Source organism: Mytilus californianus, unplaced genomic scaffold (genome assembly GCF_021869535.1).
Source record: "Mytilus californianus isolate M0D057914Y unplaced genomic scaffold, xbMytCali1.0.p SCAF_1, whole genome shotgun sequence".
NCBI classification, from domain to species: domain Eukaryota; kingdom Metazoa; phylum Mollusca; class Bivalvia; order Mytilida; family Mytilidae; genus Mytilus; species Mytilus californianus.
Window position 1 is genome coordinate 71,956,650 of NW_026262581.1, and position 63,662 is coordinate 72,020,311.

The following is a 63,662-nucleotide window of genomic DNA, read 5'->3' on the forward strand; positions in this document are numbered from 1 at the left end:
CGGGGACAGAGGGTCGAGGGGCATTGCGTAATGGTCATTATCGGACTGTGGCTGGGGTTTGGATTGCGTGTGAGTAACTTTTATTTTGACTAGGGGTTGCAAATTTGCGTTTCTTGCTCTCCCTTTCTATAGAATTATCAAACATACCTCTTGTGGAGAAGTCAGACGCTTAGCCTCTGCCTACTGAAGAGCTTTCTTCCGATTCAAAACAGTCGGAGTCCGCCATTTTGTTTGTACTCACGGAATACAAACAAGACAAAAATGTAATAAAAAAACTTACAAAAATAGCGATACTATACTGAATAGTCGTCTAAGTAAGACGTGCAATCAATTTTATAAATGAATACCTCAATAGACTATCAAAAAATTGATTTCCAAACAGATTCTTCTCTCAGTAAAAAAAAAAAACCGCCGATTGATCCGGGACTCGCCGACCCGAATGAGGATCAATTTCTGACAGAACTGATCTACCTTAGAACAGTTTATGAAATTCACAAATCCGTCCTTGATGATTTTTGTATTAACATAAAAAGGACGATGAAAATGTCACATCTTTAAATTGGATACTTAACCAAAAATTCTTACGAAATACAAAAAATAGCAGGATCGTTAAGACAATTTAAAGAGAGATAGAAACTGGTCAATTCTCAAAGAGTAAAGGAAAAAGCCTCTTGCAAAGTTCTTTAATATCACTTTTATATATATTGATGACGTTCTGTCACTATACAAACCTCATTTCAATGAGTTCTTACGTCATGTATCATATATCCCAGTGAACTTGAGACTAAGGATATTACCAAAAGAAAAGGTGTACTTCATATTTTGTCATCGACATTCACATAGCTGTATGACTTCAAACCACAATCGATGAAACTCGTTATGATTTAAATTTTCTAATTGTCAACTTCCCATGTCTCAGCAGTGTATAGCGTTTGTATATCTCATTTAATACATTCCTCACGTCCATGTTCACACTTGAGGACTTCTTAAACAGGGCTCCTTACACAAAACTGCTTCTACATTAGTTTTGAGGAGGAACCATCAAAATCGACACTACATATTAAGTTTTACGGTAACCATCACCAATTAGTTGACCGATACGATGTTTCTGTGTCTCTACACACTAGTCCACTAGTTTGCGGTCATTTAGATCTGTACTAACACAGAACAGATTCAGATAGTTCTACCCACATATATGTGCAGTTCGACCCTTGATTAGATTTCGACAGTTCTACCCTGAAAAAAGATTCTGAAAGTTTAGAACAGCTCTATAATATATTATTCTGACAGTTACAAAGAAAGATGTATAAGAACTGTTCCCAAATGTAGTCAATGGAAGTTCCCCGGTACTTTAAGTGTTGAAATGCAGATTGCTCTTTTTAAGGTGTTATTCTTATCGAATTCAAATGTTTAGAACAAATTTTGATAAGAACTTTGTATGTCTTTTAAACATAATAGATTTTACTTTTACATTTAAGAAAATTATAAAAATCAAACTGTATCCATACACATAAAGTAATGTTTTATGATTAGATTTTTCGCTTTGTTTTGTTTTGCCCCTAGATTTGTTTCTTATTTCGTTTGGTTTTCGCTTGGATGTTTTTCTTTAATGTTAACTTTCGTCCGTCTTTGGATGCTACTTTTGATTTTTTTTTTAAATGCACAACATTGTTATTATGAAGAGTTTGATGGGAAATGCACCAACTCATTCTTTTTACAAACTGCTATCTTAAAATCCTACACTACCTTATAAATGACTTTAACGGCAACAGTAGTATACCGCTGTTCGAAATTCATAAATCGATTGAGAAAAAAACAAATCCGGGTTACAAACTAAAACTGAGGGAAACGCATCAAATATAAGAGGAGAACTACGACACAACAGAAACACAACATTAAAATGTAACACACACAGAAACGGACTATAATATAACAATGGCCATTTTCCTGACTTGGTACAGGACATTTTAAGAAAAAAATGGTGGGTTGAACCTGGTTTTGTGGCTAGCCAAACCTCCCGCTTTTATGGCAATGTTAAATATAACATTAAAATGACAACATTACATGACAGGACTACAATACAAATAAATGGGAGTACATATAGGACAGAGAAACATACGAATAATAGCTAACAAAAGGTACCAGGTTTAAAATCTAATACGCAAGACACGCGTTTCGTCCACACAAGACTAACCAGTGACACTCAGATCAAAAAAGTACGAAAGCCAAAACAAGTACAAAGTTGAAGAGCATTGAGGACCAAAAGTTTCAAAAAGTTGTGCCAAATACGGCTAAGGTTATAGGTCTGGGATAAGAAAATCCTTAGTATTTAGAATAATTCATAATTTTGCAAACAGTAAATTTATAAAAATGACTATATAATAGATATATATAATAATATAACGTGAAATTGGAAAAACTGAAGTTAAAACAGCTATACTTAATTGGACGGTCTCAACAGGAAATGGAGAGATATGATTTATATTTATATAGACAACAAGCCAACACAAACGGAGAAACATGGCCATGTTAAAACATGGCAACGAATATCGTATAGATAAGTGAACGATACGTTAAGCTGTGCATAGCTCTCTGGCAAGTGTGATTTCAGCTGTGATCAAAAACGTTAAGGTAGCTGAAGTGTCGAAATGTTCGACGATAGATTTTTTTAAACTTCCGTAAAATACTTCTGGGTCAATGTACTTTCAAATTTCAATATAATAACTGGGGGTCACGGACTGACCTTTACTGAATTCTTCCATAGATACAAAGATTTGGTTTGGAAGTTTGATTGTATCTGTAGAAAACTTATTTCTAACGGGATAGCACATCCTAATTTTTACGGAGATGTTGTTTACAGAGCCCGGAAATTTAGATGCGATCCGGGTAAACTTATCGATCCTTTAAGCAAACCTATTCTTAAAGCTTACCAATTCAACACTGTAATTAGACCTTTGAAAATTGCATTTATTGGTATAATATTGATTTTGCTATCTGTAAATTAAAATCAAACTAAATAGTATATTTATATACATATGCACATTCATGGCTCTACAATCTGTCGTGACCTGTATCTTGGCATTGTATAAGGTTATGTATTTCTCTGACTGTTAATGACGTCTTTACACTAAATCCATTGGATGTTGGATGCGTACTGATTGGTATTTCAGTATTAGATGCATGCATTTTTTATTAGTTGTTATTGGCTTTGTCAGTAACTAGCTGCCAGTAACTGCGAGTACTCTCAGATCTGTACTTAATTTCTTTTTTTGTTGTGGGGATGTATAAGAACTTTCCAAAACCGGTGTGTGTGTGTTTGTTTTCATGTGTGTACTGTTTGCTCTTACATGATATTGCCTTATAATACAGTTATTTTATTTTATTTTCTATATGTATGTAAAAGTTAAGACAAAAAATCAGCTACTTCGTTTATATGATTTTAAGTTTAAAGCAACTATATGCACAGGATTTTTTTGTTTATACACAGTTTTGATTTAGAAGAAAAACCAAAATGGTTAGAAAATACAAATAATAACACCGTTACAAACACAATTTCATTTTAATATTCTTGTCATGGTTAGAAAATACATGTAATAACACCATTAAAAACTCAATCCCAATTGTACGTTTCTATAATACAAATCTATTTTAATTTTTAGAAATTTACCGGTAATAATATAAACGTCACAAAAAATACGTCACTTTTTGTGACGCGCAGTTTATATTTCGTTTGTGGTGTCCTGGTGTGCTGTCGTAAATTCATGGGAGGTGTCCGTTGTTATTCTGTGGTTTACATATTGTAATGTACTATTATATTATTTATTTATGTGTTTCTCTGTGCTGAGTGTTCTTGCGTTTGTTTGTCATTTTAGCGGCATTTTTAACATTGCCATATAAGCGGGAGGTTTGGCTAGCCATAACAACGGGTTCACCCCACCATTTTTCTTAAATTTTCCTGTACCAAGTCAGGAATATGGCAATTGTTATCTGCAGTCCGTTTCTATGTATGTTTCAGACATTTGTACAAGATGTACTTCCGTTTGTGCTTTCACGTGCAAATGACAGACAAAATAATCGTTTGCATTCATTCATGGCTATTCATGCGTTTCAAATTTGATAATGTGATTTGATTGAGGTAATTTGATATTGATCAGGCCTTCGGTATAATGTATGCACTTAACACAAATATGATCCAGTAGGGAATTCTCTTTAAATGTATATGCGCTTCTTTTAATAATAAGGTAAATGAAGCAAGAGGGTGGAATGTATTTTATTCTTCGCCAAACTGTAATTTATATTACGCGTTTTCCAACAAAAATAAACAAAAGTTTGGGTTTGTGTAAAATGTCAAAAAAGTGAAAAAAAACTAAGAAATTTAAACAAAATATTATCTAATAGCTATTAAATTTTATAACATTTTACTGCAACTTATGTGTATTTGGACTATTAACGTCTCTTCAGTGATGCTCGATGCTAAAATATATGATAATCCATATCTTATTCACAAATGAAAGAATTGATAAAACCATAAAGGGGGAAACAGATAGCCAAAGCAGGGCAAATGATAAGAGCTTTTTATGAGAAAGATTATTATTTAATTTTAAAGAATGTACGAATTTTGAGAATACTTGTCTCTTCAGTGATGTTCGAGGCCAACATATTTGAATCTCATTCACAAATTGAAGAGATAATGACAGCAAAAAAAAGCATAAAAAGTATACCAAAATCAGGAAAAGGAATCAGAGCTTTGCATGAGTGAGAAATATTCCTTTATCTAAACTAATTTCCAAAACTTTGTAACAGCCAATTGCAATCATCAAAAATACATATAAACAAAGCAATATTTGATTTTCATGCCAGTACATATTTACTAGCCGCTGGCTTAAAGAGCTTCCAGGAAATAAAATTGAAAAAAGATGTGAACGTTTTTGTTTTCTAGATACAAAAGAAATAAGATTTATGTACTGTGCAATCCGTCAGAAAGTTAAAGTATCTGATTAATCTTCCCTTATATGACTCAATTACAGATATTGAATTTCAGATTTTATGAGGGCGCAAAGCGCCCGAAAGGAATATTGATTATATGATAAGATTAGAGTGAGATATAATAATGCATTGACCTTCAATTCTAATCAAATAACAGCTCTTTAAAGTACACCCCTGAATAAAAAATGTTACAATCCAGGTAATACCTTACTGCGCATGCCCATAGGTAACATCGTATACCTCGGGCTACAATAGATTGACTTTCAATGAAGCCAAACCTAAAACTTCAAACAATTATGTTTGATATAAAACAACCAAAACCAAGATCTGAACCAATAAAATATCATGTTCTTGTTCAAATGATGTAGATCTGCTACGAAAGTAACCGATTCAGTAAACAATGGATATAGTTTTACCATAGACATATTTCTACGCATCTGGATAATGAATAAACAAATTGACACCCAAAATACCAATTATCACTTCACTAAGCAAAAAGCAAAATCCAACATCTAAAGTCTTTTTTCCTGGTGTCCAAGACCAAGTATTACCACCTGTGAAGTCTGACCAAACATCTGAAGACTGAACTGTTTGGACTGAATAGATATAATAAGGCAGTTACTTAAAAAAAATAACTACAGAAAATAATCATTTGTATTATCAAATGTACATCAAAATATTTCACAGAGTATACACGGTAAAGTCAGTAATTTCTTTATAGTCCACGAAAAAACTGCATATAAATGTTCTTTATCATATTCCGCCACACTGCCACAATACTGCAATTATTGTTTGGAATACCAGTCATATACATGTCCATCCAACGCTATCCGTTCTGAAAAATATAATGATATAGATGTATATTTCAAGTTTGCATTCGAGAATAAACATTCTGTGTAATATTTCATATTTTATTAAATACTGTTTAGAAATACTTAGATCAAGAGTCGTCTTATTGTTATCATACCACATCTATTTGCAATGTATTTAATTTCTCTATAATAATGCATTTTTATATGAATTATTATATCTCACTCTAATCTTATCATATAATCAATATTTCATTTCGGGCGCTTTGCGCCCTCATAAAATCTGAAATTATATTTCTAAGATTTTCGTGAGATATAATAAATGCACGTTTAAAGCAAGCTTACCATTTCTAGAACTTTATCTGCAAAACCCGCTTTTTCATTAGTCCTAAAAAAAATGTATTAAACGTTCTAGTGTTGGACCAATCTGCCATGGACAAAATATCATCCATACTGATGCCACTCATAGCTGCCTTGCTAGTTGAGACCATGCGACAAGAATGTGCTTGAAACAATGAGATGTCGATTCCTGCCTCCTTCATAACCCATTTAATCCAATTTCCAACTGTCTGTGAAGATAGACCTTTAAAAGGTTTCTTAGTTGACCTTAATAAAGGATCAGGTTCATTTTTACTTACAGGCCTTAAATGTTCAGTTCTCAATTCATATTCATGTATACAAGAAATAACACATAATTTTTTCTTTGAAAATTTGCAGTATTTCACTGATCTGTTATTGCAATCTTTTTGTGTTTTAGACAGACCCGGTAAGTGAAAAATTATACTACTTTTGTCTCTGGACATGAATCTTCTGTCTAACCTTGCAATTTCAGATATCCTTTTAGGCGCTGCCAAAGCCAATAAAATTGATAACTTTTTACCTAAAACTGAAAAATCAAGTTTTTTGTTTATTGGTAAAGCGGATAAATATTTGAGAACAATATCCAAATCCCATGAAAATTGGTATTTTGGTAAAGGTGGGTTATTTTGTAGAACACCTTTCATTAATTGTTTTACTATAGGTAATTGACCAATTGGGACGCCATCGATATATGGCAAGACTGAAGATATGGCCGAACGGTGAACTTTTAAAGTTCTGTATTGATACCCCTCTTTATACATCCAAGTCAAAAAATCTAAGATAGCGGCCAAAGGTGCTGAAAAGGGATCAATTTCCCGTGAGTTACACCAGCTAGACCACTTATTCCAGGCACTGTCGTAAGAAGATCTTGTTCCTGATTTCCAAGACCCAAGGAGTAATTCTTAATTTCCTCTGAAATTCCAATTGAGTTAAATGATCTCCGGAGACCATCCACCCTGCTAATTTTAATGTTTTGTTCAGAATCAGTGGGTGTGGCTCTTTCATGGGAGACAATAAAGTGTTGTGACTCATGGGAAGTAACACTGGGTAATCTACTGACATTTGAAGTAACAGAGGGTACCAAGCCTGGGATTGCCAAACTGGAGTTATCAGAATTATCTGACTGTTCTCCTCCCGAACTTTCGCCAGACACGTACTTATTAGACAGAACGGGGGAAAAGCATAACCCTTTATCTCTCTCCAGGATTGGAGAAGGGCATCTACCGCTTTCGCTTGGGGATCTGGCTTCCAGCTGAAAAATTGATTCAGATGAGTATTTGACCTGTCTGCAAACAGATCTACATTGCATGGGCCTATGCGTTTCATGAGACTTTTGAAAAGTATCGGACTTAACCGCCAATTGCTGAAATCCGCATAATGCCTGCTTTCCCAGTCTGCTATAACATTGCTTTTTCCTGGGATATAGTCCGCAGTGTTGTTAATTGCCTTTGAAGACACCAATCCCAAAACTGATTTGCAAGGGAATTTAGTTTTTTTGACACCGTTCCCCCCATTTTGTTTACATATACAATTGCTGTCGTGTTGTCCATTTGTATAAGAATATGCTTGTTTTGTAGATTTTTGGCATAAGATTGTACTGCGAACATAGCTGCTTTTAGCTCGAGCTGATTTATATGGAGGGATTTTTCCTCGTCTAAACAAAGCCCACCTATACTTATCTGTTTACATGTTGCTCCCCATCCCGACATACTTGCATCCGACTGAATGGTTAAATGGGGTTCTGGTCTTAGTAACGCTTTCCCGTTCCAAGACCTCAGTTTGGTTACCCACCAATTCAACTCGTTCTGAATTTCCTCGTTTAACTGGATTTGGTGATCGTAATGGCCCCCCAAATGCAGGGCTTTTGTTTTCAATATTTGTAAACTGCGATAATGCAGAGGACCTGGAAGGACAGCTTGATTGGTTGCTGTTAACTGACCAATCAACTGAGCTAAATCTCTTGCTGACACTTTCTTGTGTTCTAGCATTAATTTTGAACTCTTCTTTATTTTCTCTACCTTCTCCTTCGGGAGAGACAAAGTCAACAACTTTGAGTTTACTGTATAACCCAGAAACTCCATTGTTTGTGAAGGTTCCATTACGGACTTGTTTGTATTGATCAGAAAACCTAAGCCCCTTAATATTGACAAAACTGTTGAGAGATCTGACAAAATTTTCTGATTTGACTGATTCATTATTAGAATATCGTCTAGGTAAACTATCAGACGTACACCCAAACGTCTCAATAAAGTCATGGGAACCTTCATCAGTTTTGTGAATATTCTTGGGGCTACTGCAATCCCAAACGGGAGGGACCTGAATTCCATTATTTTTCCCTGCCAAAAAAATCTGAAGTATTTTCTGTGTTCTTTTGCTATTTGCAATGTCAAATATGCATCCGTTAGATCTATTTTTACCATCCAATCGTTCTTCAAAAGAAGATCTTTCAACAAATGAATTTCCTCCATTTTGAAATGTTCGTAACGTAAAAAAACATTTAGGCCTTTTAGATTTATAACAGGTCTTTGACCCCCTCCCTTCTTTGGTACCAGAAAAATGTTGCTTATGAACGAATCCTTTGTCAGGAAAGACTGTGTTATGGCCTTCTTGTTCAAAAGTCCTGTTATTTCTTTGTTTATCAATTCCTGATTCTCTTGATTGAAAAAGGCTTGATTTGGTATTTGATTTTGGTAAGGTGTTGCTAAAAAATCGAATTTTATTCCTTTTACACACTGGAGAACCCAAGGATCTTTTGTTATTGAAATCCAATTCTGTAGGAAAAGACTTACCCTTCCCCCTACAGGAATAGAATTTTGATTGATAATGCAATTCATTGGTAATTGGAAATAGTTTTGTATATGACTTAAAGTTTTCTCTCGACCTACCCGTTCTATCGGTTTGCAGGTTTCTTGAACACTTGGTTGTTCTGAGGTTGGGTCTGGATTTGGTTCTGGGTCTGGTTCTGGCGCTGATTCTGGCGCTGACCATAAGTGTTCCCCTGTCTGTTCTGTGACTGGTTTCCCTGCCAAGGTCTCTTCCCTGAAACTTGTGGATGGAGAGCTTGTCTGCCGCCCACAGACTGCAGGTTGTTTGTGGACCCCTGCTGAAAAAACTGATCATTTTTCCTATTAAAATGAGGTTTACCAGCATGTCTTTTCTTGTTAGAAAACAACAACATTTCTCTAAGTTCTTTGTTATCCTTGTTTTCTTTAGCCAAAGATTTTAGAAATTTATTACCAAAAAGTTGACCCTTAGATTTTGCCAAAGCTTTCTTGCCTTTCTTCTCATTAAAAAAATCTAGACTATCTGGCATTGTTTTAACTAACATTGCTTTTCTCCTGTCAGTGTTATAAACATAGTGATCATTACCTGCTAGCACAATAGCCCTCTGTGTTAATTGAATTACATCAGCAGGGTCCATACCTTGATTATCTTTCTTAATCCTATGTGCTTCAGACCATAAACGGGACAGAGGACCCATAACATCTAGAATGCGTAGCTGTGTGTTAATTTTACTTCTCTCTAGTCTAGCATTCCACTTTCTACCTTGAAAATAATTTTTCTTAAAAAATCTATCTGTTTCAAGAGCCTTTAATCCTTTAGAAGAAGTAATAGGCCAATTCAAAGACATATCTTGTCTCGTCTTTTTACTTATACCCTTTAGAGCATACTTCTCTATATATTTGGTAATATGAGATGGTACTTTTTCTTTTTTATCTTTAGACAAAGAAGGTTCTGGGTCAAACGCTTCATTGTCTTCTGAACTCTCTGATTCAGAGTTACTAGAAGATAATTCACTGCTACTAGTATTTTCAGAGGAACTGCTAGAATGATTAACAACTTTCCTGTGTTTAACCTTACCTTTTCTGTTAGGTACGGAATCGTCCCGTTTCCGTTTAAGGTTTTTGGTATCTAGGTCAGACCAGCTCTGTCTGACATCTTCTTCTGTCCCGTCGACCAACGACATTTCATCATCTTGACGAGAAGAGATATTTCTCCTCGCCTTGTGAGAAGAGCCCAAAGACTCGACTACCTTATCAGTTTCTACCGTCACTGCGGTAAAACTTTCATTTTCTTCAATGACCCTATGGTCTTCAGAATCAAGTGCACCGCTCTCTCGAGACGGTGTAGTCATCCCTAACGGAATGTCATTGAGTTGGGCGTTAGCCATGCTAACTAAAATAATAAACCCACTAACCTTTAAATAATTTGGAAAAAAACGTCTTAACTCATAGAGAGCTAAATTGAAAGTCAATCTATTGTAGCCCGAGGTATACGATGTTACCTATGGGCATGCGCAGTAAGGTATTACCTGGATTGTAACATTTTTTATTCAGGGGTGTACTTTAAAGAGCTGTTATTTGATTAGAATTGAAGGTCAATGCATTATTATATCTCACGAAAATCTTAGAAATATAATCAAACAAAACAAATAATTTATCAGTAAACCAGCCGAAATATAAAGATAACTCTCAAAATGTTCTTCATTAAGATGAAAACTTACTATTGAAATAAACGTAAGGGAAAACATAAAACCATAGCAACATGTATTGTTTTCCACACTTGAAGCAAATGAAAATCGTTGAATACCAATATACCGACGAAAAACATACACTGCAAATACAAATCAAAACGTGTTTACAATATCAGTATGTTCATAACAATCTTATTGGTGATTGATATCAAATAATTGTATATCAGTTCAATTCATAAATATGTTATTTATCAAGCAGATATACCACATCTTCTTTGAACGGCGACTACTTTATCATATAATTCAAACATTACTTTTATCATCTTAGTATCATTATGTTTGGAAAATGTCATACAAACATCTGTAGTATTGTCTGAGTTCTTACATTTTCTGTAGTGATATAATATTACATTGTGTGATCGTAGCCTAATCCTGTAACAGAAAAAAAATTGTTCTGTAATACAAAAGTAATGTAAATGAATAATTATAATGGAAATTGAATAAATTTATTTAATTTATGAATAAAAAGTTTGAATTACATTGGTTGTGCGGCAAAAAGACCAATAGGCAGTAACAAAATGACATAAAAACAAAGAAAAACTAGAGGTTAATACACGACCAGAGACAAATTTGTATGCTGTAGGTACATTCTATACTGTAATAAACGTCACTTGTATCAATGCAATTGTTCAGCAGGGTGATTGATGTCATTAATTTGTCAACACTTCTTCTAATTTCAATTATATCAAATATCTATTCTAGAATATAAAAAAGGAGAAGTGCCAATGAGACAACTACCCATTAAAGTTCAAATGAAGTTGACGAAAGCAATTATATGCAACCGTACGGCATTCAACAATGAAAAAAAACCATACCAGGAAGTCGGCTATAAATGGTCCCGATATGAAACATATAAAACAATTCAATTGGAAAATCTAACAGCCAAATTTATAACAAAACAATTTACAAAAAGATATGACAGAGAAGAATCAACGACAACCACTTAACTTCAGGCCACTGGCTTGGGACTGGCACATAAATAATGTAGCGGTTTAAACATGTTTGCTAGCGCCTTACCCTCCACCTAACCTGGGACAGTGGTAATCAGTAAAACAATGAAAAGTGCATAAGATTCCATCTATAGGAAATACATACAAAAATGCACACCAAGCTTTTAACAACAGTATTATTCATAAAACTAACTATTCTAGGATATTTTTCTGATATTTTTCTATGAAATTTATAGACTGTTTTAGTTTGATTATAGTTATAATTAACACGTCATTTCACTTTGTATTTTACTAATGAACATAATTTCGTTAATTGAAAATATTAAATAGCTCTAAACTGTGTGTGATTTTGTTTTGAGGATGACCATGCTTTTCTCAGACTACCTGAAATGATTCCTTTGGATATTTTTCGGACGCCATCACGACTTACGGAATATATGTTTCATAGATGATGACGGCTATGTTTGCGCCCTCCTTTTCCCCAAATGTGACCTACCAAATTAGACTTATCTCAACGTGTGCCACATGTGGAGCAGGATCTGCTTACCCTCCCGGAGCACATGAGCTCATGTCTTTTGGTTTTTGTTTTGCCATTGGATTACTAGTTTACTTCGACTTAAGAGTTTGAATGTCCCTTTGGTATATTTTGCCTCTCTTTTACGTCTTCCCACTATACTTGAAAGAGCCAACAGTAGTATACGATGTTCAAATATCATTAATCTGTTACGAGGATACAAATCAAAGTTAGCATAAAAAAGCCTGAGGGATTGCCTTAATTTGTTAAGGTGCGAGACCTTGTGCGTTAGCGCTTCCTGCTAAAAATTCTTCCTCCGAATTCTTACTAAGTGAAAATTCCGTAATTGGGGTTAAGACACAATGGGTAGATTTACCGATAAGACGACTATTCTGGTATCGAAAGATATAAGCCAGGCAACACGTGTCGCTAGTGAGTTGAGACACAGACATATTTGTGATGGTAACCGTTAAAGTAAATTTTAGTCGTGTTTCCTCATAACTCTGTTAGAGCAGCTTTAGTGTAAAAAGAACATCCCTGTGAGGCTGTCAAAGAATTCCATAAAGTGTGAAAGCACGAGCGTAGTGTATTAATTAAGATATGTTTATGACATAAGATTGGGAGAGCGTATGCTATTGCTGAGAAATGAGAAGTTGACAGTTGGAAAGTTAAAAACGTCAATTTTGTAATAGATTTTCGTTTGAAGTCTTTCATGAGTGTATTTATCGAGGAAGAGATTAATCTGAAGTCATCATTGATACCAGGATACCAGGATTAAAGTTGTGAACGCCAGACACGCGTTTCGTCCACTAAAGACTCATCAGTGAAACTCGAAAAATTAAAAGAAAAAAAAAGAAAAAAAGTACTTGGTTTAACAACGTTGGGGACATGAATCAGACATTCTAGTTTCGGTAATATTCTTCATTACAAATCAATGGGAGATATTTATAATTCTCGAAAATGTTGGTTATTGTGAAAGGACAGCATCACTTTAGCTGAAAGAGAAATCAACTTTATGAGATTTTTTTGTTTTTCGTTTGAGATGGTTCAGTATGAGTTCTGCTTCATATAAGTTCAACAACGAGTTGGTCAGTAGGAATTTACAATTAGCAACCATTTGAATACTGACAGTATGTTAAACATTCAATCCACCAAACTCAACAAATATGTTGTCGATTAAAAAGTCCAGCATTTTCATAATATCATCATCGATGGTTTTGGTGTTGGAATAAGTGTGGTTTGTCACAAATTAAGATGACCATATACAAGGAATTTGTATGCACGATTCTTATTTCAGTAGGGAAAAGTTGGAATAGTAGTGTAGATACGTTTCATGTGTTTATGAACTACTGTGAATTCACTTATTTTCGTGGAACCCAATTGTATAGGAAATTATAAATAAAAACTGTATTTTCGTTGATATTTGATTTCGTGGTATCGCCTTTGTATGCATACACGCATATAGAAAATGTGTACTTCTTTGATCATTTAAATTCATGGTCCACCTTTACCGAAGAAATCCACAAAACTAATAATAAGTTGATATTTTGAAATTTAGAAAAAATAGTATATATCACATAGATTTTTAATATATATAGGTACATTGTGCATTTTGTATAGGTATTTTTGTGCTTAGTATCGATCTAATATTAGAAGCATTTTGCAGCTAAATTTTACAGTTTGATTTTATTTTGCAAGGTACCACAACTACCGGCTTTAAATGATAGACTTGAATGCTTAAAAACATGTTTAACTTAATCATTTTCATCAAATGCCTGAATAGGCAACACAAGGAGCCACTAATTTAGTAGTTATCGTTGGATGCGGCCTGCCATTATTTATTTTGTTGATTAATGGCATTAGTCTTAGTTAGACTGTTAGTTAATTTGTTTCTATATTAATTCACATTTTGTTAATGCGAGGGGTTTTATAGTATACTATTAGTTTTGGAGTTGTGCATGTTGAATGCCTTACGTTGACTTGTTGTGTACATACTTGGTACTTTGTCTTTAGTGGATTAATTTCTTATACAACATCTCTACTTTTCCCCCATTCACTGCACTTATAAATAACCATTGTATCGAGTATGAGTTTCAATAAAACACTTTTGCAAGATCTTAACGTCCCATATAAAAGGAAGATCTTGGTATTAATCTTAGTATTTAAATTGACTTTCATAAGAAAATAAAGATTTCAGAGAAAAAACAAAGGGCTATCTATTAGATGTAATAACATATTACAACGAAGCTGAGAAAGTTAACATTTAATTCATATTCACGTAACTCATACATATTCTATCACTTTTTTAAACCAAATCCCATTCATTATTACTAGTTAAAAAAAATAATATAGAATTTAAAAATAATTAAATATCAAACATTGCGCTTACCACCTATAACCAATCAAACTCAATGAATTGCAAATCCAATTTAACCTTTTTGCATTTACGGATACAATTTTATCAAATATACCAGAGTTTTAATTAAAAACACCATATGCGTGTTTATCTAAATAAATAAAGTCAACAGAAGTATGCCGCTGTTCAATTAGTCATAATTCGATTAATCTGGGTAACAAACTAAAACCGGGGGAAACACATCAACTATAAGAGGAAAACAATGGAACAACAGAAACACTTAACTATATAAGACTCATCAATGCCGATTGAATCTAATCAGTTGTAAGGCCAAATCAAATACGAAATTAAAGGAAAATTTAATCTAAAATTCTGAAAACAGCCAAATACAGCTATTGCAAACCTGTATTGAGCAATCACTCTTGGGAAGTATAAAAATGACCGCTCAAGAGTAGTGACCTTTAAAATGAGTTTCAGATTTATTCCGGGATAGGGCAAAAGTGTTTTTGTGTTTTAAATCGGCAGAGTTATCTTTCTTGTGGCAGTCAAATAAAAAATGGCGGATTCCGGTGCGGGAAATTTGAAGAAAACATTCGAAATATTCGTGGATATTTAAGTCGATGATACGATTTTTAATGGAAACGGAAAGGTGTGAAACACGAGGAATTCACAAATTCACCTCTCATTCCATGATGTAATTGAGCAACAGAAAATGAAAATACCAATGAAATGCAATGTCAATACAAAAGTGCTGACTTCTGGGTTGGTAATACCCTCATCATCACAAAAATCTTGTGATATAATTGCTATGGACACAATTATCTATCAACGACCAACAAAACAAGGACGGCCTTCAACAATGAGTTTAAGTTTTATATGCACACAATTTACTTTCAGTGTTTAAGTAAATGATAAATACCTTCGATATCCTTTCATCGGCCACACTACATGTGTATCCATGGTAGCAGTTCTGTTAGGCAAATATATATTTTTAAATCGATTGAAAAGGGGCTTTGATCTTCTTATGTATTTACTGGTTATTAGAGGTTCGACTCCTGAAACTCCCCAATCTGTTATGAAGAATGATACTCTCAGGGTGAAAGAGGCAGCATCCGGATAAGCTGGTAACAACTCCGACTAAAGATAAATATATATTAATAGACCAAGAATGACAAGAATGATAGAATTTAATAGCTTTGGAATTAATGTTATTGATATTTTTATTTTCTAAAATTTTTTTGTTGTTTAACTTTTTTTTCATTTTTTTTTTTTTTTTTACAACATTCAACATTCGTTTTCAACATTCGATTTTCAACATTCAACATTCATTTTCGACATTCAACATTCGTTTTCAAAATTCGATTTTCAACTTTCAACATTCGTTTTCAACATTCAACATTCGTTTTCAACATTCAAAATTCGTTTTCAACATTTTACATTCGTTTTCAACATTCGATTTTCAACTTTCAACATTCGTTTTCAACATTCAACATTCGTTTTCAACATTCAACATTCGTTTTCAACATTCGACTTTCAACATTCAACATTCATTTTCGACATTCAACATTCGTTTTCAACATTCGATTTTCAACTTTCAACATTCAACATTCGTTTTCAACATTCAACATTCGTTTTCAATATTCGTTTTCAACATTCGATTTTCAACATTCAACATTCGTTTTGAACATTCGTTTTGAACATTCGTTTTGAACATTCGTTTTCAACATTCAACATTCGTTTTCAACATTCAACATTCGTTTTCAACATTCAACATTCGTTTTCAACATTCGATTTTCAACATTCAACATTCATTTTCGAAATTCAACATTCGTTTTTAACATTCGATTTTCAACTTTCAACATTCAACATTCGTTTTCAACATTCAACATTCGTTTTCAACATTCAACATTCGTTTTCAATATTCGTTTTCAACATTCGATTTTCAACATTCAACATTCGTTTTCAACATTCGTTTTCAACATTCGTTTTCAACATTCGTTTTCAACATTCGTTTTCAACATTCAACATTCAACATTCGTTTTCAACATTCAACATTCGTTTTCAACATTCGATTTTCAACCTTCAACATTCATTTTCATCATTCAACATTCGTTTTCAACATTCAACATTCATTTTCAACATTCAACATTTGTTTTCAACATTCAACATACGTTTTTAACATTCGATTTTTTCAATCTTCAACACTCGTTTTCAACATTCAACATTTGTTTTCAACATTCGATTTTTTCAATCTTCAACACTCGTTTTCAACATTCAACATTTGTTTTCAACATTCAACTTTCGTTTTCAACATTCAACATTCGTTTTCAACATTCAACATTCGTTTTCAACATTCAATTTTCAACATTCAACATTCGTTTTCAACATTCGATTTTCAACTTTCAACATTCGTTTTCAACATTCATCATTCTTTTACAGCATTCAACATTCGTTTTCAACATTCAACATTCGTTTTCAACATTCGATTTTCAACATTCAACATTCATTTTCGATATTCAACATTCGTTTTCAACATTCGATTTTCAACTTTCAACATTCAACATTCGTTTTCAACATTCGATTTTCAACATTCAACATTCGTTTTCAACATTAGATTTTAAACTTTCAACATTCGTTTTCAACATTCAACATTCGTTTTAAACATTCGATATTCAACATTCAACTTTCATTTTCGACATTCAACATTCGTTTTCAACATTCGATTTTCAACTTTCAACATTCGTTTTCGACATTCAACATTCGCTTTCAACATTTGATTTTCAACATTCAACATTCGTTTTCAACATTCAAAATTCGTTTTCAACATTTTACATTCGCTTTCAACATTCAAAATTCGTTTTCAACATTCAACATTCGTTTTCAACATTCGATTTTCAACTTTCAACATTCCTTTTCAACATTCAACATTCGTTTTCAACATTCGATTTTCAACATTCAACATTCATTTTCGACATTCAACATTCGTTTTCAACATTCGATTTTCAACTTTCAACATTCAACATTCGTTTTCAACATTCAACATTCGTTTTCAATATTCGTTTTCAACATTCGTTTTCAACATTCGTTTTCAACATTCGATTTTCAACATTCAACATTCGTTTTCAACATTCGTTTTCAACATTCGTTTTCAATCAACATTCAACATTCGTTTTCAACATTCGATTTTCAACCTTCAACATTCCTTTTTTATCATTCAACATTCGTTTTCAACATTCAACATTCAACATTCAACATTCGTTTTCAACATTCAAATTTTTCAATCTTCAACACTCGTTTTCAACATTCAACGTTTGTTTTCAACATTCAACTTTCGTTTTCAACATTCAACAATCGTTTTCAACATTCAACATTCATTATTCCTTTTCAATATTCGTTTTCAACATTCGTTTTCAACATTCAACATTCGTTTCCAACATTCGATTTTCAACATTCAACATTCGTTTTCAACATTCGATTTTCAACTTTCAACATTCGTTTTCGATATTCAACATTCGTTTTCAACATTCGATTTTCAACTTTCAACATTCAACATTCGTTTTCAACATTCGATTTTCAACATTCAACATTCGTTTTCAACATTCGATTTTAAACTTTCAACATTCGTTTTCAACATTCAACATTCGTTTTAAACATTCGATATTCAACATTCAACTTTCATTTTCGACATTCAACATTCGTTTTCAACATTCGATTTTCAACTTTCAACATTCGTTTTCGACATTCAACATTCGTTTTCGACATTCAACATTCGCTTTCAACATTTGATTTTCAACATTTAACATTCGTTTTCAACATTCAAAATTCGTTTTCAACATTTTACATTCGCTTTCAACATTCAACATTCGTTTTCAACATTCAACATTCGTTTTCAACATTCGATTTTCAACATTCAACATTCATTTTCGACATTCAACATTCGTTTTCAACATTCGATTTTCAACTTTCAACATTCAACATTCGTTTTCAACATTCAACATTCGTTTTCAATATTCGTTTTCAACATTCGTTTTCAACATTCGATTTTCAACATTCAACATTCGTTTTCAACATTCGTTTTCAACATTCGTTTTCCACCAACATTCAACATTCGTTTTCAACATTCGATTTTTAACCTTCAACATTCCTTTTTTATCATTCAACATTCGTTTTCAACATTCAACATTCATTTTCAATATTCAACATTCAACATTCGTTTTCAACATTCAAATTTTTCAATCTTCAACACTCGTTTTCAACATTTAACGTTTGTTTTCAACATTCAACTTTCGTTTTCAACATTCAACAATCGTTTTCAACATTCAACATTCAACATTCCTTTTCAACATTCGTTTTCAACATTCGTTTTCAACATTCGTTTTCAACATTCAACATTCGTTTCCAACATTCGATTTTCAACATTCAACATTCGTTTTCAACATTCGATTTTCAACTTTCAACATTCGTTTTCAACATTCATCATTCTTTTAAAACATTCAACATTCGTTTTCAACATTCAACATTCAAAATATTTTTTTTGTCAAACTTTTTTTCAAATTTTTATGTAAACATATTTGTTTTTCGTTAATTTTTTTGAACATAAATTAGGCCGTTAGTTTTCTCGTTTGAATTGTTTTACATTTGTCATTTCGGGGTCTTTTATAGCTGACTATGCGGTATGGGCTTTGCTCATTGTTGAAGGCCGAACCGTGACCTATAGTTGTTAATTTCTGTGTCATTTGGTCTCTTGTGGAGAGTTGTCTCATTGGCAGTCATACCACATCTTCTTTTTTATATATACTAACGGTGGTCAAGTATCGTGAAAGCTCTGGTATAGGATTGTGAAGGAAATCTTATCGAGAAGACATTTGCTAGGTCAATTACTAATATAATTTAATGAACAATACGGAAAAATTTACAACAAAAATAAAACTGTCTGCCAAATGGTTTAACATTATGATCAGTATCTTAGAAAAATCAAGGTTTAAAATTAAACAGTTTTTACAAAACTACAAAAGGCAGATTGCTGCTCGATATTTCTATGACATTAAATATGTAAACATACAAGATTTTTTTCATAATTCGAATGACTAAACAACTTTTCTTTGAAAAATGTCATTCCATGTTAAACTTATTAATTTAAATGGTTCTTAAAGTTATGGTATGTAAGCATATTGAGTGATTTTGCAAAAAATGAAATATTTACATAAACATTATTTTGTAGATCGTTAAAGATCGCGAACCGCTTTTTAAAGATCGTGAAAAGGATCGTGAAAGATCTGATGCTACGAAAACGTTTAACTCATTATCTAATCATATGATAATTTAAATTCTTAGTTTAATGACCTATTCAGGTTCTCTTTGTTTGGTGCATAGGGCTATAATCGTTCATTTAATCCATTGGATCTGATTATCTTATAGTACCACACCGACTATTTGCTTTATAGCAATATCAGTCTATTTGTCCGTCCTTCGTACGTTTTGATTTATTATACAAATTTAAGATTGAGAATAGAACCTAATCGGCTAAATTACAGTTCAAACTGGACATCATGCACATTCGATCGCGAGGTACGGTTTTGGATTGGTAATTTCCCCATTTAAGTTGGTACAATGAGATATAATAGCTAAGTTTTAACAGACTGAAGTTATCGAACAATCGAGTAAGAATAACGTCATCTTGGTACATTTTTAGTATACGTCAGCGCAGTTACGAATTAGTCCAACATTGTCATACGATGTACACACGAACGACGCTGCTTTAAACTGAAGGTAGCAACCCTTTAATTATAAAAAAAAAAAAATTATGATTGTAATTGAGGCAATCCTTCACAAGTGACCAAACGACACTGAAATTAACAACTATACGTCACGGTACGGCCTTCAACAATGAGGAAAGTCCATACCGCATAGTCAGCTATAAAAGACCCCGAAATGACAAATGTAAAACAATTCAAACGAGAAAACTAACAGCCTATAAATTTATGTAGAAAATGATGAACGAAAAACAAATATGTAACACAGCAACTCACGACAACCACTGCATTACAGGTTTCTTACTCTAAGTTAAAAAAAAAATGCGTACACATGCATATGTATCCAAGGCGGATGCATTAAGCATTACATATACATATATATTTTTACTTTCGAAAAGTTACGCTCCTGAAGGTCGTTTTATCTTGGAAATCTTATTATTTAGACACGTTTTTAGTTATTTTAATAAATTTGGGGGGAAAAATGAAAGCATTAATGTCCGTTCGTATTAAACTGATTACATACTTCAACTAGTTGCAAGTATATCAATTGGTAAAAGAAATATTGTTTTCTGACTATAAAGTTTGGTCCGTCTTGGGACATTTACGCTTTTTGATTTGCACTTTTTTAGTGGTTAAGTGCACTTAAAATTTTAGACATTTGCGCTTAAAAAAGGGCATTTGCGCTTTATCAACATAACATATAAAAAATCATTTAATATAAAAGAAAAATACATTTATATACAGCTAAAATCATCAACATTTCCCCATCAATAACACTCCAATAGTATAGAGTAGAGCAAGTTCCTTATAACAACCACGACTATTTCTAAAAGTCAACAGGTACAGCAGGTGGTTTAAAAAAGAAATTTCGGTCTTCACAAATTGAAACTATCTTAGATAAACTATAATGGTACAGTTCCTTGGACTATTCGTTCAACAGAATAACCACAAGAGGATTATAGTTTCCAATTTTAACCCACTGATAAGAAAGCTAATTGAATAATTTCGGTCAAAATTAAAAATTTTCCATCCACAAAAGTTTCATTTTCTCTATCGTTTTCCTCAGAAACATATACTGTATTTCTTATAATATTTCTGGTTTACCCGAATAATTTTTTCCTGATTTTGTGGTTTTTTCGGAAGAACTTTTAAAAATAATGTGAACATCTTACAATGATTTTGGTAAATATTCTTAAGATTACAGGTATACAACTATTTAAGGTAAACAGCACAAATGTCTTGTCAGTTTTGTTCAGGTGTATCAAAATGAACGGTTTCAAAGGAAAACAACTTGTTTTTTACTGAACTATATAACACACCAAAGATTCAGTTTCAAATATATCATTATATATTTGAATGTGACCATTATAAGTACAAAACGTGTTTATTTTTTATTGAATGCCATACACTTGTATTGCGCCTTTTGTGTTTTCTACTGCATCCTTTCTAAATCTTATTGCACAGTATTATGGAGAAAGTTGAATCATTTTGACAGACATAATTTATTATTCGGATTTTTCCGCGTTTTGAAAATACAGCAGAATTGCCCAGATTGTGAAACAGAATTACAATTAATTACATTCACGATCCGATCACAATGCTTGGCCACCGTTAGGTATTCTTTCACGATCATTTTTCTCGATATACCAAATAACAGCATTGTTCTTAAATATTTTTTGTAAAGGTACACAAAAGTTACTCGTTATACTTGTACTAAGGTATGATATGTCAATACATATTTCATCATGAAAGCATTAATAATCTAAAAGTATTCATTTTCATTCGAAATGGGAAGTTAAATTGGTAGATGACCCAATGAATTCTCTTCTTATCCAACATATCATCCTTTCCCAGTAGCAACTTCAATTTTCAGCCATTCATCTCAGATCTTTTAACTCGTATGACCTACTGAACAACAGATTGATTATTTATTAGATCTCAGTCGTCTTTAATATTGCATGAAATACCTGCCACTGAACGTTGAGCAAACCACAATTAATCAATCAACAAATTTTGATAGATTTTCATATATGCTAATTACAATGTGTATTTCATCATAGAAAAATAAATAATGATTGATTCAGGTTCACGTGTAGACAATAGAAATTAATTTTAGAATTCCTTTCGCCGTTTTTCTGTTTTTCTGTTTTTTGAAATTCATATTTCAAACATTTCTCTTACATTTTGTGAAATGAGTGGTCAACAAAATAATAATTAACATGATTAAGAAAAAGATAAAATGAATATGGATTATAACGTTTAAAAATTCTTTCCTCGCCTACCGAAACAAGGCTTGGAATGAACCATTTGATATGGCACATATAATACAACACGAAGTAGTTCATAGAATTGGCTGCTCGGAGTTTCATGTATTTTTATTTGTATACATGAATTGCTTTTAGTTTTATTTGTATTGAATACCGTTGTTTTGTTTATATAACTATCTGAGATAGTATGTACGGTATTTATCCATTATGATAATGTTTATTAAGCTACTGAGATAAAAATGAATAAATATATTCTAGTATTTTAGAGATGATTAAGAAGATTCAGATTCAGATTTAATATTTTATCATACTAGTCTCACTTCGTGCAATACATATATATATATAGTACATACAGTGTATGATTATACACAATGTAAAACATACAAATGTTGAATGTTGAAAACAAATGTTGAATGTTGAAAATGAATGGTACAACCCCCCCCCCCCCCCCACAAAAAAAAAAAAAAATTTGAATCTTGAATGCTGAATGTTGAATATTGAACCAACTTGACATCCGTTAGTAAAGGTTATCATTCCAATGTTGTAATAAGACCTTTGAATATAGTTTAAATTGTCACTAATATCGATTTTGTCATCAGCAAATTAAAACATAACTAAATTTGTATTCTTTTCAAACGGGATGTATAAAGACACACCCACGTTCATTTTGATCTATAAAGAGGTTAACTCCTAACTATTCTACTGCCTGTCGATACATTTATTTTTGGCATTGCACAAGTCATGTCTTCTTTGACTCTCCATGACGTTAAAATACTAAACCCCTGGATTTTAGTCTCTGATGCATGATTTTTTTATCATTAATTGTTTTTGGCTTTTAACTAGCTGTCAGTAACTGCGAGTACTCTCAAATCGTACTTTCTTGTTTATTTGACCTGTTGATACTAATTGTAATACTTTTTTGTTATTTAATATTTACTTATTCAGGGTTATATCTGGTTATATCTGGTCTATATACCAGCTTTGATAAGTATTTGGTATTACTATAAATTTTTACTTCTTCGTACTATGAACATCAAAATTATTTATTTTGTAAAAATATTTCCTTTCTCCATTTGAACTGTACACGTATACCTAACAACAAAATTATTTTCATTTACCTGTGTTTAAAGTAATTGCAAATGGCTGATATTTGTGTTCTAGCATATTGTTTTTCTTAAACTGTTAAACATTTCATAGCGGTATAACATGTTACTTTAATTATTCTTCCCTTAGTTTATTTATTTTGTATTTACATTGTATCATAGATCAAATTTATTTATTCAGTGTATGTTCACTGGTGTTAATATGTCTTTTGATTGAGTTAAGCCATTTCAATTGATATTTTATAGTGTGTCTTTCTATGTTGTGATGTTACACTATTGTTTCAGATAAGGGTGAAGGTTTAGTACCATTAAAACGTTTAAACCCGCTGCAATTGTTTGCACCTGTTCTTAGTCAGGTTCAGTAGTTGTCGTTGGTTGATGTGGTTCATAAGTGTTTCTCGTTTCTCGTTTTTAATATAGATTAGACCGTTGGTTTTCCCGTTTAAATGGTATTACACTTAAAATTTTTGGGGCCCTTTATAGCTTGCTGTTCGGTGTGAGCCAAGGCTCCGTGTTGAAGACCGTACTTTGACCTATAATGGTTTACTTTTATAAATTTTGACTTAGATGGAGAGTTGTCTCATTGGCACTCATACCACATCTTCTCATATCTATTAGTTATCAATCATGTCAGTAACGAATAAATGACTGCTGAGCTGACGAACTTATAACCGAATCAATATTGATTTGAGCAACAAGACGGGTTCCACTGGTAGACCAGTAACTGCTTGACCTTCTGGAACACATCAGTTCAACCACAGTTTATTGTTGGTATCCGTATGTTTGAATCCAGTTTTCCATGTAGTGATTTGTTCAGTAATTATTTCTGTTCTGATTTATTTTATTTTGTCATGGTTTTTCTTTATTTCTTTGACTTTTTTAATGTCCACATTGTATTTTATCTCCTCCTTTTTTGTTATAGTCATGTCCATAGTTGTGTATAACTTAAAACTGAAAACAACATGACTTACCACTAGATATTTTGCTTGAAACGCTTCAAAAACATTAGCGCATAAAGCCATTTAAATAATACATATATATATATATATATATATATATATCCTATAGTATTTTAGAAAAACGATACACAACATAAACGCCATTGAAACTATATATAAGTAAGTGTATCCTTTAACTCAGGTTGACAAAGATGGCTGGTAATTACAAGAAAGGTTCAAGCATCAGAACAGTAGAACTGAGAGCAATTTAAACCAGAAAGGCAATATAAAGACTATGGTTTATTTTAAACGCCATATATATGATTTTTTGCAGATATAAATATATACCTATAAATCTAAAAAGCTTAACATTCGAAATTACGTATTTTCGATCTACCGGTATTTACCTTTAGCATTTCTGTGTATATTGAGAAATTTCCATGGACAATGTACTCGTCTAAATCTACCACCGCCACAAAATCGAATCCTTGTAAAATTTCTTTGCATGAATACACTGCGACCTGTTCATCGTGGGTACTTTGATGGTAATGCCATTTATGCGGTGAGAAGCCGCGGTCTAAAAAAGATTAAAACCTTGTCCATTTAATCGGCAAAATATTTATCAAATTTATTGTGTTTGAATGATAAAGACATAATAACACTTACATCAACAATATATATTTTTTACAACTGGATAATATTAGTGTAAATACTGACGATAACTGTGTAGTTAGTACTTCCCTTTCGTTATGTTAGTATTTAAAATCAACATTTATAAAACCCAAAATGACGAAAAAGACTCCAAAAAGGCTTTGATTAAAACAGTTATTCTGGTCTAACTCATTTTAATATATTGATACACAGTATCTGATTGTTTTATGTTTTCAGTTATATTTAAAAAAAAAAACTTTAATACCTACAACTTATTATTGCATTGAATCCTTCAAAGTTTTACTGTGCATCGTTTTTGTATATAAAATTACTAAATTGTATTGTAAGTTATTACTGCCTGTGAAGAGGTGACTACAATAATGTTGCATAATTCAAAATTATCAATTTGTATTGTATCTAGATTAAGATAATGCACACAGGACTGTTCTTTATATGTTGGGGCCTTAACTGATTTCTTTGCTAGCTATAGAAGCAACGAAATATAAAAACAAATTCAAATTTTAGATCAGGAACGCAAATTTATTACAGCATTTTTTAAATACATTTTAATTCGTGAATATTTTGTTTTCTTAGTTTATATGTGTTATCAACTTCTAGACATGTTCAACCTTTGCATAATGATGTGTCCGTGTAAAACGTAAAAGAACGAATATTGTTAAAGTGTGTCTTCCTGCATGATAAATGCATAACTTTATTACTTTAAACTACTTATCATATAAAGATAAGGAGATGTGGTATGATTACCAATGAGACAGTTATCCACATAAGTTCAAATGAAGTAGATGTAAGCAATCATAGGCAACCGTATGGCCTTCAACAATGAGAAAATCCAATACCGTGAAGTCGGGTATAAAAGGCCCCGACATTAAAAATATGAAACAATTTAATTGACAAAACATACGGCCTAATTTATAACAAAACAATATACGAAAAACAAAAATGACAAACATGAACCAACGACAACCACTGAACTACATGCTTCTGACTTGGAACAGGCACAAAGAGAATGTGGCGGGGTTATATATGTTTGTGAGCGCTCAACCCTTCCCTTAACCCGGGACAGTGGTGTTACAGCACAACATAAGACATATCAGAACAAACTATTAAAATCAGTTGAAAAGGGCTTAACTCATCAGATCTTTACAAAGCAGAAAAAAAATCTAACTAAAACACAGACCAGACGTGACAGGGTATGTATACATCCCTTACAACAAAAGAGACACAAAGTACAGATCCGAGAATACTCGCAGTTACTGACAGCTAGTTTAAAGCCAATAACAACTAATAAAAGAAGTCATATATCTAAGACTAAAGTATCAATCAGTACACATTCAACATCCAATGGATTTGGTGTAAAGACGTCATTACCAGTCAGAGAAAAACACGACCTTGTGCAATGACAAAAAAAATGTATCGACAGATTGTAGTACCGTGAAAAAGAGAAAAATAACAAAAATACCGAACTCCAAAGAAAATTCAAAACGGAAAGTCCTTTATCAAGTGGCAACATCGAAGATCAAACACACGAAACAAATGGAAAACTACTTTCATATTCCTGACATTGGTACAGGCATTTCCTTATGTTGAAAATGGAAGTGCATATATGTATAACAATACTGTTTATTATGGTTTTCATTTACTGATAACAATTATGGCTATTTAAAAGAAACATTTGGTCCCTTTTTTAAGAGTTAAAACCTTTCGATCTTGAAAGATATTCAAGTTAACTGTTATGTAATGGCCATTGGGATCATATCGAAAGTTCTGTGTTGCACAGTCTAATGTTGAAGCAGCATTATTGTCTATACTGGCGTCTGATATAACTACTGAAACTAATGTCTACCGGATTATGTATATGTATAAGAAATAATAAGTGGTTCTATCTTGTCAAATAGGAATGTATCAATTTCTGAATAGCAGAGTTATTGAATATGCAAGCTACATAAGTTCAGAAATTCAATACTTTTATTGATTTAACTTTAATAAAATGTTTCTTATGATCTTCAGGTTAAGCAAAACGCAGAAACAGTCAGTGATGACAAAAAAAATATGGTACAGTAATGATACGCGTACACCCATAAAGGGGTCGGAAAACAATATTGCATCACTGTTGTTGAAAAAAAAATTTAGCAATCGGGATTTATCCCAATTTGCAAGATGATTGCAGACTGTCAATGTTTTTAAATATAGATAAGATATATAACCTGTGCATAAACTATACGATGCTATATTCGATTTCAGTTGATAAAAATACAATGGGACTTATTGACACCTTATTTTTTATCAATAATATTCATGAAATTCATAGAGAAAGTTTTAGATACCTTTCCTTTAATCCAAGACAGTTGGTAAATTTTATGGAAATCTTCAAATTTTTAATGATATTATCCCTAGTGTATCTAGACGTTTATAGACGTCTTCGAGTAGCTTAAAGCGTATAAAAATTGATTCAATTGTGATTGTGTTTTCCTAGATGCCAAACAAATACTTGTGTATGATTGCTTAGATCTACATATGCAGTATAAATGTTTTAGTGGTCTTTAGAAATTATGTCGAATTTTGATATGTATTCGATGAACGTTTATCTAAGTTACCGAAAACTATCGATCTACTTGAACCACGAAATTTTTTTTCACTTCAATGAAAAAACACCTTATTGATAAATATTCGGCTTATACTTCACAAATAATACAAGATGGTCTCGAGTTATGGATTTTAAGTGCTGAAGTTGTGTGTCTTTTTATAACTTTATAGTTTTCCCTTTATTTGTCTCTGTGCTATAATGTTCTTGTTGGTTGTATGACTTTTGAAATGACTCGGTATTTATGCATTCAGCCACCAGATGTTTGACTTTGGTCAATCCTGTTGCAGTTGGATTGAGTGGTGCGATTCGGACACAATTGGTTTTTACAGTGTTGTTTTCATATTGTTTACCCTTGCCTTAATATATTACTTAATTTGTACTTTATTGAGAAAGTGTATACTTTATATTGAATTTTAATTATGACGTTCTTCTTTTGCTTTGGAAACAAAGCCATGTTCTAATTGCAATATAACATGGCCTGCACGTGATTGACGTCACATTTGAAATTGCAACCTCAGTTGTATTTTTGAACAACCCCGGAGAACAAAATGACATTTGTGTTGGTGTTGCTCACTAGGAAATCAAAATAAATCAGTCTAAAAGTAAGTTTACATGTATCTTTAATTTTTTTTTTATCGTGAAATGGTGGATTTTCTATATCGTTTTATAGGCCTGCTTCGAAGTAAAACAATTCTAAATTTTCCTATTAGAATCGAAATAATTCTAGCATGCCATGCTTTATGCTCAGTTTCACATGTGTAGGCATTCTATTTGTCAACATTTTACACCTCGCTTGTGCTCGGTATAAAGATTTTGACAAATATAATGCATACTCGTGTTAAAATGAGCATAGAGCATGGCATGAAAGTATGATATTAGATATTTGTTTTCAATGATAAACTACAAAAAATATTTTGTTGGCGTGTTTGTCAATACTATCATGTACAAAAACTGTTGTGTTGGCGTCTTAGATGTGTCAGATTTGTTTGCATGTTTGTTTGAATTGTTAAGTCAGTGTCTGTGATGTATGTTTACATAGTTTTGACTGCTAGATCCCAATTATTGTCACATTAACTTGCCATGTCTGTTTGGGCTGTTCACCCACTTTTGTCAATATAGCGAAACTATTAACTTATGTTGTACAATTGCGATGTTTAGCTAGCTATAAAACCAGGTTTAACTCAACATTTTCTTCGGAAAATGTCTGTAGCCAGTCATGAATATGACAGTTGTTTTCGATTAGTTCTTTTGGTTGCTAACGTCTCATGTTTGACTTTGTTAATTTGTACAGACTTCCCTTTTTTAGTTTACCTTGGAGTTCGATATTTTTGTTCTACTTTTTTTTCTATATTTGAGGATTTGAAAGTGTTGTTTTTAAATTAGTTTGATTATTTTCGATGTATTTTTAACTTGTCGTCTCTGTTTTTTTTGTCGTCTCTTTGGCATCTTCTGCCATTTTTCAGGTATAAGGTTAGAAATAATTAGTTTTTTTTCTTTTCGCATGTTTGAATTTGTTCAGTGATTAAATTATATACGTATGTTTTTCACTTTAAAATACATACCAATATTACCAGGCAATTTACATGGAAATGAAATAAGTATTGCAATGCCTTCTCTCTCATAATATTTTAATACTGCATATGCATCTTCATTTACTTGTTGTAGTGATATCAGTACTGTATCTACACCCATCATTTTTTGATATTCGAACCATTCAATAAGATGCAATGGATTTAGATAGTTATATGCTATTTTAGCACATATTGCAAATTTGTTTTTCTTGACTGATGCGTATAACACTGGCTGACGAATATGAGAAGAATTACAAAATTCCGTTTTTCGTACCAATTGAATATGCTTCATCTGGAAACTTATATTGTGTACACAACATTGATACTGTCTTGCTTTAAGATCGGCAAATTTTCGGTTTTCAGGATATGTTTCTTTCACAACAGCTTTTACGCGATATACTGATAATTTCTCGTCTCCATAAATACAGCAGTCGAAATTGGAATGCTTGGAGCCATCGAGAACATTTAGAACTACAAATTCTATCAGACTCAAATCTCTTTTTGCTTGTGCTACAGCAGAAAAGATATGTACAGTTTCAGAACAAGATTCGATATTCTGAAAAGAAATATTAAGACTTTTACAAAGGCATATATTTTAGTATATAATTATCTGACATACAAAAAAAAACAGGTCCAATTTAGCCATTTAAAACGTCTGATTGCATATATTGACGTTTACCTTTCGTAATAGCTTCCCATGATACAATGATTAAAAATTCACTTTTTTGAATGCATACAGACAACCACACGATGAATAAGATAACGCTACATACTTAAGTTAGTAAGATTTATATACTTACGTGAATAAATCAATACGAGATGCTTTAATACTCAATCCACATTGTTTTTACCTGCTGATCCTGAAGACCATCGTAGTAAAACAGCTGTGCCTATAGGTTTTGTAAGTTTTTGACGTTGTCAGTACATAAGCAAATTGTCAAATAGACATTATACTCTATCGGTTAAACCAATTTATTTTCTAATTACACAGTCTTATATATGTTTGTTTTTTTGTGTAAGTTGAGATATTTATTTCTTTTTTCTTTTCTTTTTTTTTTACTCATTAGATATTTCAATTTTTCAAAGTATGTTAGAAAGGTGAATGGCCGTATGCATTCTTCAACATACATGTTTTTTTATCGAAACATTTGAACACATTTTTATTTACTGGAATGATACAAATGGCGTATCGGAATTTTATGGTTTTCATTGTTTCTGAATGGAGGGTTTATACGAATAAAAACAATTTAATTGGCTGAGCAATCATGTATCTGTACCATTTAACCATGGTTACGTTTGAATTTTATTGATTTGAAATTGTTTAGAATATCTCATTTCTGTCCATAATAAACTAAAGACTAAGGTACGTTTAAAGTTAAAAGTTTTTTTTTAAAGTTTTCATTTAACATATGTCAATCATCTTAAGTTTCAACTCCCCATTACATGGTGTGATATTTTACATAAAAAAAAACAAAACAGTTAAAATATATGTAGGCACATGGGAACAAATGCAGCATATGCCTTTATTTCATGATACGACTGAAATCCAATTGAATCATGAATCATCTGTTTTCACAGCTTAAATATCTTGTATGAGTGAAATTTGGCTCAACTTTTTTTTCAGGTTTTTGGTTTTTAAGGCTCTGCAACTTCCTAATTGATTTGGTCTTCCTGCAGTTATGATTCTAGTGACAATGAAGTGTGTTTTGTAGAAGAAACAAATTTCTTGTGTACCAAATTGTAAGATCGGTATATATTTAATGAGTTTTTGCAACTACTTTGCTGATGTGTTAGCTAGAAAACGTTCATGTATTCAAATCATCCTGGCAAATATAGGCAATAGTTTTTCTGTGTTCAAATCTAACAAATCAACCACGAATACAAATTAAAGCAACAACAAAAGACTGAGGGAAGCATATGAACACCTAAAGGAACGCGACCGAGTGTATTGACAATGTAAGCGTCTCTTGCTCTCTAAGCATCACCCGCGGTGTGAGTACACACTGTCCATATCAGGAAAAAAGACATAATCGGTTAAATAAAGATTTATACGACTATTCTGGTATATAAAGATATTAAACTGCGAAAACAGATCGTTTGTCAGTTGAAACGCATGCATATCGTATCGGTCAACCAATTCGAAAGGCAACAGTAGTAAACCGCTGTTCAATAGTCATAATTCGATTAAGCAAAAACAAATCCGGGTTACAAACTAAAATCGATGGAAACACATCAACTATAAGAGGAAAACAACGGAACAACAGAAACACCGAACTACAACAAAAGCAATGACAATATACATATAAACTTTGATACAGCAGTTTTTTGTTTACGGAGAACACCGCTGAAGATGAAGTCCACATAGTGTGAACAAGCACGAACATAACGTATCAGTTGAGATATGTAACGCCATACGATGGAGCAAAGGGTATATTTCCGCTGTGAAATAGGTTGTGACCAATTGACAAAAGACAATCAGCAGATTCTAATTTTAAGTCTTGCATCAATGTAAAGATCGAGGAAAAGATCCAGACATTGAAGCAAACCATCTAGTTTTGAAGTTAGTGGAAGCATTCACTGAAATGTGGGTTATTAAGTGACATGCCACCATCTATATATCATTATTCATACCAGAGAGTTGTTTTAAACTAAACTTTAGAGCTAAACTTTAAATTTGTTTAAAAAGCTTTCATTAACTGAAACTCTCTAGGTTGGTACTCTGTTTCTTTTGTCTTTTTGTGAGTTTTTGTTGATATTAGTTGAGGAATGATGATGATGTCAAGCCATTTTTACAGGTTTGTGCATTTTCTTCTTATGTAGTGGGGGCCTCGGTGGCCGAGCGGTCTAAGTAGTTACTACTGTAATCACTAGCCAGTCAACACTGAGGTTGTGAGTTCGAACCACGCTCGTGCGGGTGCACTCGACTCCAATCTTAATTGACTAGGATTGTCAGTTTTCCTATCGAAGGTCGGTGGTTTTCTCCGGGCACTCCGGCTTCCTCCACCAATAAAAACTGGCCGCCACGAAATAGCCCAAAAGCGGTGCTTAAAAGTGGCGTTAAAACACCAAAAAATCAAAATCAAATCTTATGTAGTGTTGATACACCACTGACCCTGGCTCGAGGGAGCCGAGCGCACACAATCATGTTTAACACCGACACATTATGTATGTGCCAGTTTCAAGTCAAAAACCGGTAATTCAATGGTGGTCGTTGTTGTTGTTAGGTATATTTTTCTTCACAAATCTGGCCTTTGTTTTTTTTCCCAATTGTATTATTTCAGATTTTTGTCAATGCCTTAAATAGCTGACTTTACGGTAAGTGGTTTGCTCATAGTTGAAAGCCGTATGGTGGTCTATACTTGCTTAAATTTAGTAATTTGATAGTTTCGCATCTGCAATCATACAACATCACAATTTATATATATCTATAGATATTGATAGTTGTACGTATGATCGTGAAGCAATGTAAATTTTTAAATATTTGTTTGAAAATGGCAGATTTTAATTTGCAATGACTATATTTGGTACTTAAATTAATTTTTTTACCTAGCAGTCAACTTTGTGAAAAAGATAGTGAACAGTATATTGCAACTTATTGACTAAGCTAAATTTCCCATATTTTATAAAAAATAATTAACATATTTCGTATTAAAAGTGTGTTAAACCCCAACAATCAATCAATAATCATTTGGGTTTGCCTTATTGAAAAATATTTCATTAAATCCTACTTTTCCGAAGATATTAAAATCTTTTATAAAATTTGAGTATCGTTGTCTCGAACACTGTTGACTCGAAATTTCGGATGAGTCGAAGTTTTCACGTGGTCCCGAACTTTGTTCCATATAAATGTATGTATTTCGACTCCTGATGAGTCGAAATTGGATGAGTCGAAATTTCGGTTGAGTCGAACGAACTAAATTTACGGTCCCAAGGTTAACAAAAGCATTCAAAATTCATTATTTATCTCGAACTAATACACATATGTCAAAACATGACCTCAGGGATTTAAATGGATTGAAGAGTTAATCTGACAATACACGTGTAATTAAATTTCCGGTCACTGACCACTGTATTGATTTATGCATGACATGCTATTTCCACGAGTGTTTACTTAAGATTATCTTTAATAAAAAATCTTAAAATAATCAGTGATACATTGTTAATATTCATGAAAAAGTATTTAAAATGTTTACAAAAACAATTAATCGTGATTTACACTAATGCGCTTGGATGTGTATAAAGTGGGGATTAAGACTTCCGTTGGTGATCACCTAAAAACTACTCAATCGGCGTCTTTAATCTTGTATTTTCTTTTGAAAGAAAATGAAGAGAAATCAAAATTTTCTTAAAGCTCTTGTATCCGAGAATAAACAATTTTGCCAACTTTAAATGGTCTAAATAACGCTAAGATCGATTGGGAAATTACTCTCTCGGATAAAAGCCATAGGAAAAAATTATAACTGAAACAATTGAATAAGTAAAAATAATGTTATTATAATAATAATAATGAAAGACCATGACATACAAATACATTAAACTGATACCAGAATATCGATCCCCTTTCCACATTCATCCGGATTTATTTTAGTTTTACCAAGCTAAGCAAGAGTTGTGTCCCTTGGTCTGTCAAACTTCCGGTTTTCTTTTGAGTCGAACTACGTGTATCTCAAAATATTTCTCTGGTCCCGCTGACTTCGAGATAACGAGAGTCGACTGTATTTCTAGGAGCCTGTTGGAGTCCTTGGATCGAATTAACGTACTCTTTCTAAATAATGACTTGCAATTTACCTTTGATGTTGTTTTGTGAAAAAATAGTCCTGGATGTCCAACACTCGATGAATTGCAGAGCTCGCCACACATTACTTGTACCTTTTCTATTTCGTTCATATAATTCACTTGTTGTTTAGTATCGTTCATCGGTGTGTTCTTTTTTATGATAAAGAAAAGAAGTATAAACATCAACAGCAAAAGAACTTTTCTATATTTTGAATATCTGGTCATATTTGGTTTTAATTTGAATTATATTAGCCGCTTGATCTCTGAAAATATATGAAGACATACACATATGAGTAAATATGGTATAAATAACATTACTCCATTGTATGTTAAATTTAATAGCTTAATCAATATTTGATTGGTTGAGACCATTCCACGAGACATTAAACAAAACTTCATATTCCCCTCTGACTATCATATTCCCTTCTGAACATCGGGACTTCTTTGTACGACGTTACGCGCGGTTAATGGAAGAACGTTTGCGTTTTGAACGTTTTTAAATTACGATCACTATCGTGTTCAAAATTATTTCAGACGTTAAATCAAAACAAAAATAATAGATAATTTTCTTTTCATCGGTACTGTTTATCAATGTTTTAAATTATGTCGTTTTTTGTTATGAGAACAAGCGGGTAAGAAAAATGTATGTAAATTAATGTTTTATATTCAGATACTTAGTAGTAAACAAAGTATAGGCAGTGGAATAAACATTAGTTTCCCTTGGCTTCGGGAGATATGAAGATTTCTTCACCCTCTAAAAGTCATATTTCCCGAGGCCCTTGCCCGAGGGAAATATGACTTATAGAGAGTGAAGAAATCTTCATATCTTCCTCGGGCACGGAAAATAAATGTATATTATGAACTTTTTTTTTATCATATCCGACTACGAATATTTACTATAACATTTCGAATGTTAACGTACATAAGGTACACATCAATTTTTTTTTTCTGTAAGTTCGTTTGATAAAGCCCCAAAAAATGATAAAGAATAATATATGTGTCAAAATATCTGGTTGTCCTTTGTATAAAAATAATTGTTTAGTGAAAACACTTATTCAAAACAATGCTCATGTCTGAAGTGTAGAAAGTTTTAACCAAATATATAGATGCGTGCAGAAGTTCTTTGTTCTGTATCCCTCAGGAAAAGATTTACCACGTTATATTTGTACATTTAACCTTCAAAAATACACTAGTGTTATGTACGGAACATATACATCTTTATTACTACAATGATTACACAATTATAATTGAATTATATTTTTATACAGCGTAAAAGAGAATTATTAACGGATATTCAAATTCCTGTGTTGATGACTTATTGGCAACGCCATGACAAAAATAAAAATATAACCAAAAGACAACCAATAATACACAAAAATAAGTATAGAAAACTAAAGACTAACTTACATGAACCACAAACAAAACCGACGATGATCTTAGGTGTTCCGGAAGGGTACGCAGATTCATTTTAAAACGTGTCGATAACAATGCCAGAGGCGCATTAAGGGGCAGCGAGTCCGGGTCCCCCTTATGGAGCTACATATATGGTTAATGCATAGACTTTTCAGATGTCCAAATCCAAACTATGTCTAGTTTGTTTCTCCCTTTTTTTCAAAATCCAAGATCCGCGTCCCAATGACATATTGATTCATAAAACTAAAGACAGCATTTTGAAAAATATTGGTGGAAAATTACTTACACCTTTTTCTATAGCTTTAATTTAAAACATTTGAATATGTTGAAAATTGGTTCACACTACAAGATATGGGCGATGTTTTTGTATTCGTTGTATTTGTTTTCCTCCTAGAGATTGTAAGAGATGTTGATGTTTTTTTCCTTTAGGCCTGGTATTGTAATGTGTCGTTGAAAGCTTATAACGCGTCGTTTTATTTACATATTTCCTTTGCATTAAAATCAAATTGTGTACATATATAGTTTGTCATCACAGAAGATTGAAACCGCATGCATAGTTAGAAGTTACTGTGTGACATCCACTGAAACGTGTCAGTCGAAATTTAAAACTAAAAAATACTAAAATTTCGATTAAAGGGGTTACCATGATCTAATATTTGCTTTTGATTATATATATATCTATTTAGTGTTCTATGACTTTGTGCAATAGTATTGTAACGCGCGTCTGACGTATTAAATTATAATCCTGGTACCTTTGATAACTATTATGTGTATTATAAAGTTAAGTTTTTTTTTCTATATGCATTTCTATTTTACGTTTTTCTACAAAATATTTGGTCTTTTGGTCGATATAAAAATAACTAGAAAAAATGTGTACAAAACAACACCAATATTAAAAAAAGGAAACATTAAATATAAGTATCTATAAATATTTCGGATAACAGATGTCATTCATCAGTATGATTATGATGATGTAAAATTAATCATATTAATCTATTCTGATTTAACCATAACACTCTTTACAGTTATAAAATTAAAATTGTTCAACTCCACTTACAACACGATACTAAACGTAAAATTCTGTTAGTTAATTGCCTGATAATATTTATATTATCTTATAAATAAATGTAAGTAGATATGTTGTAAAGACAAATGACACAATTCTCTAATAGATATCAAGAAATAATGACAGGTCAACACGGCTTTAAAAAATGAACAAAACCCATACCGTATGAAACAAGATAGTAATCTGTTATAGGGTTTTTTTAGAGAAGATGTGCTTCAATTAGGTGTTATGTCATTTAAGACTTCCTGTGTCCTTGTCGTGGTTTTTTGCTCAATAGATATATAACTTTACTGATGGATATTTGCAACCGAAATTTGTAAATATTACGAGCAGTGAGTTTTTTTGAGGTAAAAATCCAAATTTGTGTAAACAAGCAAATAAAATATTCACCTTAAATCTGTCTATATATCAAAGAATACATATTATATCATCACGAGATATTCAAAGTACTACGTCGAAAACAAACGGACAACTGACCACGACATGGTAAAAACAAAACAAAAAACGACCAAAAGACAACAAAAAAACAAATTCAACAAGAAACAAACTATGAATATAGAGCCATGAGTTTTGCTGATTGTCGAAGATTTTATGGTTGCCTGTAATTGTCACATCCTTGTCCACGTCCTTGTTCTTGGTCTTTTGTTGATTACTTTCCAATTTGAAATCTTACCTCATTTCCATATCTTCACACTATGAAGAAGATGTCTTTTGTTTTGACGACCGCCAATAATTGTGCAAAAAATACACAAAACACAGCCATGTCTAATCCAAATAATCGTTGAGAATGGCTTTCGTTGGTACAGTCACTATAGTTTTTTGATAATCTAAGTTAAAAGTTTGTTATAAACTATTTGTGCTAGTTAAAGTCTGAACAGAGAATAAATCAGAATGCGAAGTCATTTGTTTTGGTTAAAATTGTCATTGTTTAAATTCAAAAGGATGTTAAGAAATATTCGGTTTCGACTTATTGACAAAACTGTTTTATACGTTTTCCCACAGATATAAAATTATCTATGTTTTTGTTTATTGAGGACAATAAGGACAAACGTCAATAACCCTGGTAATAAAGAGGAGAAAACCAAATGAATGAATACAAATAAAACAACTAACTTTATATCTGTTGGAAAATATATCAAACATGAGAAGTATATGAAATTTTTAATTTTGTCTATGCAGCGGAACCGAATATTAATAAACATACCTTGAAATGTATTCAATGAACCCTTTAAACCCCCTTCCTAAATGTCGTTCTTATTTTGATTTATTTCCTGTTCAGACTTAAACTAATGCAAACAGTTTATGACAAACTTTTCACTTGGATTATCATAAACCTATCGTTAGTGTTACAGATAACGACAGTCGTTCTCAACGATTACTTGGATTGTACCTGACCGTCTCTTATGTATTGTGTCGCACAGGATAATTATTAAAAGTTCCAAAAAAGCAAACATCTTCTTCACAGTGTACAAATAAGGAAATGAGGTAAAAATGCAAATGTGAACACCAAAGACCAAAGGACAAGGATGTGAACAGTTACATGGAGCCATACAACCTAGAAAATAAGCAAAACTAATAACCCTTTTTCTATAGGGTGATGCGCCAAAAAAACCCTGACGTTGTCCCTTTGATCGAGTAATTTAGCACAATGACATGATATCCCCTATATAGGGTGGTGTGGTAAAATGAATCTGAAGTATCCCTTTATTTCGATTGATTAATCACAAAGAACTGAAGTACTCTCCTCTTTTATAAGGAGATCCATCAAAAAGACTGAAGGTGCACGTCTATATATGATGATGTATCACAAGAACGTGAGACTCCACTTGTACTGGTTTTTGCATTACAGGGACTCGATGTTAAATTCTCTATATCAGTAAGAAAGCAATTACTAGGAAACAATGGTTGTGTTAATGGGGCATTATCTGTCAAATTCATGTTCACCAATTTGACACAAATTCTCATATTTGATTTATAACATACTAGTACTAAAACGTATATCCATATTACAAAAAATAAACAAATTAACAATGCATGGACTCGATATTATGTATCAACAATTCGTGTCTAGACGTCATCTAATTAACCATCGAAATGACCTCCGAAGACTGCCGACGGTCATACAACCCGATATAAACATAAATATAAATATAAATATGAATAGAAAGCGACCACGTGCAATTTGATTTTTTGAGGTCTGTTTGATTTCATATTGCAGGTTAAAAAGTATGTATATCATCATTTTTACCTATATAAAAATGAATTTTTGTGGATCTAGTCAATCAACCAAATGGTTAATCCTTGTTTCACTTTCATTGTTGATATTCTTTTCCTTTTAATAGCTGAATACATGCATAACCCATCTCCAGCCAACGGGTTTAATTGAAGGTCACATGAATACCGATTCAATGAGGTCGAATTATTCATTTGCAAGTGAATAATTCATCAGCGAAGTTTCTTAGCTTATTTTGAAAAAAATTGTCTAAATTTGCTGCTAAAAGCAAATTATTATTTCACAATTCTACTTTCATTAGTGATTGAACAAAAACAAATCATGTTTTATTTTTTGTTATATCTCGTAGCTAATGCCCCTTTTAAAAAGTATAACAAAAATACCGAACTCCAATGCAATTCTAAAAATGAAAAATTCATAAAAACTGACAAAAGCAAACACTATCAATCAACGGAATAAGTGAAAAAACAACTGCCATATTCCTTCCTCACTTGGAACAGGCATTTTCTGGTTTTATAGCTAGCTAAATCTCCCACTTACATGTTGCCACTCGAGCTCTATCAGCAAAAATAACAGGGAGATATATGAGATAGTGCCAAAATAGTAATCGTCGACAAATCGTTTGCGAAATCATTAGCTTGTCATATTTTTATAACTAATTGTAAAATTTTGCTGGTTTTGTGAATAAGACAATTTTAGCATCCTGATTGTGAACTTTCCATTTTTATGTAGAAACATTCCAGAAGAGCCTGCATATCCTACCCTGAAGCTATTTAGCCAAGGGTTGCAAGTGGAGATGTTGAAGTCATTCCTTTGAAAATTCTACGGACTCTATCACGAGTTGGTTGATCATTATGGAAAATATATTTCACAGATGTCACCAAACCCCGTCCCCTTTTACTCAAATTCATCACTTACATCAACGAATTAGACATAACAACGAATGTGTCACCACATAACCAACACAGCGGAAGCCACATGTGGAGAAGGATCAGCTGATACTACTGGAGTGTATACACATAATTTTGAAGCCATCATTTATTACTAAATACTGTAATTTGAGTGACCACCAACATGCCATTTTCTTGCTGTCAAAGGTAGTGTTCCTTGTTTAAAACAGCAAAGGATCGGTGTCATTATGTTGTGGCTTATCTCAAAGTTTTGTAAAATACTGATATGATTTTAACAGATATGTACCTTGGTGTTTTACAATTTCATACGCATTAATTCATTTTCAAGTAACAAAATCCCTTCATGATCCCAACACAATTTGGCGATAATATTGTTTTCCTTTTTCTATGAGCCATTTAAAGTTTACGTTAACAAGATATGTGTCATAATCATTCTATGCATACAAAGGGCAAATTTACTGTCACGAGACAGTGTATGGCTATCAGCTAGTACCTGGAACGTAGTCCCAGGAACCAGGATAGAGATATGATTACATCGATATATACTAGTTTTATATTTGTATATGTGTAACATACTGAATATTGCGATCGTGAACCAGTCTATCATATCTCCTGCTCTAAAAGAGTCGAGGAACTGTTTTATCTCTGTTCGTCCGTTTTTGTCCGTCCTTCCATCCCTTAACTGTTACGTAGTTTTTCAAATCAAGACTTCCGAATGATTGATTGTTAATTGCTTAATCTCCAGTGGCAAACATTTTATACATTTAACAATAATTTGGTAAACGTTCTCTAATAGAAGCCGTCCGGGATGAATGCTTGCAAATTTAGACTGCCGCTTGAAAATGAGAATATATTGGTTAGGAACAAAATATTTGCCTTTCAACAGGCCACCTGCGGACCCCTCAAAGTGTTGTTGCAAGATTTCTAACGTGCAGACAGCATGGCGCTCTCTTTTTACAAGTCATTGGATTTAACGTCCCATTCTGACCGGACGTGACTGCGTAAATGTACATCCCGAACAGATAAACAGACACCCTACGTCGTCAAGGTTTTTACTGCCGGTCGATTAAAGACCAAGTGACTATATTTATATTCCCTATTCACCCTTGGAGGCCAGCTAGGATGTCCGAAGTTAATCAGCAAGCTGAATGTGAGTATGCTTAACCATGTGACGCTTTTTTCAAATTTATCGGTGAAAAATCTCCTATTTATTGAATTATTATATTTTCTTAGTACATGTTCATCGATTTTTGTCTTAGGACTCACTGGTAATCCGAGTTTCTAGGAATTATGTACAATGTTTCCAGACCATTTTCACGTCGAACATCTTGCTAATCGAATACGTATAGCCGCATATCATTAGTGTTGAGTATTTCCAAATTCATTTTTGCTTTGTTTAACGTACATGTGGATAATATTTAGAAATCAGAATGTTCTGGAATATTTACATTGTTCACAAAACATATCAACAACATCAACAATTTATTCAACTGCCTAATGATTAAAAATAAAATTGTGCATATAGGCAATTATCTTTAAAATCATGATTACCACGATATCTTCAAAAAGCTAAATAGTTTTTCGTTGCGGATAGAGAAACAATAGAGCAAATTATCTCTTTGACGTTTGTCAACAATAAGTTGAGTCCCGCATACTCTAAAACTACAGGACGAATTATATTTTATGCAAACTTTACGCGTTGAATTCCTAAAAATGTCTTTCCTAATATTAAAATAATTAATTAAATATTCAAGTAAAACGGAAATTTTTACATGAAGTCATAACCACATGTATCTAAAGTCTAATACAGTAACTCAGGCTGTATATATTTCCTTTGTTATACACAATTGACTATAACTTGTTTTCTTCAGTTTCATCAATTAGACAATGTTTGTCTGAATATAAGTTATATTAAGTATAAATGAAAGACGTTGATGAGGCTGCATGAAATCATTGTTACATAAAATAAGTTCTGTTATAACCAAAAACTTTGTAATCATCAGAAAATAAATCAAAAATCAAATCCTGGATCCTTGTATCGTTGTAATATGTTAAGAGTTTACTTTTTGCGTTTGTAGCATGTGGCTGGTAAATTTGTTTATTTGATTTTATCCAATGCTTAACTTTTTCATTCCATGCTCCTATCCTTTTCAAAAGCCGTTCTGTGAACGAAGATATTTCGGAGAATTTTCCAACCATCATTTGTTTATAAAAATATTCCGGAGCTCTGAGTTGCTTGTCCCAGTGTCCGTTCTTACAATGTTTTATAACTTCTAGAAACTCCTGAAAAGATACTATACGATTGATTTTACAATTTTCGTTCATGACGTATCTGTGTTGGCCCTTGTCTAAATATGATGATAAAATTCGTTCTCTAGGCTCTCTCACAAAAGCAGCTTTTGTCCATTGCTCGTTATGCATCATTTCCATTACTTTACAATTGTTAAACATGTTTAAAGTCTTCAGTCCACTTCTTGGATCATGCAATATCGTTTTGTTTATACCTTGGATGAATTGTAATAACCTTTTCCAATAAGTACACGCTGACTTTTCGCTCCAAAAAAAGATTAATTTATATTTTGGAACAACAATCGGGGGGCTTTCGTTGTATTTTAATTGTTTTATAATTTTTTTGTTCAACTTATGCTCCCTACACGTATTGTCTGGTTGTGTTACATGAACTTTTAGTTTTTGCTTTGTTTGCCGAATATCTGACTGATGCCGAGTTAGTGGTAAATATGTTATTAGCTCCTTTGTTGGTCGAATGGCTGATTGGTCCTGTGACCATGGTAACACTGTTCTGCTATTAAGCTCCTGCGGAAACATTTTTGTCAAAAGGTAAAGACATATTATTGTCATGGTTATTACCATCATCAACAACTTTACATCTCGCCAACCCATTACAATTATCCTTCTTAGACGTCTTTTAACTCCAGTACTAATACTAAAAGACTGTCCTTGATTTGAACAGGTCTCAATTAATAATTTTACCTCTACCGATAATTAATGGAGTCAGATGCTGTTCAGTAGTCACCAGTTTCTCAGTAATTCCCTATTAAACATTGGAAGCATATAATGACCATTTTATTAATTAAAAAATATATAAAAACCACACTTTAAAAATTGAAATTTTTCCTTAATTACAAATATGCATGATGAATAACAAACTGTAAACATTTCACTATGTGTTCCTTTGTTCAGATCTGTCGACTTTGTATTGTCCGTGGGAAATATTTGATAATGGTCGTAAAGACAACTAGGTAATCAGTTATCCATAATATATGAATTGGAAAGCTATCTTTTTGCAGGAATAGCTGCCACTATTTACAAAAAAGAATTTCGTTGATTTAAATGCAAGCAAGATTTTAAAAAATGTGTAATCGTGGTATATTTATCTTTTATCTCATTAACTTATTTAGGTTATTCATAAAATTAAACATGTTATCCTCATTTGAATACACATTATTATAGGTATAACCGTAGTTTCATCATACATGCTCTGAATCCAACAATGCATAAATACACAAAAACCTATACGACTGGAGAGACTTTTTAGGTATAGGCAAAATCTTTTACGACAACTTCAGTATTCCCATTTGAGGTTAAAAATATAAAGCAAAAAACTAATTTTAAAGCTAATATTTAAGGAGCTAAACTTCGGCTAAAGGATATTTCGCCACATTGAGATGAGATAATGTTATACAAATTTGACAATTGATTCCATTTGTTCATTTATAACACGCATGAAAACACGCATTCCATATTGTTGCATAGTATGCGAGACTGATTGTGAGTTTCGACAGACTGAACATGTAATTAAAATGTCAATTACTGTGGATTCATGTATTTTCGTGGGTAACAATTTTACAGATCGAGGGAAATTTCTATTTTTTGTGGATATTTAATTTCGAGGTATGGCCAACTCCTGCAGACAGGCCTATAGAAAATTTGAATTCCGTTGAACATTTAAATTCGTGGTTCTCCTTTACCAACGAAATCAACAAAAATTGGTATCCCACGAATATTGATGAATCCAAAGTTTGATGATTTACTATGTACATTGAATGTGAATATTCTCATAACTTTTATGAATAGTATGACAAATCTATCCGTCACATGTATATATTTGTTAATGATATTGAACTAGCTATCATAATCAATGTCTTTGTTATCTTCTATAAGCAACTATTCGTTCTGAATGACTGTAGACATTATTCGTTAAATTGCAAGGATCGCCAGTGTTTCATGATACGCTTTGTAATGCTATAATATATTTCGAAGTAATCATATCCCCTGATCTAAAACAGTCGAGAAACTGTTTTACCTCAATTCGTCCGTTTATTTGTCCGTCCTTTCATCCCTTGAATTTTTCGTAGTTTTTCAAAACAGGACATCCAAATGATTGATTGTTGGTCGCTAAACATCCAGTGGCAAATATTCATGCATGTTCAGGATGAGAACAAAGAATAATAATTACGGTATGTAGGTCCTATAATAGAACCCATCCGGGATGACGGTAGGGACAATTAGACTGCCACTGGGAAATGAGGGTATGGATATTCGATAGGGATAGACATTTTACCTTTAAAAATGTCACCTACTTACCAATCAAAGTGCTGTTGCAAGAGTTCTTAACGTGCAGACAGCTTGGCATTCTTTTTACACACGGCATCGGACTTAACGTCACATTCTGATTGGACGTGTCTTTGTACTTTTACATTCCTAACAGACAAACGGACGCCCCACTTCGTCAAGAGTTTAACTGCCGGTCGGAAGAAGATCAAATGACCATATTTCTATTCCCGAGTCACCCTTGGAGGTAAGGACTTCCGAAGTTAATAAACAAGCTGCATGAAAGCATGTTTAACAATGTAATGTTTTTTTTCAAATTCATCGTTCATCAATCTCCCGTTCTCTGAATCATTATATATTCGTAAAACATGTTCATTAATTATTGTCTCAACACTCACTACGAATCAGATCATCCTGGAATTGTGTACAATGTCTCCTGTGAGAATTTCGACCATTTGCTGCACGTCCATTGCTTATCAACTCAACATCCTGCTAACCGAATATGTAAAGCCGAATATCATTAGTGTAGAATATTTCTAAGAACATGTTTTTGGTTTAACGTACATGTGGATAATGTTTAGAAATCAGAATGTTTAGGAATGTTTACTTTTCCCTTCAACTTTTTGTGCAGTAATAATTCAATAGGTTCAAATGATAAGACATCTGTAAAGCTTAAATATATTTTGATGTTATCATATCACCTATTTAATAATTTCAATTTCAATTATCAGTTGTTGCTTGTATTTTGTCATGGTAACTTGTATTCCTTTTCTCCCGTCACTTGTGAACGAAGTTTAGTCATAAACGGTCAGTTTTATCTTATTATTATTTGAAAATTTTACGGACGCCATCACGAATTGGTTGACAACTGCGTAATATCTGTATCACAGATGACTTCCGTTGTAGCCACAATACCTTTTTCCTCTATTATAACATCACCGATTGCGATTTATAAACGAATTGTACTGATTACGAGCAGCATGACAGGTACCAACAGTGGATTTGTGTTGTATTCTGGGAAGCGAACAGGCTATTTACAATACTTTTCAGACTGGTTTGGATTTTGGGTATTAGAGTATAACTTCAAAACGGCAGACACGTTTCGTTATGGAACCAAACTGTGACTTAATTGAACTGCCTTGTAAAATTATTTTCAATTACTAAAACCCAGCATGCTCTGTGTGTTTGAAAGTCTCCGTTTCAAGGCGGTAAACCACATTGTTATGTAAAATTATACGTCGAAATAATGAGAAAGTTACATGATGGAAGATTAAAAAATATTACTCGTGTTTTTAGAAGTTCACTTTTTTCCATTAAAATTTTCGACAATTAACAGTTAATTCATAACAAAAAAAAAAAACAGCTATATTTAATCAAACATTTTTTAAAATGTTTTGTCTGAAACTATCAGTCTTAATTTTTTCTGACGGTCAACAAGACATATCGGTAAGTAAAAGTGCTGAACAATTTTTACGTTTTTCGTTCAGATTTGGTAGTTATATTTTCCACGCTTTCCAAAATATTTCTATGCTTTTTACAACAGAATGTATGATACTTTAAGTTTGATAATCGTTTGTTGGTCATTTGAAAATATGAAATATGGCCAATATTTTCTTCGATTTCAGAGACTTTCTGCCATGAAAAATTGTTGGTATAGAATTGAACAATTCTTTCTTGTTTTAAAACTGGTTAATTGGAATACCGATGGTAAAAGCGATGAAGAATTTTCCCATTAGAATTGGTAACAGACTTTTGTTTTATTACTTTATCAACATTCAAATAAAAACGGGGTTAAAATTTAACCTTGATTTTTGTTCAAATTGAAAATACGGTGTAAAGTCTAAGATATATTTTTTACGTTTATTTCTATTTGTTATCTTTAAATAACATAACCAATAAAAAGACTAGTTGTATATATATATCATTGACGGGTTTTCTAAACCGTGACAAAGACCAATGAATAAAATTGATAAAACAATATACCTTATCTGAAACAAATTTTTGAATTGCAAGACAATGTTTCTCTTGTTTTCATTACGCGTTTTAAACATTTAAATCAACGACGCATAAAGTAGTTATATTTGCGCAAATATGTTTACAATTTAGTTTTATCTGCAACTTCATGATCACCTATTTATAATGTTAATTGGAAAATAACTGATGGTTAAAGCGCTGAACCATTTTGGTTCAGATTTGGCCAATCATTTTGACGATTTCCGAGAATTTCTCCGAACTTTAGATAAAACAAACTGGTAAAAAATGCATTATTGCTTTTGTGATTACTTTGTTTTATCCACAAAATACTAAAAAGAAAAACCTTTACTTGTCGTTTTAATTGAAAATACAATGTTATATAAATGCAGGCTAGTATATTTGGTTGTACTCAACATTTTATGATTTTCATTTAGCTTTTCAGCAAAATTAAATGATAACTAAAACGTCAACGTATCCCTAAAACATATTGTTCGATTTAATATATTATTATACAATCAAAACTACAGTATTTTCTAATTGCAGGTTAGTATATACAGACTCTACCCAATATTTCATTTGAATTTGTTATTTTTAGATTGATTAAATTATTGTATGTGGTGATTAAAGCCACCTTCATCTTCAAATAACATATCCATTACCTTAAGAAAAATTCATCATAACTCTCATTAATGGATTTTTTTACCCCTTTCATTGAAAATGAATAAAATTGATCAAACAAAATACCATATCGAACAGAAAGTTTTGATGCTTTTAATAAACAACTCATAATGCAGTTATATTTGCTCAAATGTGTTTACAAAAAGGTACAATATCAAAAATACCGGACTCCAATGAAATTTCAAAACGGAAAGTCCCTTATCAAATGGCAAAATCAAAAGCTCAAACACATCAAAACGAATGGAAAACAACTGTCATATTTCTGACTTGGTACAGGCATTTTTCTTAGAAAATGGTGGATTAAACCTGGTTTTATAGCTAGCTAAACCTCTCACTTGTATGACTGTCATATAGCATTCCATTATATTGACAACAATGTGTGAGCAAAACAAACAGTCATAGTAGGTTAAAATGTCAAAAAATGAGGTACAGCATAAAATCGAAAATGGAAATGTAGAATATGTCAAAGAGACAACAACCGAAGGCCACCAATGGGTCTTCAACGCAGCGAGACATGCCCGCACCCGGAGGTGGTCCTCAGTCGGCCCCTTAATATAATTGTGTACTAGTTCAGTGAAAATGGACGTCACACTAAACTCCAAAACATATAAATGAACTAAAATTAAAAAAACATACAAGACTAACAAAGGCCAGAGGCTCCTGACTTGGGACAGGCGCAAAAAAGTGGCAGGGTTAAACATGTTTTGTGAGATCTCAATCCTCCCCCTATACCTCTAGCCAATGTAGAATAAAGAAACACATAGCAATACGCACAGTAAAACTCAGTTTAAGAGAAGTCCCCGATGTCAGAATAGGTTACAAAAGAAACTAAGCAAAACGACAATGATACATAAATAAACAAAGGACTACTAGCAGTTACTGACATGCCAGCTCCAGACCTCAATTAAAGAGATTGAAAGATTATGTCTTCATCATTTGAAAATCAAGTACAATCCCTCCCGTTAGGGGTTTAGTATCATATCATCATAAAATAAATGAGAAAAACATAACCCGTATCATGCAAACAACTGGTTTTAGAATAAATGTGTTTATTTCCGATGCAAAGACCCTATCAGTGAATCAATATTAATACCAAAATATGCAATCCTTAATGACCTGACAACAGTATCGTAGCTATATCCCTTCCGAATAAGTCTGTTTAAAGGTTTGGTTAGCTTTTGAGGTGAATGCCGACATTTTTGTGCTTTGTAAAGAATATTGCCATAATATATTGGATGTGAAATACCTGAACGTATACGATGTCAGCATGTTGAATTATATTTACGAATGATGTCCTTGTACCGATAATAAAATATAGTAAATGTTTTGACTAGTTTGTGATGTCGGAAACCCTGGTGTGATAATTTTTCAGTAATACAGAGATTTCTTTCGTTAAAATCAAATATGTTGTTACATAAACGAGCGAATCGAACAAGTTGAGATATATAAACACCATAAAATGGTGACAAGGGAACGTCACCATCTAAAAATGGATTATTAACAATAGGAAATGAAAAATCATCCTTTATCATAAATTTTGGTATTAAGCTTCACGTTAAAGATATAAATATCAAGATCCAGGAAAGGGCAGTGTTCATTGTTGGTATAAGCTTTATTTAGAGTCAGTTCGGCAGGATAAATCTCTTTAGTGTACATACTGAAGTCGTCATTATTGAGTGCCAATATATCATCTAAATATCTAAAAGTGTTATTAGATTTTTGAATCAGATGTTGTTTCGTTGGATCTTTGCTGATTTTAGTCATAAATTGTAACTCATAACAATACAGAAACAGGTCCGCAATAATTGGTGCACAGTTAGTCCCCATGGAAATTCCGATAACCTGACGATATACGGAATCTCCATAGCGAACAAAAATGTTATCTAGTAAATATTCAGGGGCAGTTATAGTGTCAAAGCAGGTCCAATTGACATAGTTCTTTTGTTTGTTATTACTAAAAAATGACCTAAAAGAGTTTAAACATATATATTGGCACTCCGACTTTTTAAATGCCCATTTAATCAGGTGTGTGATTTTTTTCTTAATAAGATTATGAGGCAAAGTGGTATATCGGGTAGAAAAATCAAAACTTTGAACAGATTCGAAATCACCAATACAAGCATGCAATTTATCAAGTACTTCCAACAAATTTTTGACACTCCAAAAGTAATTAATTCCACTGTTTTCAAAGGCCTTTTTTGAAAAATTTATTACCAGGTTTTTGATTGTACCAAGTGTACTAGTTAGTAGAATAGATTTAGTTTAGTAGTAGAACAATGGCTTGATGACGAAATAAATCTATATTTGTAAGGAGTTTTGTGCAGCTTCGGAAGCCAGTACATAGTTGGAACTTTCATTGTATTTGATTCTGCTTGTAAAGAGGTAGCTAAAAGTTTAAGTTTGTTACAGATGTCAATTTTCGAAAATGGAGTCAGTTGGAATGTTGGTGAATTCGTGATTTCCTTTTTTAGAACCTCAATGTAAAATTTACGTCAAACAATAATGATATTGTTAGCAGCCTTATCAGCCGCGACAAAAACATATTCCTTGGCGAGTTCTTTTAGCTTATGTTTGATACGGAAAATGGGGCTATTATGGTTGTTGTTAGGAGTAAAATGATCTTTAAAATGTTGAATACGTATATCAATTTACTATGGCGTTCATTATCACTGAACTAGTATATATATTTGTTTAGGGGCCAGCTGAAGGACGCCTCCGGGTGCGGGAATTTCTCGCTGCATTGAAGACCTGTTGGTGACCTTCTGCTGTTGTCTGTTCTATGGTCGGGTTGTTGTCTCTTTGACACATTCCCCATTTCCATTCTCAATTTTATTATTATTATCATTACCGAATTAAAAAAGAATCTAATGATTTCTTGTCAGCTTTTTCTCGTTTTATCCATTTAGAGCAGTAGGTACGGAGTGAGTCGTGGATGATGTTACGACACTCATTCCAATCAATAGTTGACGGGGGCGATATTTAGTTCCTTTACTGAGAAATGATTTTAACTCTCGGTCACGAACGATGTTAAGGTCTCCTGTTATAACATGGGAATTGGGACCATAAATGTATTCGGAATTACTGCAATTTCATGAGGTAGGTGTATCTTTACACACTTCGCTGTAATTAAACACATATTTCTGGGTAGATTTTTTGTAAACATAACAAATAAGAGGGAGTTCAGTATTATCAAAATAGCCAGGAATTTGTTCTTTAACAGAATGATCATTAAAAATACCGGCAATATTTACAAAATCAAAACCTTTATTGACATATTTAATTTTAATAAAATGTTTTTTGTGATCTTCAGGGCGATCAATTTTGGGAAACAATTTAGAATAATAATATGCAATTATAATTTGGACGATTTCATACTTAGGACTGCAATATGGAATTGTGTTGCATTCCTCCAAAATTTGATGTAATTTGTTAACAGGCAGCTTAGTTAATAGATAATGTCTACCGTTGTTTTTTTAAATTAGGTCCGAAATATTTGTATTGTTATTACGAAATTTTCTATAATTGCGATTTATTCTACGCCTATGAGAACGGTTTTTACGAACTGTTTTATAAACTATATCCAAAATGTTAACAGAATCTGTTCTTGATACATTACCAATTCTAATGATATTGTCATTAAGACCGAGAGGATAGACTGTCTGTAATTTTTTAATCCAATTTAATTCCAATTATTTTTCGTGATCGTACAAATTTTGAATGAGATTCCCCAGGTTGCTTATTAAGTACTTCTAAAGGTTGAACTGATTGTGCTTTTTAAAGTGTTGATAAATGATACTTTTGAATTTATGGGGTCTTTTAAAACGATAAAGGTGTTCTTACGTGCGTTTAGACAAATATCGTCCAGTTTCACCTACGTACTGAATACCGCATCCCGGTTTGTTTCATGTGAGTAAATATATAATACTGTTACTTTTTCAAGTGATAGCAGTTTCAAAATTTAGGGAAAAAGTGCGACCATTAAACGTGGACCTTACCGTATTGTTGGTGGTAAGACGGGGACATGTAAGTCATTTTTGGCATGACACTTATAGATAGAAGGGTAACTACGATTTGTGTTATTAAAAATGTTAACGATTGTAGTATTTTCAGATAATCGATTTTGAAGATTGAGACGTGTAGATACCCTTTGAACGAGTTTAGTATTAGGTATTTTTCCATTTCGAAGTTTCATTATTTGTTTTTTGTTATCAGTCAACATTGTGTTATAAGCTTAATTACTATAAAACAAATAACTATTTAAACAAAGAAAAACAAAATGGCATATAGACACTATATAGACAAAGTACATAAGCAAAAATGAAAGACAAGAATATAAAAATGACCATAGCACAATAACACAATGGCGGGATGTATAAATACCTAGCCACACCAAAAGTATATACCAAACATGGACTAAATAGTAAAGGTTAAAATATACAAAGACAAAAGAAAAGAACACTATAACACGTGATTGAGATAATAAACAACATCAGTACCTAGAATCTATCCTTCAAGACCATCATGTTTTATTTGTGAAGTTTATACGGAATATTTGTCAACAAGTTCTTGGTATCTTCCGATGAACTTTTTTAGAAAAAGGACGAGACGTTCTTTGACATAACCCTGGTTCATCAACTTTGTGCTCAGACACTGATGACGTTTTATAAAGTCTGAGTAGCAGCTGCAAGCTCTTGACTATCGAATGAGTTGGGAAATGTATATCCCATATGCAGGGGAAGTTGGTATATTGCTGCTAAGGTGGGGGAAATTTATAATTTCAAAATTAAAATCGTCTCGTTTGTCATAGATTCTGGTACTGAGACAATTGATTGTCTAAAGACTTCATGTTCACATCTTCCTAACGATAAATAGAAAATACCTGATGATAAAAGAGCTTTTGAAGCACTTTGATCAACAACACATTAGGAAGTTATTTTTGCTCAAATGATTTTACAATTTATTGTTTGAAACTGTTCATGTGGTATAAGTACTCAGCCAAGTTCCGTTCAGATTTGGTCAAAGTTTTCAATGATTTCCAAAACTTATCTCGTAATCCTAATAAAAAACGGGTACACAACATTGATTTAGCATGTTGATAGTTATTTGGGTATTTAACTAATTTTTATTATTGTTCATATAACAAATAATCAACAAATGTTATCCATAGCCTACAATCCATATATAATTGCTCAAACATTATTACAATAAATTGCTGGAAATCTCAAGTTTGAATTTTTTTGGGGGTTCAATTGAAAATACATTAACTGTTAAGGTGCTGAACAAATTTCGATTCTTTCATTACAGTTCAATCTTTAAAAAAAATAACATTGATATAGCTCTTTTTTTTGACGTAGCAAACTGGTTTTATTAAGCTTTTCAACAAATGTGAAGCATGACATAAAACGAAGCTGTATTTTCGCAAACAATTGTTTACGATTTAATGTCCAATGTCCGAAACTTCATATTTGAATATTTTTGACGATCAATTTGGAATACCAGCTGATTAAAGCACTGAATCATTTTTTGTTCATATTAGGTCAATGATTTCGACAATTTCTCCTCGAACTTCAATTTAAAATTTTCAAACAATGCTTTTGCGGTTGTGACCTGGTCAATTGAAAATACCCGTTGATAAAAGCGCAGATATGGATTTCAGTCAATGCAACCTTTACAGTTACTAATGTATAACATAAATTACAACAAAAAAAAAAAACATAAGAAAATAGACACAAAATAAATCACAATTGTATCAGTTTACATTCCTAAAATGAACTGGCGATGTTTCATATTGAATAAGCTGATACTATAGAAGTTAATAATAGTGTTCCACAGAATAAACTAAAGGTTGTTGCTATCATTTAATTTTCCTAGTCAATTTTTACAATCAATACATTCCATGTTTTCCTCACAACAGAGTGTAAAAGAACACGATAAACAAAAGTTTGATCAGAGCTTGTTTTTGTCAATAGATATTTTTGGTAAATAAGTTTCCTATGAATATAATAAAAATGTGAAAAAATGCCCTTCGAAAACATTTAAATTTACTGCAATGATATTTATATATGCTATACAGAAAATGATATTTGATTTCTTGTGGAAGTTTGTCTTTTTAGATGTCCTCCTACTATCTTCCACTCTTTTTTTATTGTTCATTATGTCTTTTTAATATTTGAGTAATATCTCATAGCTAAATTTTAGAGATAAAAAAAATGTTTGTTTGTCATACATTACAACATCATCATGATTTCATTGATATTGTTAAATGATATTTTGCCAATATTCCACAGAAATATTTTCGTAATGTTTTTTCAAAATATTTTCCGCCGTTAACATTGAAATCTGAAATGGCAGTATTTTCATGACATTTTACATATCCTTCATATAACATTTTAAAGATATTTATATAAAATTAATGAGATGTGGTATGATTGCAAGGGAGACAACTATCCACCAGAGATCAAATGAAGAGGGTATAAGTAATTATAGGTCACCGTACGGCCTTCAAAAATAAGACAAACCCATACCGTTTAGCCGATTATAAAAGGCCCCGACACGAAAAACAAGTGAAATAATTCATACGAGAAAAATAACGTTCTTATTTATAATAAAACAATTTATGAAAAAAACCAAATGACAAACATGAACCAACGACAACCACTGAGCTTAAGGCTCCTGACTTTGGACATGCACGTAAATAATGTGGCGGGCTTAAACAAGTTGTTGGGCGCTAGTGTTGTAACAGCACAACATAAGAACAAACTGTAAATATCGGTTGCAACTGGATTAACTCAAAAGATAGGCACGAAGCACAAAAACAATTAACATAAAAAAACAATAGAAACAAAGCGCCGATATAAGAGTACCCAAAGTTACTAAAAAATTTAAAACACGGTAGCACCAATAAAAAATATGCTTCAATGAAACAGACAAGGATATAGAAAAAAGCTGATAGTCAAACTTAATCAAGAATTCTTCTGATTGCAAAATGGTTAATAAATGATTATCACAATATATATAATAATATAAAAAAACATTTAACTTACAGCAAACGTTCATATCCATGATGAGCATAGAGACGTTATTTGATAATCTAGTATTAACTTTTGTAAAGACCAGTTTTACCTGTATTACAGAAGTCACATATTTCGCACAGTGTATCATTTATCACTGACTGTATCGCGTGTTGTGGGGAAATATATTTGTTAGAGGAAGTTTTTGTTTCTCGTTCAATAACACTGTCGTTAATCTGTAATCAGAAATTCGTGCATGAATCAAAGGGTGTTCAGCCTCAATATCAATCTATTTAATTCGATAGCGATGAAAGATCGGTTTTCAATCAATTTATCCCCATTTTTGTACCGACAAACACATTTCGTCTGTCTTTGGGTTTTACTGATTATACATAATACGGTTTGCGTCTTTCGAAAGTTCTTTTGGAAATTTTACTGACGGATAAGTATTTGTTAATTAATAAAATTCATCAGTGTGACTATATCTTTTCATTTTACGATTTACAGTCGATCTCTCACAACATATGCTTTAAAATCTATCATAAAAAAAAAGATGTGTTATTTTATTTCAATACAAATAAATCTTACTTTCTAATGTTGGGGTTGAATAGAGTGCAAAACAATTCTAAATATCAATAATCATTGTTTGATTATATGTCTTATAGGTCCTTTTACCGTATTATTTCAAAATGTCACAAACACTGCGCGCAAGAAAGAGAAAGTGTCCTTCTGTTGGTAACTGATGGCATAGACTTTGCAAAGCAGTATCATTTGATTGAAGGACTATCAATTTGCACTTATAAGCATTCTTAGTTATTCGCACTTAATAAATTGCTTCGTAACAAATTTATCCAAGTGTATTCTAGTAATCAAGATTTTTTTTCAAGTTTTCACTTAATGATGACCTCAAATACAATTTATAATCTATCTAGTTTCTAACAGAATTATTCATACATGGTTTGTCGCGTGATCGTTCTTTTATAGTTTGAGTTGGTTTACAGCTATTTACAGTATTTTCAAATGTTTTGACAGAGTTCATACTAGTATATACATCATAATACCGATAATACGACATAACAGTAGTCAATCATAAAATCACTCGATTGTAATTACCCTTAAAAGATGTTATAACCCGACATGAATTATATGTTATATACATATTCCAGTTCGTCATTAAGGAGAAAAACGCTTTATATTTAAAAAAAAAAAAAAAACAAACAAAAACAAAACAACGTTTGCTTAGTCAATAATACAATATTCTTTTCATCAGCAGGCAAGGTCCCATCATTAAAAACACTTAACTTAACATAGAAGTTTTTCTAGTAGAAAAAATCTAACAGTAAATAATTGGCGTCCTTATTACTCTCTCCATATATTGATTTTGAGTGTCGTCTTTTATATTTTGCCGTATCTTTGTCAGTTTCTCTTGGCTTAAGAGTTTGAATGTCCCCTTGATATCTTACCCTACATTATTTAATATTTCTTTAGCTGAATATTACATATTTTATATCAATTTTATGCGTAATTTTACCTTGCTTTTCGAAAAGCTGAGTTTGGACAAATTGAATTTTTGAAAATAAATCATGTAAGCTAACTTAGTATTTTCTACAAAGGCATTTATCTATTCTCTAATTTTAAGTTTATGCTTCGTATCACACAAATCCCTCTGTTTTAACAATATATAAATACTAATTTGCTATGATAAGTTTACAGTATAAGAATATTCCTACAAGGGATTTAATTCTTTAGTCGCTTTAAAATATGTCTGCGTGTAGTCTTGGGGTATAAAGTCATGTAATGAATAACAGTGTATGGCCAAACTCAGTAAAGATCCTTCTAAATTCCATTTAATCAATAAATGCAATAACACGTTATCTTTATGATACTTTATCCTGAAATAATCAAGAATCCTCTAAACATACTGCCGAAATTTACCCAAAAGGAACTTACTTTAAATAAATCAAATATAACCAGCAATAATTGTCCTTTCCTAGATTTGGATATTTTAGTTCTACACTGAAAACTATACGCATAAATTTACGACAAAGTGGACGATTTTTCGTTCCATATTGTTAATTTTCCGTTTTTGGACGGAGATGGTCCTTTTGGCACAATTTTGCGATATATCCCAACTCGTGCTCTATGCCCGTGTCTGTAGTGCCGTTTTGGATTTCAATGAACGTAATCTATGTAACCTAGTAAATTATCAATCAAGGATTTCATTACTACAAATAACTTAAAACCTTTACTGAATTGTTTCATAGATACAGAGATTTTGTTTGGACGTTTGGCTGTTCCTATAGAAAACATACAAACGGGATAGCACATCCTAATTTTTATGGTGATTTTGTTTACCGAGCCCGTCAATGTAAATACGTTCCTAGTTAATTTATCAATCCTTTAAGTAAACTTATTCTAAAAGGTTACCAATTCAACACTATATTAACTTTGTTTTTATCGGTAAAAAATGCTGATTTGTTTGCATTGCACAAGGTCAGGTTTTTCTCTGACTGTTAATGACGTCTTTACACTAAATTCATTAGATGTTGGATGTGTACTGATCGATATTTTAGTCTAAGATACCTGATTTTTTATTAGTTAGTTTTGGCTTTGAACTAGCTTTCAGTAACTGCAAGTGTCTTTTCTGTTTTTGTCGGTTTTTTTGTGCATTGTATCGTTTACATTGTATCAATTTGATAAGATAAGCCCATTTCAACTGATTTTTATAGTTTGTTCTGATGTTGAACTGTTACACTATTGTCTCAGGTTAGGGAAGGGTTTGGCGCCATCAAACATGATTAACCACTCCACGTTCTGTATGTGCCTGTCCCAAATCAGGTGCCTGTAATCAATGGTTGGCGTTTGTTGCTGTATATCATATTTGTGTTTTCGTTTATTGTTTTTACATAAATCATACCGTTAGTTTCCTCGTTTGAATGCAATTACATTTGTCATTTCGGGGCCTTTTATAGCTTACTATGCGGTATTGGGTTTTGCTCATTGTTGAAGGCGATATGGTGGTCTTCTATAGTTGTTAACTTCTACGTCATTTGGTATCTAGTGGAGAGTTGTCTCATTGGGAGTCATGCCACATCTTCTTATTTTTATATGATATGAATGTCAGTTAGTCTACAGATTAATAATATAAAAGAATTGATACGTTTGAATTATTATTTTGACACAATAACTCTCAAGTACGATTTGGAAAGACCTGAAGGAACACACATGAGAAGTCTATTTATTCGTGACATGAACCTTCCATAATACCTGTTTACCAAGTTAGATTGACGATGAATATATCTTTTTACTGAACTAATATATTGTATGAAAGAAAATATAAAGTGTGCTTCTTTGCGGTTTTCATAAGAATAACCCCGACCTTTTGTTTTTGTATTCTCAATAAAGTAATACAACTAAAGTATGTCCGTGTAAATGTTTGCGTTATCTAAATCTATTTAAATCTAAATCATTGATATTCGAAACAAAAGTTATCAATGAAATTTCAGACCGACATGATTCATAGCCAAGACAATTTTAACAATAGCGTCAAATAAGAATAATGTGATATTAACATTAAAACTTTAACTTGTTGAAATCCTAGTAAAAAGTAGAGATATTAAATCGAAATAGCTTGACATTTAACCTTAATTTTTTTTTCCATATCCAACCTCAAACCCAGTGGATGATCATCAATACGGTTCTGCAAACAATCCAATATGTTTTGGTTTAAAACTGGGTATTACGACGTTTCCTATATCAGTTTAATGTTTAATGCTTGTCTAGTAATTGTATTGTGGTTATATGATACATGTCTCAGCTCATTGTTAAAGAAGTGCATTTTTGCGTATGTTTGCTATCGTTTACTATTTTAATTCATAATTAACAATGCGATACAATCTATTTATCATCCAGTTTGGTGATGCATTTCTGTCCAAAACCATCTTAGCTTTATCACAGCAATAGTTAAAAAAAATAATAATATCGCGACAAAAATAGTCACTGGAAACTGTTTACAACAAGAAAGACAAAAACAAAACCTTGACTTATGAACTACGAACAAGAGGTCAAAGTAAGAAGAACTTTGACAGACACAATTTATACATTCAACAATCATTCAATAAACCAAATATAGTTGACCTATTGCTAATAGTATCTGTGACACGAACTAAATCACAAAAAAATAATATATTGACAAATGAACCATGAAAAGGAGGTCAAGATCAGATCAAACCTGCCAGACAGACATGCACACCGTTCAATCCGACGTTACGCCAAATATAGTTTACCTACAGCTTATAATATATGAGAAAATGACAACAACACTTTATACATTCCATGCGTCTGAATCGCTTTTTGGATTTACCTTTACCAGGAACGGTCAAAGCCGAATATTTGTAAGCCAAGGATGTTTACAAATCGACCAAAAAGACCTAAAACAAAGCCAAATCGGTCAACTTTGCTTGATTTATAAAAGGGCAATTTTAGAAAGGTTCGCTATAAATCATGTCAGTACCGAAGTACTGACTGCTGAGCTGATGATCCCATCAAAGCTTATAGTCCAACAGGAGCGGTATCGACCAAGTGCTGTAATTATGACAAAAATAATTTATAAATTGCATACGTCCGAAGTGGTTTCCTGAATTTAACTTCTTCAGAAACGGCCACAGTCGAATATTTGAAAGCCAACAATGTATAAGAACCAAACATTAGAAAAGCTATCTGACCAAAAAGACCTAACAAAATAGCCAAAACCATCTAACGTCAACTTTGCCTGAGTGAGTTGAAACCTTAGTTTTTTGTACAATTTTGAAATTCATACCAGACAATTTTAGAACTTTTGTCCGTATATATATACCGAAGTTTTGACCACTAAGCTGATGATACCCTCGAGGATGGATAGCCCATCAACAGCGGTATTGACCCAGTGCTGTAAAAAATGAAAACAACACTTTATAAAGCGCTTTTTGGATGTAACTTCATCAAAATGCGCAAAGCCGATGATGTATAAGAATCGAAACAGTAGAAGAGCTATATGATCAAAAAAGACTTAAAAACGATACTTGATCAAGAAAATTTAAACCAGATCACTGATCCATGAAATGAGATCGAGGACAATTGGACCCTTCCTGATGGAAATTTCCATATACCAAATACAATTATCCTATTACTCATAATAAATGAGAAGTTGACATATGCAAATGATCATTTTAAAATGTTGATCGTTTTGTTTTGTTTTTTAGCCTTTCAATATAAAAGAAATTTCAAAGTTTACAAATCTTGCAACATGTCTTTGGGAATGATTGTGTTTGATGCGATGTAAGTTTGGGGAGATAAGTGATGTGATGATGACTATTTTACTTGTAATAGTGAGATGTTTTTGGTTGTCTTTGGTTGTTAGGTTTTTTGCATATTTGTGTTGAAATATATGCAAGTAGTTTTAAATCATAATTCTAAAGGGTGGTAGATTAACCATTGTCGAAAAACAAATGGTATTGTATCTTAAACATTTAAAGAAAATTAAATTCGTTTTCTAAGTGAAATATAGCCCCCCTTTTTCATAGCAGTTTCGAAAGTAGAATCTTATTATTTGAGGCAGCAGAAGTTTACAGATGTTCAAATCCCCATAATTCATTAGGATGATACAAATCAAGGTAAACAAAACCAAAAACTTATGGAATTGCAAAAATACCATAAAGAGGCAGACCTAATGCGTCGACAAAGTAAAGGTCTCCAGTCCTCCATGTAGCATCAATATCGAGAAAAGGACACCCGCTGTATATTTACAGATCAGACAACTGGTTTTGTATCTAAAGATTTATTCATCAACTGTTAGTTCCCCTTATTTACAAAAATTGTTTTTGCAGTCATTTAATTTCTAATATTCATTGAGAGAATCTAAATACTGTTCTGTTCCTCCTGTGCCAGTGTTTTTTTGGTAAAGTATAAATTTGAATGTTTACTTCTAATTTCCAGAATATGTTTTATCTCTTGTAACTTACCCATTATCAATATATAGCTGAGGAATTGTTTTTTACTCTGCCTGGATTTTTTCATTCATAGAAAACATACTAAATGTTTCCCCCTTCTTTCACCCATTTTGCCCGTGCCCTTTATTTTATCATTATAGAGTTTTCCACATTTATTTCCTATATTTTCTTAGCATTTAATTTTTATCCTGGCGGTACGTGTCTATAATACTGTTTAGTTGAGTTAAATAAATACGACTTGCTTATTTGTTCTTTTTATACATGGTTCCTAATTTACAATAACTAATTGTCTCATCTCAAACTTCAATTCTTTTGAGGTTATCCAACAGAATAGTAAGATCGCGTTTCATATTTGCTTTATTATTTTCATGGTTGTTTTTATTATTCTCAGAATTTTTTTTAACAAAGTCTTCATTCTCCAGTATACTACTTTTTAGTTTTCAGTATCACCTGCCCTTTGGGTCCCTGTTTGAATATTTGTTTTAGGAAACACAGTTATGGTATGTATATTGTAGTACTACTGGCCTAACATCACATCAAATACAGTTTGTTAATACTTCAGGAGCTACCAAAAACAATTTATCTTGTATGCACCAATGTCCATGTAGATATTTTTCCTTTGTTTTCCTGTCCCTCACATGTTTTTGAGAAAAAGGGACTTTAGTAGTTTCATAAGTTTCTTGACCCAAACCTGTTCTTCCAGAGCTGCTTGAACAATCTTTAAGTAAATTTTTCTTCTCCTTTTTTTGGATTATTTGTTGCAAAAATATTGACTATTGTTACTAAAATATCATTTACCTCATTGTTACCAAGTAAAAGTCTCCTTTGTGAACGTTTTAATTATAAATTATTTTGATATTTAGATTTGTTTCAGCATTGAGGTATATTTCTTGAATGATTTACAAGTTGATTTTTTAGATAGTTTTGATTGATGGATGGTGGCTGTTTAACGTCCAGTGGCAAATCAAATGCATATTCAGGACGAGAACATGATGACGTGATATGAGTATAAACCCTACCTTGTACTTCGCTACTGACATGATTTACAACAAATCTTTCTAAAACAGTCCGTTTATAAATTTTGATATTATAAAGAAACTAAGGTTTCAACTCACTCAGGCAAAGTTGGCCTTAAATGGATTTGGCTAATTTTAGATCCCTTTTAAGTTATATAGCTCTTCAGCTGTTTTTGCTCTTATACATCCTTGGCTTTCGTTGGTGGACTATCAGTTCTCGAGAGTATCATCAGCTCAGTAGTCAGTATTTCGGTACTGACATGAATAATAAAAAATCTTTCTAAAATTGTCCTGTATATAAATTTTTGAAATTATAAAGAAATCAAGTTTTTAACTCCCTCAAACAAAGTTGACCTGAGATGAATTTTTACTATTTTATGTCCCTTCTTAGTTATTTAGCTCTTCAATTGTTTCTGTACTTATACATCCTTTCAAATATTCGGCTTTGAACGTTTCTGATGAAGGAAAATCCAGAAAAACGCGTCGGACGCATGAAATTTTTAACATGTTGTTTTCATTTTGTACCGATAAGCTGAGTTGGATGTTTAATGTGCTAGTTCACAAGGAAACAGTCAGCAGGAAGACATGTCATCCTACTCGGACACGTTATTCTGACTCCGACACGACCCGTCTTTGCTCTTACTCCTTAATGGAGCGTTCTTAGCGGATAAGCAGCAAATTCTAATTATGACCGGGCCGGGGTTTGAATCCACTACCTACCGCACTCGAAGCGAGCACTCTACCACGAGACCACCGATGTAATCAGGTAGATTTGACTAGTGTTAGATGGTATAGTGTACTAATATTTGCATGACAACAATGTTTATGAAAGTTTGTTTCAGCAAAAGTACAAAGTGGGAAATAAACAAATAATATATTATTGAGGATTTAAAACTTTAATAACTTTATCCATGTTCCTCAACTTTTAATTCATCTTGCAAGATTATGATAACTGATATGATTTTTTTGTTGTTGCGTGTAACGACTTCAAATACAAACTGTAGAAAGATGTGAAATTACATATAACGGCTTCTTTAACCAATGGTTTAAAAGATAATTGCATGTGCATGTGACCATTGAGAGATGATTAAATCTACAGCTAAGTATAGAAATTTAAAATTTACATCTAATTTCCATAATATTTTTATCTCTCCTTACTTGCCACTTATCATTATACAGCTGTGTAATTGTTTTTTTTACTCTGCCTAGAAATTTCCATCCATAGAAAATATGCTACATTTTTCTCACCTTCTTCCACCAATTTTGTCGGTGTCTTTTATTTTCTCCTTATAGAGTTTTCCATATTTATTTTCTATATTTTCGACCTTCGTTTATAATTTATTTAGTAATTATCATTGCATGTGTTTATAATACTATTTAGTTGAGTTAAAAGAATCAAACTTGCCCTTTTTGAAGATGGTTCTTGATTTACAATAACTGATTGTCTGGTATCAAACTTGAATAGTTTTGAGGTTATCCAATACAAAATCAAGAGCATGTTTCCGCTTTGCTTTATTTTCATGATTTTTTATTTATTATTTCGAGCATTTTTAACAAAGTATTCATTTTCTAGTATCCTTTTTTTTCATTTTTCAGTATCACCTCCCCTGTGGGTCTCTGTTTAAATATTTTATCTTAAAGAAACACAGTTATGGTCTGTGTATTGTAATTTGTTATCACTTAATCCAAGCATAAGTACCAATTTACATGTATTTGATCATACCATAAACCCAATATTCCCATATTTGGGTCTGAAATATCGGGAACTTTTAACCCATTTTCAGCAAGATTCAGAAATGGAACTTTACCATTTGATAAAATATATACCAGTTTATTATGTAAGGGACTATACATCAAATTTAGTAAACTTGTTTTAGGTGTTCATAAAAAATCCACAAATTTGGGAATTTTATCCGACCTAGGCGATTCCCATTTAATTATGATATAATTAAATCTATGTTGAAATACTGGTATCGCTTGGAAAATCTTTATTCCAGATTTTCTCTTCTTAAAGATGCTTATGTAACATCACAAACTCTTTTTCATTAAAAAAAAACCATCTTGGTATGGCTCTATGAAGTCAGTTCTTGAAATGATCCCAGACATCAATCATATAGCTTTATCATCACCAAAAATTAATAGCTTCAAAGCTAATATGAAAAAACATTTAAAATCATATTTTATAGAATTATGGCACTCTGAAAGGATAAAGTATTCAGATTGTAAACTTAGAACTTAATATGTTACATTTAAATCAAATTTTGGAAGAGAAAAACATCTTTCCATTATGGGGAATTTTGAACACAGACGAACCTTAACAAAGCTCAGAATTTCTTCACACCACTTAAAAATTGATGTTAATGGTGTGGCTTTCTTGTCTGCTTCAGACACGAGGAGGACTGTGTAAATAACACAGCTCATTGAGCACCGCCCCTTGGGAAACCTACTATATTCTCAATACCTCTTATTGCAGTATATGTTATTTACTGTGAATAAACTTGTACCTTTGTTACCTTTATGTTTGTTTCTCTGCATTAGATACGAGGAGGTTTGATAGAGCTCTTAAGCTCACAATCCTAGAGCATCGTCCCTTGGTACCTGTTGAAGCTAAACAATGAAATATATACAT

At 32.2% G+C, this 63,662-nt stretch overlaps 1 protein-coding gene across 7 annotated transcripts; it reads right to left on the minus strand.

Moving 5' to 3' along the window:
* Positions 1 to 5,626: 5,626 nt before the first annotated feature.
* LOC127723589 (uncharacterized) lies at positions 5,627 to 54,186 on the minus strand. 7 transcript variants are annotated; one of them, XM_052230279.1, is made up of 7 exons: positions 37,326 to 37,526; positions 34,186 to 34,436; positions 29,389 to 29,953; positions 24,978 to 25,147; positions 15,429 to 15,646; positions 9,041 to 11,061; positions 5,627 to 5,821 (listed from the first exon to the last, which is right to left on the minus strand). In XM_052230279.1, the coding sequence occupies exon 6, from the start codon at positions 10,324 to 10,326 to the stop codon at positions 9,046 to 9,048; it is 1,281 nt and encodes a 426-aa protein (XP_052086239.1). In that variant the 5' UTR covers positions 10,327 to 11,061; positions 15,429 to 15,646; positions 24,978 to 25,147; positions 29,389 to 29,953; positions 34,186 to 34,436; positions 37,326 to 37,526; the 3' UTR covers positions 5,627 to 5,821; positions 9,041 to 9,045. The 7 variants fall into 6 exon arrangements, 5 of the variants coding, with proteins under 5 accessions (XP_052086239.1, XP_052086246.1, XP_052086259.1 ...); XR_007992139.1 differs by lacking the exon at positions 37,326 to 37,526 and adding an exon at positions 54,064 to 54,186; XM_052230286.1 differs by having other exon boundaries at positions 9,041 to 15,646.
* Positions 54,187 to 63,662: the final 9,476 nt, after the last annotated feature.

Bases quoted from the DNA above. Each gene is read 5' to 3' on its own strand.
- LOC127723589 (XM_052230299.1), bottom strand. From the start codon at position 10,326: ATGGCTAACGCCCAACTCAATGACATTCCGTTAGGGATGACTACACCG.